The sequence below is a fragment of the Sinohyriopsis cumingii genome, unplaced genomic scaffold, assembly GCF_028554795.1.
Source record: "Sinohyriopsis cumingii isolate HCF-2022 unplaced genomic scaffold, ASM2855479v2 utg001510l, whole genome shotgun sequence".
NCBI lineage: Eukaryota > Metazoa > Mollusca > Bivalvia > Unionida > Unionidae > Sinohyriopsis > Sinohyriopsis cumingii.
Window position 1 is genome coordinate 2794960 of NW_028316007.1, and position 72089 is coordinate 2867048.

Genomic DNA, 72089 nt, shown 5'->3' on the forward strand with positions numbered 1-72089 from the left:
ACATTTTATAGAGCCTTGTCTATAGGCCGCAACCAATCTGTGACACCGATGGAAACGTGCCAATTCAACTAATTCGCCTCGTTAAAGATGGTGAATATGGAGCGACAAGAGATGCGTACACAAACATCTTAATTCACCTCATGAGTTTCAATGTTGTATCGAAATTACTGGCTTAATTCGATTTCCCGTGTGACAGCTGGGTTGGCCCATGACCATTTTACTACTGCCGATTTAATGAAGTCTAGTGACCCGGATAATTATTCTATTAAGGAAGGTACTGCAATCCCCCAAAAGAGTCTTTTTAGAAAACGATACTAGAGGGATTTTCTTATTTATTTCTGTCTATTGCTTTTGTATGTTTTGTTCTGATTAAGTCATAATTAGCCCACTGAACCGTGACATCTCGGTTTAGTGTTGGCCAAAATATCTGTATTTTCTATCCGTAAAACAACAACAACCCACAAAAATCGAATTTGTTCTAGGCCATTTCGTGACGGCATTGTGTCGATCTATGACCAGTAGGATCTGGTTGTGGAATGGTGGTGACCTCTCCAGATCCTAAAATGGCAGCAGTTCCTCTATGAATTCGTACTAGTCTGTTTTAATATTCCTTTGTATTTACAGGGGGACGTGGTTTTCAATAAAACTGACATATCAGTTGCAATATTTATACAACCTACATATTACAACCAAGAGTAACTATACTTAATACTGCAAAGTATCAAAGAGACTGGTTGTTCTAAATTACTTTATATTTTTGAAGGCATTTGCCACGAAAATATAATAATTGAATGCTTGCAAACGAATAAGTCCTTACTCAAGAAATAATTAACATCATTTTATAAATGTTTTTTCCCTTAATCATAACAAGCACATTTCCATTGTGGCCATTAGGAGATAGTTTAAAATTATAAACAGCAACGTTGAAACTGAAACCGTCTGCTTATTTACGTAGATCGCTTTTTGACTGAAATCTACTGAAATTATGTTATTATAACAGGCACCTTCCTTTAGTGACTAAGCAAGGTTGTAAATTGGCGGAAGTTTTTCAGTGACCCAATTTTGTTTTTAAAATGTAATTACCGCTTTCAAAATGTAGTAGCTCTAGTCCTTTGGAATAATTTCCGGTTTTCACATCATAAAGGTCACATCCTCTTCTGAAAATATCTTGGAATAAGCATATACCGAATTTAAAGACTCATTATTCATCGGTCATTTATATTGCACGATTGATAAAATATTTTCGGAAATCATATGTAAACTGCTGTTTCCACTATTGTTATACAGCACAACGTGATTTCAGTTATACAGGATCGTATTGAACAACTTACACTTTAAATAGTAAAGTTAGAATCTTGACGAAATATAAAGCATAAAATCATAACGATTGTATTTGTTTGTCTGCATATAACACTTTTCTTACCATATGTACAGTCTCGTATTATTCTTGAAAAATGGATCTAAATGATATTGTATAATTTTCCCTCGAGCTAATGCCACATTATAGCAGCAGGAAAAGGTACAAACAGTGCCTATACACGAAGAAGAAATATAAATAGTAGTAGTAGAAGTAGTAGTAGTAGTAGTAGTAGTATCAATAGAGTTGTTCCTCTTTACAACAGCGATTATGACAACCATAAAATGACACGCTTAATAAGCAAGACAGCCTTATACTGAGAGAGGTTAAAATAAGGTCGTGTAAAAAATAGTGTATAAACAATTGTGTATTCAATATTGTGTAATCACATTTAAATTACTTCTGATTTTTTTTAAAAAAAACCTAAAAGAATAAATGAAATAAAACAAAAATAAAAACATTAAGTGAAATAATTCAAGTTGAGGAGGAGCATGACATAAAAAGCATGATCTCTAGTTGATACATACACAATTAATAGCATTAAAAAAAATAAGTTAATGGGATTTTTTGATGTTGAATTGGTTAATCTTAATTTGATCAACCTCAATTTTTTTATTTGTTAAAAAAAGAAACATAATATAGTAACTGATGCTTCATATACAATATTAAGATGCCTTTGAGATTTTTTCCACACAACAGTTGTGGTTACTTATTTCAGATCGGGTTTTCATTATAAATAATAGTTAGATAGACGTTGTAGCAAAATCTTATGATGAAAGGGAGGTAACTGGTATAGTCTTAAATAATCGTTTCGTTATATCTCGCATATTCATCAGGTGACATCCGTTTGAAATATAAACGTACACATCATTCATTTGAAAGGATTTACAGATTGTGACTTAAAGTTTATCTTGGGAATGGTATTTTATACAAAAGGAATGAAATCACATTTAATCTTAACATGCTACTTGAGTAAGGTTAACGTTATATGTAGTAGGCGCTAAATTGAAATCTGGCCTTAGTAATAGGAGACCAGCATGTTCTCCCCCTTATATTACATTTTCAGCTGAAAACTACAAAAGCATTGGTCAATGTCATAAAGAGATATGCAAAAATTCATACAAAATGTGGCGCCTTATTTAAGCTAAAGAGATGAATAAACTATACTCGAGCACCGATATGTTAAATGTTCAGAATAATGAAGTAAACAAAGAAAATAGAACATCATGTATACAGTTTGAATTGAAGACTTTAGTGAAAGTTGGACCAATGTGGTACTGATCATGAAACAACGAAAAAAGTTTAGATAAAATACAATGTTTTAGGGTCCTTAAAAAATTCATCGAAATGTGAAGAGATACGATGAATGGACTATATGTATGTATGTATGTATGTATGTATGTATGTATGCATGTTTACGTGCGATTTTTAGAGAAGAATCAAGGGAGATTATTTGCAATAGAATACATTCAACCATTAAATAAAAATATTGTAGCAGTTTAATTCATAAGTTTTAAACATCAATTGTTATATTATGCACTATTTTGTATAAGTAAATATCTTATAATTTATTCTTGATATTTTGGTTACTACATTTCTTTATCCACAGTGTGAACACGTGGCGTAATAAACCCGTACTCGTTGAAATAAAAATAAATGAGGTGGAAATGTTTATTTTTCTATTGCACGATTAAAAAAAATGTCCCACAATTCCATCTCACATTTGTTTCATACTTCCGCTTCTGCTATTCTGCACTTCGCAGAGATGAGCAACGTTTTCGATGAATACATTTACAAGACGTAAATTAAAAGGAAGCAAAAAGAACTGCTTGGTATTGCCGTGTCTATTCGTCGCTGGAATCATCGGCATCATTTATGTCACTCATGTCACTTTCTTCGTTGGACTCATTTTTATGTAAATCGTCTGTATCGTGTTCACGTGACTGTCCTTCTGAAGGACTTCCACATTCCTCTTCCGTCCTGGTCCTTTTATTCTTCGTCCGTCTGTTCTGGAACCAGACTTTAACCTGGAATAGAGAAGATGACCACATTATATTCCCCATTTGGACATATGCATGCGACGTATGCTCAGCATTCGTCGTTGTTATTTTTTTTAGAAATAATAATATTATAAAATAAACAATGCAAGGAATCAGATCCCATAACACCATGTTATTATTCGTAGATAATTCAGCCGGTTCCGACTAATTGGGAGGCAATTGGTTGTTAACTTCCTGTCAGCTATCTTTAAATATATTTATAAAGAATTTCACGTGAAGGCTGTCGTTTTGTATATTCTAATTTTGGGGCCTAATCACGCTAGCAGCAGGTGAACGTCATCCGCGAGACTAGGTTTTATAGGTACCAAGTAAAGCAATCATCAATGTATTTTTCAAAGATTGATGAGATTTCTTTATTTCGTTCTTTTGTTTTAGGTGGTAAGCAAGTAATTTAATATATTTTTAAGAAGTGTTAAAATAGAAATAGTTATATCTTTGCTTGACATGTATATGCAATGTACGGATACAATACACAGGTATAAATGACGCCCTACGTATACGAATTCCTTATCTACCATACACCTGTTCCACTCATTTCACTGTAGCTGGATCCGGCAAAACATACTCGTTACTGTGGTAAAGAGTAGAGACAACTCAAATGAAAAGATGGGTATTGGCTCATTTCCACGTGAATGCTCCGTTAATTATTTTCGATCCAAATGAAAAATGAACTTAATAATTGATTGATTAATCGATCGATCTATATGACTTATCGGTGAACCGGTTAATTATTGATATGTATGAGCCTACTTACACATACATTACAGAAGAGTTATGTAAGAAGCTCGACCCTGATACGACAATCTGTCTCAGAACTGGATCAGCGTTCAACCCGGATGGTCATAGGCCAATTAAACCTCTGAAGTGTTGGGAGGCGCCAAGCATGATTTCATCTTTAATTGATCAGAGGCACCAACGATTTAAAACAAGGCAGAGAACAATTCCTAAATATCTTATTCGTCCTGATCATGTTGGCCATTATCAAGAGTTTCGCTTCGGGATGCGTTTCCAACTGACCGTAACGTGGAGTTAACTTGCGGGCATCCGATCACTACAGAGAGAATTCGAATCTTTTTGGAGAAGAGTGTGGCTAATTTCTAATCATGACGGCTTAATTAGTACACATTTCACCAGCTTCAATGTTCATTTCGTTGAGACCATTGGGGAATTAAATTGATATTATTGGAACCCCGAGAGTCCAGCCGTGGAAAGCTATCGAGATAGACAGCCGTAGTATCGGAATAACATGAAAATAAAGAAGCATCGAATTGCCTTCAAATTGACTAACGACAGACAATCCCCATTTCCATAGGGACATAGGGTTTCTGAATGGCTACAAGTGTCCATCAAAAGTAAGGGCTTTTATCACTTAATAGTTGAGTGCTTTTGCGGAAGTGGACTTCAATTCAGATCGTATCAGGCATATTTAGTACGTTTTATCAAAATTCTACGAATTAGAATTTCAAAAGCCTCTACCCTCTAAAAGCACACCGCCCACTACTAGAACAGATGCATATTCATTAATATAACCGATATTTAAATGCGAATATTTTCATTTTTGCAAGTACCCATAAACCACGTGTTAGTCTTTATACTGAACTTGCAGAGATACAAAAAGTAGTTGTTTATTGGATTCTTCCAAAATTGTCTCATTCTTTAACGAACGAGAGAAAACAAAAATGTAATTTTAACCAAGCTCTTGATATCACGTTTATCTTCTTGAAAAACAAAATACTGATAGTTAACTTTCATCTTTGGGAAACAGTTTAGGTAGGCTATGGTATGAGAAGATAGGATTAAATTACACCCACAGTAATACATACAAGTCAAACGGGTCAGTTTAAATTAAATTACCAAAGAATGAATAACTAGATTAATGGTTTTTAGACAAATTAGTCACTGAAATTTAGAAAGTAGACCATATTTTTAAAGGTATAAGTCCACAAATTTAATTGACACCATACAATGTTTGTCTCTTGAACTAACATGAAAATAATTATATTGCGATAGTTTACTGGATACTGCGATATTATACTGGATACTGTGGTATTTCATTTGATAAATGAATTAATGAAACTAAAGTTTTTAATTACTTTTTTTTTATTCTTTAAATGTCAAACCTTTTCGTGAAGTGATATTTCAGTAAATGGCATAATCACATGATCACATCAATGTAGCAATACCCATACAGGAGACGCAGAGATGTATTCTGATATCAAGACATGTGGCCATAATGCTCAATTATTGTAACATAACATAAGAAACTTAGTAGTACATGCTTTAAAATAAGCATGCAAAATAAACATGCACAACAAGAAAACACTCTTCCCATACTCAGCAATTATTTCATTATTGCATTACTCTTTGCTTCATTAAACGAACAAGGTTTTGACCCAGATCTGAAAGTTTAGTAAAATCTACTCTTCTGAACAATCACATACAAACTACGTATCTCCAATAAAAAGCCTCGTTTGATCATTTGTGCTAAAAGACAGGTAATTTAACCTGTTGCAAAAATAATTTTTCCCATTCAAGGCACATTTTTCGAGCCTGGTTTGTACTCTCAAGTTTGGAGATTTGTTTTATCCCCATCACCTCAAAAATTATGAATGAAGACAACAAGAAAAATGCTGCATTAAAGCATTGCATACGAGATTGGTAACTGAGATAGCAAAACCTACTCTGTGAGTAGCAACTTTTTATCTATGCCTAAAAAAGACAGAATCAAAAAGCAGTTAACACTCCTTTTTCAGTTTCATTTTTTAAAAAAGAGTCTATTGCCGGTAAACCAAAATAAATGTTATACTTTTGGTACCGGAATGATAGGGAGTTCCCATTCGAGATGACTCAAAATGCAAGGCATAATTAAAAATAGATGTATGTATGTATGTATGTATGTATGTATGTATGTATGTGTGTGTGTGTGTGTGTGTGTGTGTGTGTGTAATGTGTGTGTGTGTGTGTGTGTGTGTGTGTGTGTCTATATATATATACGTGTGTGTAGGTTGGTGGGTAGGTAGGTAAAAAAGCTGAGTATATATAGCGTTGGTAGTTCGGTATACAAGTAGAAATGTAGATATGTGTGCCTGTATACAATGCTCAAACAGCTAGTAGTTACCTAGGTAGGTGGGTAGGTAGATAAGCAGAAAGGCTTGTTGGTTGGCTAAATCAATGCTTGGTTAGATTGATAGGCAAAGTAATTTTTTTTTTAAAAGTATGAACGCAGGTAGATCTGTTGCCCGTTCTGGATCAGTACATTTGTAGATAGGCTTGGAATGAAATTGGTGTCTAGATAGTCTCTATGATAGAAACGTAAGTAAGCGAAATGTTTAGTATATAGGTATCTTGTCATAAGTCAGTTCATGATAAAATAATTTATATATTAATCCTGATTTAAAGGTTGGACTAAAATATCGCTTAAATACAGCATTATAGATGATGTGACGACGTGAAAATTATACTACCTTCATGTGCCAGAAACCACATCCATTTCTAACATGTAATATGTGGGACAGAGCCATTTGGGCCATTGTAGTGAAATGAGACGTGTTAGAAAAAGATCCTTTTACCAGTCTGCATTAAAATGGGTTACATCATGGGCGTCCGTATTAAATTCTCTCCGCAAAAACGAACAGTTTTATTAATTTAAAAAAGCACGCGATACCACAATATCGTGCTAATGTCGATAAATTGAGCTAATTAGTGGCTGAAAGCTGACTGTCTTTTTCAGGTCGTTTGTCATTCATTTCCTGACAATAAACTCCTTTATACCAATTTAATGTCTTGAATTCATTTCATGCTACTCAAATCATAAATCATATTTAGGTATTTCTTTAGGCAATATATTAACTGATACAATAAAAAGAGATCACTTTATGCAAAGCGTATCAAATACAATAAAAAGAGATCACTTTATGCAAAGCGTATCAAATACAATAAAAAGATATCACTTTATGCAAAGCGTATCAAAGATAATAAAAAGAGATCACTTTATGCATAGCGTATCAAATATAATGCAACTTGTAGATTAAATGTAACATAAAATAAGAAAACATTCTTTCCTTATCTATATTTGGGTAATTCAATCATTGAAATATTCACTGTCGTAAAATGGAGAACTAAAATGCTGACCCCATTTGCATGAAGATTATTATTCCGGATATTCCGTGCTAGCAGCAAAATCTAGTCGTCTTCAGCGTTAAATCGTGTATTTTACTGGCATCATTTCATTAATTAAAACAAATTCTATGATATGTCTCGCGGAGAATCAGCAGAGGCTTTAAAAGACCCAGTGCTCCATTAGGGGCTTTAAAAGACCCAGTGCTCCATCAAAAGACCCAGTTCTCCTTCAGGGGTTTAAAAGGTTGAGTGCTCCATTAGGGACTCGAAGAGAACAAGTGCTCCATCAGAGGCTTTAAAAGATCCAGTGCTCCATCAGGGGCTTTAAAAGACCCAGTGCTCCATCAGGGGTTTTAAAAGACCCAGTGCTCCATTAGGGGCTTTAAAAGACCCAGTGCTCCACTAGGGGCTTTAAAAGACCCAGTGCTCCACTAGGGGCTTTAAAAGACCCAGTGCTCCATCAGGGGCTTTAAAAGACCCAGTGCTCCATCAGGGGCTTTAAAAGAACCAGTGCTCCTTCAGGGGTTTAAAAGGCTGAGTGCTCCATTAGGGGCTCGAAGAGAACAAGTGCTCCATCAGAGACTTTGAAAGACTCATTGCTCCATCAGGGGCTTTAAAAGACCCAGTGCTTCATTAGGGGCTTTAAAATACCCAGTTCTCCATCATGGGCTTTAAAAGACCCAGTGCTCCATTAGGGGCTTTAAAAGACCCAGTGCTCCATCATGGGCTTTAAAAGACCCAGTGCTCCATTAGGGGCTTTAAAAGACCCAGTGCTCCATCAGGGGCTTTAAAAGACCCTGTGCTCCGTCAGGGGTTTAAAAGGCTGAGTGCTCCATTAGGGGCTCGAAGAGACCAAGTGCTCCATTAGAGGCTTTAAAAGACCCAGTGATCAATCAGGGCTTTAAAAGGCCCAGTGCTCCATCGAAGGCTTTAAAAAACTCAATGCTCCATCAGGGGTTTAAAAGACCCAGTGTTCAATCAGGGGCTTTAAAAGGCTCAGTGCGCCATCAAAGGCATTAAAAGGCTCAGTGCTCCATCAGGGGTTTAAGAGACCCAGTGTTCCATCAGGGGCTTTAAAAGACCTGCTGCTCCATCAGGGTCTATGCATACCACAGTTATATCTTGAAGACGGTAAACTGGAACCGATGAAATGACCACGGCCTGTTAGACGTTCCGATAAATCAGCTAATGTGTATTACTCGATCAATCTGATTAAAATGTTGATACCAAGAAAACATTTTGTCCTTTCATTTCTGACCATGATCAATATACTACAATAAATGAGAGTGCATACTGGTGACACTTGATGGACGTGGCTGTAGTAATCAAAACGCTTTTTGAAAAAATGTAATTTGAAGTTCATGAGGCCTAATTATATGCATCTTCTGCAGACAGATGACCGTCTTTCTAACACAAGTGGTCATTGCTATTATTCGAACATCATTTAGAAAAGAGGTAATTATAAACAAATAGGCATTTTTTCTAGATAGGGACATTGCAACTTTCACGTTACATCATGAAATATCTCTATAAACCTTCATAAAACCGTTGCTTTAAAACGATGTAACTTTATGACATTATTCTGCTGTGTGTAAAACATATTATTGAACAATAATTATTTCCATTGTCAGATTGGTCAAGTAAGTCTTTTATTAACTAAATAATATCATCGACTCCACCTCGGTAAGATTCAGCCATCTTGATAGTCAAGTAAGGTTTAACTTTACAATTTTAATAGTATCGTGTGAATATCCTGTACTAGAACAGGAACGAAAAAAAGGCCTAGTATTTAAAACAAATTATTTACAAAATACCAACAAATCTTGTTGATCGAATCACATTTAAAAATTTTATTTTAAGAGTGGCCCAGAACTGTTACAATCTGTCTACTATCAAGATAAGATTTGTAAAAATTCCGACCTGTGTTTCTGAGAGTTGCAATTCCGCAGCCAAATCTTTCCTCTCCTGCCCGACAACATAGTGACTCTTTTCAAATGCCTTTTCCAGCTGCAGCAACTGCGAAGGGGAGAAAGCTGTACGAATCCTCTTGGGTTTCCTATACGGTTGGAAGAATAATCCAGGGGAACCTGAGACTGAAAATATACAAGGACATTCATCAAATATTTTCTTTTTTTGCTGCCTCACATGTGTTGCAATTTAATTATTCTCTTAAGGTGGTTATATGCATTAACATTAAAACTCATAGTTTTGGTGTTTTACGGCACAGCAACACAAGCAGGCTATTTAGTTCAGAAGCCTAAGTACATTTATGCATTAAAATCCTCCGTATTTCAGTTTTATATGGTGGGACCTGATTTATAGTTTGCAAATAACTGACTAATTGAAAGCCATTCTTCGTATTTCTTGAAGCCTTGAAATAGTTATAGGCAAGTTATCGTTTTAGATTCAAGTGCTCAGGAGTCTGCGCAAACAATGAACAAAAACAATACCCTACTCACTCGGCATTACTCATTCTGTACCTTGTTAGTCAGAACTCGTGTGTCCGTTGTGTATCTATATTGTTACAATGCGTGCAAAAACCTCTTTATTTGTGGCGTTATAATATTTACACACGTGGCATACACTGAACTTTAAATAAATAATGAAAAAGCCAAGCCGCAAACAACAACAACCATTAAAAAGCAAAAGTGATAGACGTTCAATTAAATTGTAAAGGATATAAATTTAAATTACTATGTTCAAAGTTTTATAAAATGAGTAGAGAATTATTATTTTACAACAATGAAACTAACAAATTACATCAATTAATATTTAAAGAAAAAAATGGTCCTTTATTTTACAAGAATATAGCATTAGGGGAGTAATATTGCTGGAGTATATTTAGAATGAATTCTGAGGAAAAGGGAAATGCTAAGCGTTTCAATGATGAATAAAATGTTATTTCTACAACTTCTGAATAACTTTTTTAAAAATTATTAATCGGTTTCAGCAGCTTCGTTGTAACCTCAGTTTGGCTTTTATGAGGTGAAAGAAAAGGCATGATGCTAGTAAAGAAACCCTACAGGTAGGTGTGTAGCTTGACAGAACTGAATGGAGTGTAAACTGGCAAACTGTAATTAAGTCGATACACTCAGAGCTGAATGAAACTGCCTAAAGTAGGACTGTACATTTTTAAAACCGTTCAACATATGCCAGGTAAAATCATGAATTGCAAATATATTAATAGGGATAAAGAAGACAAAATGTGTATTTCGCAACTGAAAATGTGCTCATTCCCTTTCTACATACCATTTTCATGCTTACATGGTTGATCTTGTTATCGATTCATCTAAAACTATCAGTCGTTATCGATTCATCTAAACCTATCAGTCGTTATTAGCAAACACGTAACATGTCCTTACATTTGACTGCGTTATTTTATTCTCCCACTGATAAACAGTATGGAAATTATGGAATATAACTTGGTAAGTGAAGACAACATTTAAAGATAAAAAGGGGCGTTGAAATTGTCTCCTTTTTTAATTTATTTTTAATGCATTTACCGCTTTCTTTGCTTTCTTTGCGTAAGTTCTAAAAATGGTTACGATTCTCTCTCTCTCCCTCCCTCTCTCTCTCTCTCTCTCTCTCTCTCTCTCTCTCTCTCTCTCTCTCCAAGCAGTGATATAAAAGCAAATCAGAGTATGGTCGATCTTGAATATGCCCTTTTATGCCCCTCTCACTTAGATCTAATCATCACGTATTTGTTTAACCAAATAACTTTATATCCACATGCCGTCAAAGAAAAGTGGTAAACTGTTACCTAGAGCACGTTTTGGTATTAGATTGAAGTCATTGTGGAAGTTAATAAGAAATATAATGACCGAAGCGGACGTCAAAATCATACGTTTACTGGTTCATAAAAGTTCATTTCATGGAACCGAATCATATAATTGGTTTAATACATTGTTTATTACACTTGTATCGCATTTTTAAGTTTCTTTATAATTGTACAAATACGATTTCAACTGCATGACACGTACAATTTATTGTTATGAGGTAACGCAAGAATAAATGACGTCACGATGACCATGCTGTATTAAATATTAATATATGCTCATATTTTCTCCGTTAATTTTTTATGGTCAAAATCGTTCACTATTTTACGATACTGAAATTTGCGTGCAATTGAAACGGAACTCACGTGAATAAAAGAACTACTTTCTATTGTAAACAAACAATGGACGCAGACGCCAGCACTTATTTTATTTGTCTGTGGATGAAGTAAACCAACTGAATGAACTAAAGCAGATGTTTTGTGGACTGCCACATACCAGCTGCTTTGGTACATTTCGCCTGAACGTTTTTGATACAATATTTCTGATTTAGGCAAGCCATAGACGCCTGACAAGGTCCTTACAAATAACATAAAAAGTGGCAAGGAATAAACTGTCTTCTTTAGCTGATGATAAGAATCGCAAAAAAATATACTTACAGTTTTACATTCTGAATTTTCTCAAAATATACTTTCTTATTTCTGTAAATCGGAATTACATGCGTCATGTCATGGGTTCTCAAGCTTGATTATGCAATTGCATCCTCCTTACTGCACTCAAAATGTTATTCCAGAGCGTCTTTTTGATCATTGTAATTGAAAGTCTTCATATTTTCCCTACATAATGATTTCAAACATTAAATGGCAGAACAGAAAAAAACACTTGCAAATAGAAGTCAACAGTACGCTGCTCCGTCGCCGCTGAAATCCGATGTATTTCATGTAGAATTGTCGCATAAATCCAGCCCATAATCACGAAATTTGTAGAAAAGACAACAAAAAAAAAAAATTCCAAACATTTTTCATTCCAGATCAAATGGAAAAGTTGTTGCAATCCGCATTCATTCACATTATGACTTCAAATTTCAATTTTAAGTAGACCAAAACGCCATTTTCTTTTGAAAGTTATGTTCAGCGCGCGACCAAGTTCAAATTTATCTGGACGGAGTTATGTGCGCATTAACACTGTTATTGTGTAATGATGAATCTGCGCTTGTGTACATAGTTCGGAATACGGCATACGTTCAATTACTTTGTTTCGTGTAGTGTATTTTTATATACATAATGAAGCCATAGGTAGAATAAAAAAAAATGAGCATATAATAAAAAGGCTCCTGCATTTGTATGGGAAACTATGAACTCGTTTCGTCGTGCAGTATTTCCATCCAAAAAACTCGTTCATATTTTCCCATACAAATGCAGTAATCTATAATCACGTAGCGTTGTGACATTCAGCGAAAACCCATCTCTTTTTCAGGCGTCTTTAATATATAAAATCGTGTTGAGAGCTTCATGTGACTTACTGTTTTAGTAATAGTTCTGTTATTCGAACACCAGTTAAGTTAAAACAAAATAAACCTAATGTGAAAATTCAGGCATCAAACTCGTCTTACAAGAGTAAATTTATGTTTTAATTTCTATAGGCGATTATTATTTGTTGGTGGATACATCACATATAACCGCGCGTGATTTTTAAGGTGTGGTGATGGCTCTTTAACCCGTATTTTCACTTCAGTTTTGACAAATATATTTCTAGACTTCCAAGGTGAATTATTAATCAATCATATGTCATACCTGACTTTAATTGCCTACTTTTATTGGTACTAATTTGTTCACGTGTCACATAATTACGGTAATTTTGTGTCACCTCGGACGATTAGAAGCTTTTATTTGTAAAAACACAAAACAATAATCGTCGTTTTGACATTATCGTTGATCATCTGGCTTATTGAAGTGTTATAAATATAATGAAAAACATCCATTTTAAGTGCAGAAATAATAATGACTGTCTGTCAGCAATTATGTCGTCTTGATAAAGTGGAACTGGGTAGTTCTTGTCTCCGACAGCTTTTAAACACTGGAAATGATAGCGACGATATTATATAAAAAGAAGAAAACAAACTAATAATCCAACTTAAAGGACGTATTATACCTTGTTTTTTCATACATTTATTTAATACAAATTACGCGTAATTCATCATCTTCTAAATGTTGAATTTGTTGTTAATTGTATTGGATGACTAATGTTAGAGTATTCAATGGTCGGCGAAAACAAGTTTAATGTTTTCATGTTCTCTAAACTTGAAAAGGGGTATGGATTGTCCTGGGTAGGATCCACGATTTCAGAACTGATTTCATCCAGGGCGAGAAGCAGCAGTCACTAGCGCGCCAGAAGGATGCTGGTTCAAATCCTGCCCAGACAAGGCCGCATACCTGTGCAAGGTAAATTATTTAAACTTGCCTCAAGAAGAGTCTTTCATGTGTTCATGTGCCGTTAAACAAACAAATCCATGCAAGGTTTGTGGTTAAGTCTTGGACTCCCTGTTCCCAAATGAAACCAAAACAGCCCTTATTTTTTCCCGACTCCTGTTTCCAACACCTCAATGATTACTTTAAGCCATCATCTGAGACTAGGAAATATGTCATATCAGCGAAATGTATTTGAACTTATATAACTGGAATGAAAGTAAACTGGTTACAAGAAGTCATGTTCTTGAACAAATAATTTGTTTTATTTAAAATGTTTAAGAGCTCATTTAAAGTTTATAAAAATTCAACAGAAGTGATGGACCGTGGTACCTTTCATTGTCGTCAAACGGGATGTTTAAACATGCAATTCGGTGCATGTTTACTAAAACGAATATGGTAAACCCGTCAATGTTATCTTTAATTCCGAAGACCCTAACTAAGAGCGACCGTACTTTTTGTGATATGCAAATACCACATACACCAATCTCGAAGTAGTTGAAGAAGACCAAATGTCCTTTCGCAATATTTGTTATGTCGTTTGTGTTTAAACATTCAGCTATAGACAATGAATTCAAAAAATAACAAATCCAGAGAAAATAGAACCAGTTTATATGTATTCCTCATCATAGCGTACTTTGCAATGCATTCTGTGTTTTTTTAAATTCGCATACATACATACATATACATACATACATACATACATACATACATACATACATACATACATACATACATACATAAACCTGCTGAGGGAAGAAGCAAATCATTATATAGTTTTGATAAACCTGGTAATGCGAATGATTTCGATACCTTCTTTCAACAAAGCTGAGAAAGATTCGTCCCATAGCGCATGTACAAACCCTTAAAAGGTGTTTATTATCGAAATTTGCTTCGTTAATTTGATGTAGAAAAGCATAATCAGCTAAATCAAAGAAATTTCAGTTAGAGGATTCTAGGATAGCCACGGGTCTAACCAAAAGTGCCCACGCACGCAATATGTATGAAGAATGCAGCTCACTCGTGCTCTCAGAAAGAAGAAAATTATCATAAACACTACACTTTTCTATATTTATTTATTACGATTCACCATGTGGCTTAAATGAACTGCGTCCTAGTTTGGTGGGACAATTTTTTTCAAGATGCAATTTACGTAATCGACAAATCTTCCCTGTATTAAATACCAGACTTGAAATAACAATAGAATCTTTCCTTAAATCGTCGATTCTCGTATCACTACCTGAAAATGTCAAAGCGGAGAAAGATCACTTAAAATTTAAAGAGTATTGTACCCTGCTAAACAATAACGTTCCTTCTTATTATTCATACAAATACTCCATCACTCATACTAGGATCAGGAGCAAGTATAGCGACCTCTAAAAAGATCAGAACGACAATCACCTGATACACAATCCATTTTGCAACTGTGGATAGAAGCAGAAAGTGCGCATGTCATATTTTCATATGCAATCAATACAAAGCTTAAAGACAAAATGTAATACTTAGTCTGTACGAAATGTCCCGTCAGATCTCTACACACACTCTTTTATGACACACCTGAACTAGCTACTGAGCAAAGTTTGAATATCTGTATGGTGTTTGAAATGTGCATGAAGGGTACAATGCGTTTTAATTAATGATTATTCCTTGGATTCTGAATAAAAACGGACTCTTGGTTATTAATAATATCGCGCTATGTCAGACTGACTAATTGATAGCAATATATCCGAATTACACACAATATAGGGACCGGCAAAATCACTGCTCTAAATTTGGAGTTTCTTAAGAAAAGAGCCACAAAAAAATCCCACCCATCCAAAACAAACAAAGCAGGATAAACAAAAAAGGTCAGATTTTGTTGTTTAACCGAAATATGAAAAGACCGCAAAAGGAATTGTTTTTTTTTTTCTTCTTTTTTTCCACAGAGGCATAAGGCACTACAAATATTGATTTGTGGAAAATAGTTTGGTTCTTACACTTATGTAAGCTTTCGACACTAGTCATCATTTTCACGACGACAATAGTTATTCAATCTGACATTTTCATCCAAATAATATTTATTTCATAATTTACATGAATGTTAGATATGCTATGGAGTGTCTACATATGATAGTGATATATCGAAAATAGTATTCTAATCTATTTGACAACATTATTATATATAAATAATTGCATTATCCAATTTATATCTTAAAATATAAATGAACGAACTTAATACCTGATTCTTAAAAAAAACTTGCATTCTAAAAGTGTTATTTACAGAAGAATATACTCCATAACTCTTGATAGTGTATATTTTGTTCAAAATTCTTGCTCCATAACTGTTGACAGTGTTTATCGTGTACCAAGATCTTAATCCATAACTATTGCCAATCTATTTTTTTCAAAATTCTTGCTCCTTAACTGTTGAGTGTCTATCGTGTTCTAAGTTCTTCCTTCATAAGTATTGACAATGTCTATTTTGTTCCAAGTTCTTACTCCATAACTATTGACAGTTTTTTCTTTTCTGGGAAGCTGCTTTATCTAAGTTTGTAGAGCGTATACGGGTCGAGGGTTCGACACCTCACCCTACCTATGCCAGCCCGATCTGGCCACCTCTGTATGTCTTTGAGAAAGGCACTTAGCCCCTTTTTCTTGGCATGCTATATCCAATATCAGTATTGTGTTAAAAGCGCAGTTAAATCCTACAAACCAAACCAAAAATACTTTTCATCTTTAGGGGTATCAATGTACCATTATGCAACTCTCAAAGTGAAAAGCATTGATGCAAACAACGCAGTGAATGCATATACATTAATGGCCGTTTTTCTTCTTCTTCTTGTTATAATTGTTGCTGCTGTTGTTTTTGTTGTTATTTATAATAATAATATTAATAATAACATTATTATTGTTAATAATAATAATAATAATAATAATAATAATAATAATAATAATAATAATAATATTGCTATTATTATTATTATTATTATTATTATTATTATTATTATTATTATTATTATTATATAATCACAGTAAATGTATTTGTAGATACATGTGTCCGGTCATTCCTTTTGACTATTAAACTAAAGAATTGGCGGGCATTCTTTTTTACATCGATCGGAAGAAATATTTTCAGAGAAAAGAATTACGTTATCGTGAATTGTGCACCAATATCATCATCCCTCGAAGTTTAATATCGCAACTTTAAGGATTAGTTTATATTGCATTAACTTCTTAGAAAAGCATAACTGTTGATAAATAGCGCCAAGTGAATGTAAAGTTCGAAAAATGTAAAAATGAAGAATAGAACTCCAACGTTGGGAAGAAAAACCATTCTAAATAAAAGTGAAGTTCAAGATATACAGATAACATATAAAAGTAAAATTGTAAAAGTTATTTGAAGATAAGTAACACGCAAAATCCTTGAAACATATAGTCTACAAAGAATTAAAGGCAATCGTAACGAAAGTTACCCTGTTATCTTCAGGACCATGTTTGTTATTCGAGTATTTGGCAATTAGTAGTCGATCAAAATTTACATTATTACTTTTAGGTGAATAATTTCATCAATTCTTTGAATGTACTTATTGAGTTAAAGAAAAAAATGATGCAGTTGTTAAAACACGCATAAACTATTTTTTCTTCTTGAATCTGGGTTACCATTTATTGTCACCTTTTGTTGTAAAATAATCATTGCCTTTAATGCAGTCTTTAACATGGAACTTTGTCATGTACAATCCTGCATGCCAGGAGGCGTGACGAGATATGAGAAGATAGGATCGAAAGGTACGATTAAATATCCACGTATTACACAGTAATGAGATCCTATCAAAAAGCAGTCAATTTCTGCATTAATTTCTCAGTAGTGCTAAAATTATTATACATTTTCAATGTTGTATAAGATACCAAACTTGAATAATTGATTTGAATTTTAGTTTTCTTTGCGATACACGTGTACGTCTTGCAAGGTTAGGACAACATTTTCATCGTGTGGAATATGAAGTGGAAAGCTGTGTGTAGGAAGGTAAAGGATAACTACAAAGATAAGTTCATTAAGAAACATTTACAGTTTTACCGTTGACGTTTCTTAGTTATATACAAGACTTTTTCACAAAGAAATCAGTTAAAGAGACAATATCGATTTTATAATCTGCAAACAGACGCATTATTGCAACTCTATGTCTGTTTGTAATCATTAGCTGCTTTTTTGAAGAATTGTATCTCACACATAGAATATTGTATAAACATAGTCAAACAACATTCGACTCTTCAGCACTTTGTAGCCTTTCCATCCTTTTGTCCTTTATAAAGTTGTATGTCTCAGAGAGGTATATCTCTTATAGTGAATATACTTCAGTAAACATTCGCCGTTGAAGACATAAAAACCTTAGCTTGAAAAAATGGTCGAGGTAGTCTATATTAAAAACGAAAAGGAAAGGTAGAAAAAAATTAATAAAATAAAAACAGCGACCGACCCCTCCCACTAAAAGGAAAATGAAGAAAGGGATAACGAAAATGTAATTTGTTTAAAAGAACATTTATTTATTTAAAAAAATTCCTTACCTCCGAATCTTGGTAGGAAGTACGCCGGGTACCTGTCTGTCAAATAAGGGTATATGTTCCGAAAGTCTCGGGTGTTATTCAGCAACATTGGATGTATGGGTGACACAGATGGAATTTGCTGAGAATACATTCCTGGTACATTTAATGACGAAACTGGATGTCGACAGGGTCTAGAGGACCCACATGGAATGTTATTATGCAAAAACGCTTCGTGAAAATGTTTTAATGAATCTCCTGCAGGGGCCATGGCCCCAAAAATGTCGCTGGTGGAGCTATTGAAGAAAACAGGGTTCCTAATATCACTGATGTCCATAGGATCTCGGCTATGTGACGCAAGATGTACCGTGTCCGCATGGTTAATGTTTATGTCTTTCCTATGTATTTCTTCCTTTTGTACATGATCTGTTTTTCGCAGTCGCGGATGACATATTTGTGAAGAGGAAGGTAATGAAAAGTCTGTCTTTTCACTGTCCTTGCCAATAATGGAATCAATGGTAAACCCCTTCGAACGTCTCAGACACGGTACCACTGTTGTAGCCGTCATGACAAAGATATTTCTGTGGCAGAAACAATGGGCTTTGTCTATTATTTGCCAACAGAATTTATAACATATTAACCAAAAATGGACTATCTTAAGCCTTCTGCACCATCACTGTGGCCTTGTGTCTCCTTAGCCCACCATGTATTGACTTATAAATTCTCACAGATAACACGAGACCTAATCGTTAACACGTTTTTAACGTTTTTAGTGCGATACTGAAATACTGCCAACTGACATCCGTCACTGCTGCCTTCGTATTTACATAGATCACGCCCACCATTGAAAAAAAGCCATTTGGATGGGAGAAGGGAGTGACAACTAGGCGGGATTGCTGACAGAATGCTCTTAAATTTTCTGATTGGACCATTTTTCGCTATTAGTCCTTACGACTCACATTCAGTGCTGATCGTATCACATGTATCAAATTATCGCTTAATTGATTTAGGCTCTGGGCAGCACTCTTGGCTTCCATATGAAGCCATAGGTCGTTATTACTTGAATGTAAATTAAAAAAGGGGCTTATTGTGTCAACTAATGTTATTTTAAACAGGAACATAAAACTGCCGAACAGTGGTAAATGTCACATGACAGACAATGCAAAGGATTACAGAGGGACACGTAACACATTAGATATCCCTAAATAAAACTATTGACGAAATAAAAAAATTCTATGTAAAACAATTTTCCAGTGAAGGAGCGGTGCTTAAAATACGTCATAATGTAAACTAATAGTTCCTATATTTCTACATAAATAAAAAACAAACAAACAACATAAAACGTAGAAATGAATGAATGAATGAATGAATGAATGAATGAACGAAAGAACGAACGAACGAACGAATGAATGAAAAATGAATGAAAAATGAATGAATAAATGATCGGTTAATGTAGCAACTAAATAATAAATGAATGAATTTATGAATATTTTAATGACTGCTTGAGTAAATAAATTTGCAAATAGAACTTTAATTCACAATAGAATCAGTTATTAAAAGCATCTGTTTACATGAGAAGATATACTTTTTTAAAGAGGGTCTGAGAGGTATGACGCAAAATTAGGCGCCGGAGATATTGTTCTTGATTTTCGGACATTTTCAACTATATAGTTTTAGGAATTTGTTTCAAATTTAAGTTTTTGATTTAAATTAAACAAATATTCGTTACTTTGCGTACACGTGTTTACACTAACGGATCAACACACACACACACGGACACATACACACATACGCGTTAGCACAGTACTAGTCACAGATTATAAGTTAAGTTCCAAAACTGCAAAAATAAATAATTCCAAAGAGATCAGGATGATACATTCTTCCAAATAAACATGTGCATATAGTCCTACAAGATTAAAATTCAAAGGTAACGATGAGAAACATTTTCCAGTGTATATAAATTAATAGAAAGTTAAAAAAAAATAGTCTTTAGAATATAGAAATAACATTTCTATTTAAATTTTATTCTTTAAAATTCCCAAAATGTTCACTTGTGACACTTATCATAAAGGTTCTTAAATGAGTGTGTAGGGGTGGCAGAGTGGTCTAAAGCGCTCACCGTTATAGATCACTGCCATCTCACCTCTGTCTACTTGGGTTCGAGTCTCGGGCTCAGCTATTATAAGCATGTGAGAAAGCTTGCTAGTATCTTCTCGTGGATCGAAGGTTCTTCCTGGAGTTCTCCCAGATTTTTCCTCTACCATTGATACTGGATGTCATAAATAGCCTATCCTGTGCTGAATACTGGCGTTAAACTCCATAGCGACAACTTACTTGAGCGCACTTAAAACACTTCATCGAAATTTCTACACCCTCGACAAAATAGTGGTCCTCTGTCAGTGAACAATGACAAGGTATAATCGAGGTTAATCTGACACTAGCAAGGTTTGAACCCATGGTCGAGGTTCAATCCTTGAGGAGGGATGCATGGGTCGGGTGTGGATGTTCTAAAATAAGGCGGCATAATACCAATACATCTCTGTAATTTTTGTGATGGGTTTCCTACTCCAGTGATGGGTTTTACTGTTGCCAAAACCTGTTTTCGGCTCAATACGTAAAATATGTCGATTTAAGCAGTATTGAAGTAAATATATGGAATCTTCCAGTCAGTAAAATTTGGCGCAGGGTGGATTTGGCTGCGTTATCTGTCCTTTCATCACATCATACCAATGTGACTATTTTAAACAACAGTATAATATACCTTTTTCCAGATTATCAGAAAGGAACTCCGAAATATATATATATATATATATATATATATATATATATATATATATATATATATATATATATATATATATATATATATATATATATATATATATATATACACACGTTTGTAAGAGATTGCTACAAGGGATTAAAGACCATGTACAGACTCAAGAGGAAAAAAATTAAATTTGGATCGGAGAAAATAAGCATAGACCAAACAATCGCTTGATGACGTTGGACTTGTTAAGAGAGTATTCTCTGCATTTCTTTTCGACACTAAATGGTGCTAATTTCCAGGTACTATAGCCTAACTCTGTGTCACTTGACATTTTTGTGCCTCCAAAGTATTGCCAAAAAGATGCGGAACATTACCAATCCACCAGTACCGTGAAAGCCCTCTACTCCGTGACATCGCATTGGCGCATTAATCCGCCACTGTAACATACATGAATACAGCAGCCAAACTTTGCCACATCCGCAATACAACCATGATTTTAGCTCGATGTAATATTTTTTTTTTGTTTCTTTGTGTGCTGAATCCCGTTATCAATATTTCGCTAAGCGGCAGAACATTTGACCGCCGCCATGCGGTTGGAAGCGCAGTTGTTTCATTGTATGAACAATATATTTCAAAGTGGACACATTAAATCGCATTTAATAGCTGGATAATCAGACTGAGGAAGTATAGATATGTGCGTGGGGAGTACTTTGCAGGGATGCACTTACGCACTGTTCACTAGTAAAGAATTTTGTTTTCCGACTCACTACTAGTCAAAACATTTAAGAGAAGAAAAAAAAAACTTGTGTGTTTGTGCGGGCAGATACGCCACACCACACCCACACATACACACACGGAGACGATACTCAACCTTATATTGTAGCTTTGGACCGTTTTGTAACTGACCAAAACTAGTTGTTTCGGACCTTTACTCTTGAATCTAAAACGACAGCTTGAGTCTGCTCTGGCAGACGGACCTGGGTCACAATTATTACTTCATGTACAGTTCCCACTAATGTAGCCCCAGTCTATTTTTAGGGCTTAGCTTCTTCTCTCATTTTGGTGGTGATACAAGAGTTAGATTTAGGCAGTCTTAGTACTGATTCAAAGGTCATTGTTTATTCTTTAGAATATGGTGTGGTCGTATGTGTGTATTATGGAGACGGTGCACAGTGAATAATGAGGCATTGCTACTGATCCGTAAGTGAAATGTGTGACCTATTGCACGGTGGTTTGTTTAGAGTCCAGGCCTTCAAAAAAATGCACATAACCTATAAAACTCTTCATCGTGAGTTAAGTTTTTAAAATATTTTAGATTAACATAGGATTTACTTGGATTTAGTCAAAGTAGGAAGCTCTGTACTACTAAACATGTGGAGACTATATTGGAAAGATAATTGACCCGAGTTCTGTACTTCATATCCCAAAATGTTTTTATTGGTATCCAAGTTTATTATTAAACCAGGACAAAACAAAGTTTAACATGTTGTGTATATCGACTTAAAAAATTGATATATGAAAATAAAATATTCAAAATTTAAATAAAATCAATTTAGGTTAACTAAGAAAGCACTTTATGTCAAAAATGCACATGTATAGTCTGTGGGGTTGATATACATTATTATCAGTATGCAAGTATTCCTACACCTTATACAAGTTGCCATGGACATTTTTGAAATTCTGTCAGAAAATATATTTCAATGTCAGAATGAGGCGTTTGTTCAAACACACGAAGCAATTCCTATGTTCCTTTAGGTAATTTTTACTATTTATTATGGGTCCAAGCGGTTAATATTTCTGACGGGATGATTATACGAGTAACTCATAGTTGCTTGTATGGATGGCTTTCAGTAATTGTTTATACACAGAGTTATATTGTACTTACTGAGGGGATAGAGATGAAAACTCTACATTATAATCTACCAGACCTTGTCAGAATGAAAAATGTCAAAAGAAATAGAGATCAAAGTAATACAATATATTTTCTATTTATCTTGCATGTTAGAAAACAGCAAAAAATGTAAGTCTAATGCTAAATGCGTTCATTTTATTGTTCATTTTGGTTAAGACATTGATTGACAAAGTGAGGCACTGTGACATAACGTGGCATCCCATTCTAATAAACTATTTTGCTTTATGCATTATTAATTACTAATAATAATTGATCATTGACACTCCAAACATGACACCAGACATGTTCAAACAAATTGAATTAACTTTGTACAACTGATCTTAACATGGTTACCCATCTCACAGGACTAAACTGATCTTAACATGGTTACCCATCTCACAGGACTAAACTGATCTTAACATGGTTACCCATCTCAAAGGACAAGTCTTTGGTACGGCTCAGCAGGGGATCGAACCCACGACCTCCCGCATACGAGGCTGACGCGCTAACCACTTGGCCATGTTCACTTGAAATATATAAACTGTTTGCATAATGAATTAGCTTGCTTATAGTCATATCTTTTAATTTGGTAGATTTCCTTGTGGTACTTGTGACACAGAATGGACGAATGGGTGGTTGGAATGCTATTTATGGAAAACGCCCAAAAATTAAGCTGATTTAATTAGATAATTATGAAGAATTAAAAAGGTATTGCCGAATAGTAAAAATAAATATAGCTGTCAAACCGTTCTTAAATATGATTGACTATTCCTAAAGTTCTTGAGAGCACTTTATGTTCACTGATACTTTGTAACGGTTGCTACTGGTGGTGTGGTATTTTGAGGTTGTACCTACTTACAAGGTGTCCGCTTTATTTGGCTATGATTATCTAGAGGGTGATCGCCCTCGGTATTGTTGTTGCCCGGATCGAGTAAATATTAAAGTGTGAAACTAACAGAAGGAATATATAGAGATCTGATCAGATATATATAATAGAATGGCACGAACACCCGTACATGGAAAAAAAATATTAATCAGTTACATAAACAACTGGGATAATACATTATATTAGCAAGATATACTTCATTTTGGAATAAATCCTTCACCGAATTTCAAACACAAATATATTTATATAAATAGCCGATCAGTTTTAAATGATAGAAATGGTTCATCATATAATCGAGTGAACAATCGAAATCATAGCCTTGTACAACTTCATAACCTGCTTATTCCAGTCCACTCCAACTTTACTGTAGTGTTTCCTCTAGGTCCTTTCGCTTTTTCCCTTTTCCCGACCTCCCTACTGTCCCCCCTCCTTTCGGCCCTCAAAACATTGTGTGGGTAGGTGGATAAGTAAGTATGTAGATACGTAGATAATTAGATAAGTAGGTACGTGGATACGTCAGTGGATACTTCCGTGGAATCATCCGTTAAGCTATTTCCCCTTTCAAAGTAAACAGAAGCAACCTAAATATTTTGTCAGTTGTCCTACTGGGAACAGATGATTACTCCCTTCTCGTTGTGTCAGATATCGTTCTATCAGACTTCGAACAGACAAAAGGCTATCTGGTCAAGCTAAATATGGCAGACCATAAACAAAACTAGTTTCACAAGATTAATGTACTTCCTAATGGTTATTTCATCACTGATTCCCATTAACATTACACGAGACCAAACGTTTCCGTTCTCGTCTCAATTACACAACTGAATGAATGAAATTCACTACATGTCTTAACTAAGTTATATTCAGCGAATACACGCATTAAAATCTTTATCATACGTGAAATCATCTAAGAACAGTGAATTCAAATGGATTCTCGTAAATCATATCAACTAAAGTAATGCATGAAATTCTTAGATTCCTATAACAATCAGGACGACAAATTCAAACAATTCGTCAAACTTTTATAAAGAATATCATTGTACGGATTCAGAAAGGTGAACTCACTGTTATGCTCATATCGAGAATATTTGTCTACGGATTTAAACAAATAAATTCATGCAAAACATTCAATTTGTATCAATGAATTACATGCAATTGACACAAATACCTTGTGCCTTCAAGCTTTGTTCGCGTCTATCGCCAAAATTGTGTCCGTTGACTTTACAGACATCCGGTCCCTTTGACCAATGTTTTACGAGAGAATTTCTTCCAAATTCAGTCTCGGAGTCTCTTATATTTTCATTCTTGCAGGAAAATTGCAGACTGACTAGATTTCTTTCAATGAGGGCAATTTAACCCCCAATAAATTTTCGTGTGGGAACGACGCCTCCTATTTAGCATAACCAATCAGGATTAAATATATTTACCGCCTTTTATAACTAGGCGCATACATTGCGGTCAGCATGACTTATATAATTCCAAGCAACAGATCTGGAAAATTTAAAATCTGACAGTTCCAATATAAAATTGAAGTCAATCGTCCCTTTTCTTGTTGTCTAACGGCTAAGTAAAGGAAGGCTTAGTTAAGAATCACTTCCTCTCCCGACACAGACATTATAAATCAGTGCAGTATAGCGGTTTAACAAGCACCTGTCCCTATAAATCTAATTAATTGGTCTCTGGCCCAAAGTTAACGTGCTCGTTATAGATCGACAGAAATATGCATTCTTACATACTTCTACAATGACTTATTCACTGAGAGTATACGCCCTTCAAAGGCTTCTTCACTGCATAGGTACGCCATACAATGGTTCCTTCATTGTGAAGGTACGCCATCTAATGGTTCCTTCATGGTGTAGGTGCGCCATCCAATGGCATATTATAGGGCGACGTTCTTAGGACGTCCAGGTTTTGTCCGCCCTTGAGGCAGGATTCTCTGGCCTGCACAACTCCCGTCAGCTGTCTCTCAACCACGCATTATCTATGGTTGGAAGCGGTTCACGTGACTGGGGCTCCCGTGTCCCGACGTTCTTGGGACGTACCGGGTCTGTCTGCCGTTGAGCAGAATTCCCTGGCTAGCACAATCTCCCATTAGCAGTCTCAACTAAGCATCAACACTCCAGCATTGGGAGGGCTACAAAACGAAACGTCGTCATAGCATAAGGTTAATGTGTACATTATACTGGGCGACTGTTACATACAGTGCTCTGTTTCATACGAGTACTTTCCATGTCACTCCTACAATTACTTTCTTATCTCTTATTAACCTAAATTAAAGCAAACCTAACGTTTTTATGAATGTAAAGCAATGAAAATATTAAATATTTATGTTGCAGCTGATCTATGCAAGTAGATTAAAACATAATAGCGCAGTGTATTCAATGTACGAGCGTTTCATACTTGATTATGAATTACAATCAATATATTTGATAGTAATAGTCTGTAGGGTATAAAGGGTATAAAGGGTATAAATGGTATAAAGGGTATAAAGGGTATAAATGGTATAAAGGGTATAAAGGGTATAAATGGTATAAATGGTATAAAAATGACTTAAATTATAATAATAAATACGCAAGTAGTGAAAAACAATCTACTAGAATGAGCTGTTATGAATAAAATAGAATCATCCAAACAACTCCTATTCTATATAAATCAAAATAAGAAGAAAAGAAAAAAGAAAAAGCGCTACCTCCACAAATATAATTCCCAGCTGTACGTAGTTAAAATACTTTTCCCGATATTATTCAAATTGCTGAAAGAAATAAAGAATTTTCATACCGTAATCTGAAAGTTCTAATAATGGAAGTTTTAGCTCCTGTCCATAGTAATTGTACACGTGCTTGCCCAAGTGTTACCTTGCATATGGTCGCTTTATATAGACTCTTTGTGATATCATGTACATGAGATTCTCGCCTGGCGATAGCTGTTACGTCTCTATCACAGTCATCTTGCTTACATGAGTTTGTACTCTACAGTCAACTTCAGATAATGCGTTTTTCCACAGTCAACTTTAGATAATATGTTTCCAGATCTTTGTTATATTGAAAATCTAATCTTAATTTAATGCATAAATAAAACAAGAGAATAAGTTTAAGTCAGTTTGTGAGAAATGGTGTGTACCAAATGTTGCACCAATGATCAAACCTCACAATCCCAACATTAAGGCTATATTACCTTATTTAACCTTACATGGCTGAACATAACCTGATAAACATTCCTCTGAAAACCTAGTATGTTTTGTAGAAGAATAGTCACCTTCATATATGTCCACTTCTTTACATTTGTATCACTATGTCAAGTGTAATGGGTATTTCCTGTACTTGCATCCTTAACTCATTCAGCCCCAATCCAGCCTGTAGGCCTGATGAGGCTGTACCCTATTTCCGAGCTCTTCAGCATCAAGGTCATTTAAGATACGTCAAATTGGGTGGTATTACAAAAATGCAGACATAGTTAGTTCTACAATGATATCAAATAATCTGAACGTTCTAGTTGCACTACAAAATAAAGAGGAAAAAACCTAATATTTTTGGACCCGTGTTTTATATCTCACCCAAAATTCGCCTGTGGTCGGAATCAGATTTTGTGTCTGGAGTTTAGACTTCTTGGCCTCAGATCTAAGGCAGACCGGTCTGAACTGCACACAGACAGGTGAACATTTGCAAAAAGTAGGATAAGGTGCGCACTTGGAATAAAGAGTGGTCTCGATACGAAAATGATGGATCCGTTAAGGAAAAAAACACACCAAACAACCCTCCAACTTTTACCCTTCTGCTCATGCGCGAGCACAATGACCAATGGTAAACGACGTTTCTATCACAACTAGGAATTAGGCTAAAGGAAAATCTGTTGAAAGTCGATGTATTAGGATGTATTCAGAAATAGCCCCCAAAATGTGTTTCCTACTCGCATTTCAGGCGAAAACGACAAAAACATCCGGGGCTTAATGAGTTAATACCATTTTGAAATCTTCACATCTAGCACATTTTAACTTCATTTACCTACATCGTACTGTTTGATAAGATTAAGGGAAGGATGCTATACCTTTTCAGGTCTAGCGTGGTATCTGGAGAAAGATGGACGAGATGGATTAGTTTGGAAGCTTACCGGTAATCAGATGACTATATCAAGGTCTCATTTATACATGACCAATGCACTCGTTACAAGTTACCAGGATTAGTTCATACTACCACGCTGATATGTTGCATCAAAAAGAAACGGAATTGGTTTTCGTGAGAGAGATCAGCACCATTATTCAATAAGGCGGTGCCTCCCTGGAGCTGTATATTTCTATTACATTGCCACCCTTTGTGGTTATTGACACTGAATGTATGTTTGCCAAAAAATATGGTACTGGTCCCATCAAAATGGAAACGTAAGTGTGCTATTATTTATACTTACAACTGGCCGAGTACCCGACACAATAAAAGTGGAACATATCACTTTTCATAGTTTCTTTAGCGTGTCCACCTATATATGCATTTGAACCGGCATATTGCAAATTGCTATAAAGGTCATTGTGGGTTATCTGATTTAACTATCTCATGACAAAATCGTATAAGTTGTACAGACCCATGCCACCACTTGCTTCATACATTCATTCAGTCAGCTTTGGTATCTAAAATTTGTCAGTTTGAATTTTATAATTTGTATGAAGATATAACTTTACATTCAAGTTTTAGTTTCTAAATTTGAATGCTTTTTTAAAAATTCTAATAAAATTTGATTGTACGCATGTTCACATTTCAACTTATTTTCAGATAGAACTTATCTCGTATTACAATTAAGTTATTACTGCAGTGAAAAATTCCTATTATTAAGGAAGATACAGCAATTTTTTTGTGTGTGCAAAATTGGAATAGTGTTGCATGTAAATAAAACGTTTGGTTAAAATTGGCCATAAATAATGTTCCCATATAGGACTCGGGTTTTAATTATTACTTCCGGTTCAGTACCCATGAATATAGTCCCAATGTATTTTTAGAGCATTTTGTCTCTCTCAGTCTGGTAGTAATACAAGAGTTAGATTTAAGCATTCTTGGTATTGATTTAAAGGTAATTGTTTATTGTTTAGAATATGAGCATTATTGTGTAGTTTTCGAAACCACATATATGCCAATTACTTTAGAATTAATATAACAGTATTTACTTGAACACATAATTGCTGTGAAAATAAATATTTATCTTTAAAGCGGTTAACAACACACACCAAAAACAGTAACATATATATGTGTCCTATATTAGCGCAATCACTACTGGTTTACAAATGCTCTTTGTTGCTGTATATAAAACAACTGATTTAAGAGTTAACATCGGTGACAAATAAGTCCTCGTACTCCGTCCTATACATTATACAGATATATACTGAACCAATGATGTTCACGTACTCCTGCTTACACAACACTCACAAACATTACTATGGCAGAATCGTATTAAGTACTAAACCGCTACTATTTTTTTTTAAAAAGATATATAGATAGTCTGTGCTTGCCTAAGGCAAACCTACGGGCACTATTCTCTTGAAGAGAGACTACGCAATTACCTTTATCATCTCTTCAAAACTTAGTTTGAAAGGTGATTCAATTTTGGGTGGTATAATTACTGTTAGAGATATTACGTAATTCTGTACAGCAATGCACTGTATTGCACGGTGAAAACTACGTAATTCTGTACAGCAATGCACTGTATTGCACAGTGAAAACTGTCGATGTTAATGACTATCTTTATTTCCATCATGTACTGCATTGCAAACTTTAACATACCAGGGATTAATCTATTATAGTAATTTCTTGGATAGTCATTGCTACTTTTGTTTCGATTTCCTGTGATATTAGGTTAACGTTTCGTTCTTATGTTTCAGTTTCTAACCGACTTTTGTGCTTTGGTTTAACAAATATAATGACAATGAGATTGTGATGGCCACGAGTATATATGTTGACCGTGGCACGGACTTAAAACCTTCATGTTGTTTCTTCGTTTGCTTATCTTCTTCTTTTGTTGTAAGTGGTAGAAAGGGCTATCGCAGAGAAATGAATTTATCTAAATAATATGGGTGCTTGCATTTAACATTATTAAATTTCATCTGCTTCTGGATATATGCCGGTAATGAAGAGATTATTTATGAATTACAAAGTAGTTACGTAAATAAAATGTCATTACTAAATAGTGCCCATATTTAACTTGCTGTTTTTTTAATACTGAATTTACTTGATTGGACTGGTTAATTTAAACTAATTAGCACTAATTACATTAAAAAGCAAAAACTGTTTGAAAAAAGTGAGTACTTTTAAAGTAACATTGTTGACTCGAAAAGCGATATCAATGCAAGTGTCATAGTACAATCAGAGCGAAAGAAAAATATTTGAAGAATTTTGAGTGCTAAAATATATTACTTATTACCCGTAGACGTTGGGTAGCAAGAACTCTTGTTTCAAAGAAATAAAAATAGGTTTAGACTCATCAACTTTTGCTTTACGATTTTTGCACCTTTTTCAAAGGATGTTTAACACACCACATAAAGACTTGTTACGACAGAGATACGAAACGGCATCATCATTCCACCTTAAGTCGAAATTTTGATTTTATTTATCACATACTGTTAGGAATATCGCATTGCTCTACGGCGTGGCATAATATATTAGAGTGTGGCGAACGATTATTATGACATGACATTACGACGTTAATAAAAATCAATGCTATGTGATTTTTATCAAACCCTATTGAAGCCTGCGGACTTTACCATATCTTTCATCCTTGAAATTAGTCTCGCACATCTAATGGTATGTATTTGCTGTACAGATTTAAAATCTATTGAATAAAGCAAATGAATTTGAACAAAGTACAGAAGGAATACTACACGGAATTTTTCTTTCATTATTTTTAATCCAAACGATGTTGATCTTCTATTTAAATTTTAAACATTTGACAAGAGGTACGTTACTCCACGTAAGCTTACATACAGTGTTACATTTTTAAACATTGTTTAAGAAACTCAACAGAAGGCTATTCGATTGTGGCTTTATTAAATTAAAACACTGATTTGTCCTGCCAAAATACAGAAGAACGACAGCAGAAGCACAGATTTAATTGCCCAGCTGGCCCTTAGTTATGTACAAGCTGCCGTCCAAGGTTTTGTGTTCCTAAATCCGTTACAATGTGACTCACCATGAATTGTCAATTATTCTTTCCGCTAATAGACAACTGAAAATATTTACAAGTGTGTCATGTTGAACAGGTCATTGAAATACCTAAGATATTTTACCATAAACTATCGCACGTTTCCCATTCAATTATTTAGTCATGAAATACCTATCTGCCCATGTTCCCGCGTCACTAAAACACTCTTGTTTGTGCGAGAGAAAAAAAAATCATGAAACTATTTCAAGATCTGTATAATTTAATATGATGAGGAAACGAACACAATTTTAAGAAAAATCCGAGTTTGATGGGAGCTCTGTTTTTTTCTTCTTCTATCCGTTGTGCATTGTATATTCATCTATCACTTTCTTAGATGTTTCATTGGGAAAAAATCGGAAAGCATCAGCTGATGGTACCAAATATCTCCAGATAGATCTTTTTAGTTGTTATTGTGGTTGTTGTTTCTTTCTTTTGTCTTATTTCCTTTTATCGGTTTTACACGTAAATATTTATAACGTTCAAGGTAAGAAGCAATAATTGATTTGAGCTACAGGATGTATCTCAACGAAGTATATCTTACAGCTTTCTATGGTCGACTTCTGGACTGCATGCATGGTTATTAATCTGTCTACAGTAAGTGTTAGAGAACATTCCAAAATGTATGTCCCTGATGAAAGTCCAGGATTAAAACACACGAAGGACGCAGAAGACAGATGAGATAAATACATATGTTTGTAGAAAGTATCACATATCAAGACATTAAAAACCAACCAGTCTCTTAGTGACACTTTTGAAAATTGTATCTTTTCAGCATCATGTATGGGATGAATCTCCAGAAATGCTTTACTAAGGACAAACCAATATCATCCAAAACTGAGTAAAACCTACATTCTTTAATAGCTTTTGCAAACGTTATTTTTTAATTCTTTAAAAAAAAATACTTTATCCAATGTTTAAAAGAAAATACGAATTATTATATAACGTTCAAACGAAAATACGAATTAATATATAAGACTGTTCCGATGGCTTAAGTGATTAGAGCGTCTGCCTCGGATGCGGGAGGTCCCGTGTTCGACTACCGGCCGAGTCATACCAAAGACTTATTAAATGGCACTAACAGCTCCCTTGCTTAGCGCTAAGCATTACGGTAAATATTAGGACTAGTCGGTCTGGTGTCAGGATAATGTGACTGGTTTGGACATGACGCAACATGTCTACGGCATGATGCCCCAGTGCAAGATATCACTATATACTGTTACACTGCAGACATCGTAGAGATATGACTGAAATTTTGTTCAAGATATGTTAACAAAAAAAATCACACACACACAAACACGCACGCACGCACACACACACACACACACACACACACACATACACACACTTAATTTATACTCGATTGAATATATCTAGCTATATGTATGTATGTATGTATGTATGTATGTATGTATGTATGCATGCATGCACGCACGCACGCACGTACGTACGGATGTATGTATGTATGTATGGGTGGATGTGTGGATGTGTGGAGGGATGGGTGGAGGGATGGGTGGAGAGATGGATGAACTTTAAACCTTTTATAAATTGAACTCTTTTCAATCAAGAGTCGGACGGATCGACAATATTCAAATGTATATGCTAGTGTGATACACTTCTATTATTTATGAAGTAAAGGTCGTCGTTTTAAATATGATCCATATATGTATAAATACCATTGACCCAGTACTCCCGAAGAGATCTTGTGTGTGACCAGGCATTAAATTTATTGACTCATTACTCCCACAGAGATCCTGTGTGTGGCCAGGCATGAAGCTGATTGTCCCAGTACTCCTACAGAGATACTTTGTGTGGTCAAGCTTGAAGCTGACTGACCCATTAGTCCTACAGAGATTATGGGTGTGGCTAGGCATGAAACTGATTGTCCCAGTACTCCCAAAGAGATTATGTATGGCGCCAGGCATGAAGCTGATTGCCCCAGTACTCCCATAGAAATTATGTGCGTGGCCAGGCATAAAATTCATAAACCTGTTCTACCACAGAGATTCTGTGCTCGATATGGCTTGAAGCTGATTGAACCATTACTCCCACAGAGAGCCTGTGTGCAGACAAAGCACTAAGTTGGAACTTTAATTGTCTGTAATCTACATGTAAATAATGTATGTATGTATGTATGTATGTATGTATGTATGTATGTATGTATGTATGTATGTATGTATGTATGTATGTGTGGGTGTGTGTGTGTATGTATGTATGTATGTATGTATGTATGTAATGCATGTATGTATGTGTGCTTGTGTGCATGAGTGCGTGTGTGTGTGTGTGTGTGTGTGTGTGTGTGTGTGTGTGATAAGCTTAATAAGAAGTTAGGAACACATAATTCATATAAAACGTTGATAAAAGTTATGTTGCAGGAACATTTCTTTTTTCCAAATAGACTAAAACTGTCTTGCACTCTGAAAGTGATTTCGTATAATAACGGGTTTAAGAGTCCAGATGTTCTGTAATGTATGCATTGAAAATTGAGGACTCTAAACGTTTATGACTTGACAACGTGTCTTAGGCTTAGACCTGTCATATATAGTAACATGGCCAGGAAACGGAAATAGTCCCGAGTCTCAAATTCATTGACCATGAGCCCGAAATGAAATAATAAAAGCTTAATTTTTGTAATGATTAAAAGATAATATTTCCTGATTTGTTTTTTAAAAAATCCTACACTAGACGATGGAATGCAGTTTAAGAGATCACCCAACATTCATTTTGTGTCATGTAATTTTAGTCAACCAGTACAAGAAGTTTCGAATGCATCCAGACTAATTCCAAGTGTGATTGTCTCCAAACTGGAACTCCTTATTGCCCATAAAATGGATAAATTATGCCTTGTTCCTTTCCCACTTCCTACCTGCGCATTTACACTATTCCCAGATAATAGCCACTTGATGATAACATATTCTCCCATAAAGGTAATTACAGAGAACAATACGAAATCTAGGTGATTTAATTATGGTATTACTTGAACGGGATTAGATTCTGCATAAAGAAATATTCTTGTTAAAGTTGACTGATTGCCGTCGAGCACAACAAAAATCACTTGATTTCTTATGATAGGAAAACAAAGCAAATACGTGCCTTTTTTATTGTAAACCGCCGAGCTTTACAGGTGTGCAAGGCTCACGGAAATCTATATTACACAATCTGAAGTTATAAAAGGTTCTTAAACACATGATATTTTCCATACGTTGTGCCCTAACAAACTTCTAATTATACGTGATGTATATTTTGATTACCATTTAAGAGTAATTAAACGTAAATTACACGGCAATATGTCAAAGTTGTAATAATTTATTAGTTCTAATGATCATGTGCAAACCAGATGTAATTGCACTGGCTTGGAATTTGTTACTTTAAATTGGTATATCAAGTTATATTAATGAACTTGAAATTCAACAATTATTACCACCATTTTAAGGCATTTGGAACGATAAATCTGACTTATTTGCGGTGACATGCTCAAAATTACATGTCTGGTGACGCAGACCTATTTAGAAGAAATTAATAGGCAAAAAAACAACCGCCACGTATGAGCCATAGCTTAATAAGTCTGCAAAAGGTAATTCAGCACAAATCAATTTGCCACAAAGTTCGGAAAATTTCATTGAATTTGTGACGTGAAAACTAGAAATAACCATTTAATATTAACACTGTATTTATTAGAATTAATTGGTACTTCACAGTACATCAGCACATTAAATGTTATATGGCAAAGAACCAGTCGGAGTTAAGTTTCCTGCTCAGAAAGACATCAAGGCACAGCTCGTACAACTTCGGTCGCGCGACCATTCCATTTGCCTAGTGGTTAGAGCGTACGCCTCGGATGCGGGAGGTCGGGGGTTCGAACGCCGGCCGAGTCATACCAAAGATTTATAAAAATGGTTCTAACCTCTGCCTCGCTTGGCCTCAGCATTAAGAGGTTAGTGTTATGACTGGTCGGTCTGGTGTCAGGATAATGTGACTGGGTGGGACATGATGCTGCATTGCTGCGGCATGATGTTCCAGTGCTATACATCGCTATAAATTGTCACAATGCAGACATCGTAGCGATATAACTGAAAAATTCTTAAAGCTACGTTAAAAATCCAAATTACACACCGAAACACTTTGGTCGCGAGTTCGGCTTGCGAACAACAGATATCGCGGCTATCCGCCTATGTCGAAAGTATAGACAGATACTAACTTTTGCCACACTTTTTACATGGAGAAACGTGAAATGTCGTGGTTAGGGCTAACAAAATGCCATTTACCGACACGTGGTGTGCCTCTTAGTGTGGTATCATGACAATTGAATAATTACTTTTGCAGAGGTCATAAGATTTCACAATTATTTCCGCTAAAATACTTGTTGTCATTATTTTGATAAAATCAGGGGACTGCCCGACACAACCCAGTACCAAGTACTGGCACATAGTCTGATGATTGAAATATTCAAACTATTGAGATTTGTTATGTACCTTTATTCATAAATTACAAATTACAAATGACCATTATCACTACTACTACTACTACTGCTGCTACTACTACTACTATTACTACTACTACTGGTACTACCACCACCACTAATAATAATAATAATAATAATAATAATAATAATAATAATAATAGTAATAAGAATAATGATGATGATGATAATAATAATAATAATAATAATAATAATAATAATTTTACGGTTACTATAATGATTATCGTTACTGTATAATTATTATAATAATATCAACCATAAATGTATCATTATGATTGATGACCATCCATTATTATCATTATTGTTTGAATATTTATCAGAATTATTTAATTTTTCTTTTCCTGTTGACTTGTTACAGGAAATTAAAAAAAATATTAAAACAGTTCATAATGTTTTAGATATAATAATCACTGCCTAGCACAGAGTGAACGGAAGCATGTCAAAGCTAGGGGAGTAGTAGCTTTATTTATATGTACAAGCTACATGATTACGCCAATATTAACAACATTATCTAATAAACTATTCAATACTGGATATTATCCAGAATATTGGTCAACGGCTATCAGTATACCAATTCGGAAGAAAGATGATGCAAATACGCCATCCAAATAGAGATGCATTCATTTACTACCTGTATTAAGCAAAGTATTTCCATTAATAATAAAAGAAATGAATGGACGAACATTAATTAATTGGAACATGCCGGTTTTACAACGTATTATTGTACAGTAGATAATATGTTTACATTATATACATTAAACAGTAAATATGTAAGAAAACATAGGGTAAGATTCTATGCAGTATTTATATGCTTTGAAAAAGCTTTTGATAATGTAGAGAGGAATGTACTCCACTAAAATCTAGTTAGTGAAAATATTAGTGGAACAATGCTAAAAATTATTAAATCAATTTATAATGACATAAAAGCATGCGTTAAGTACGACAATTTTATTACCAATGTATTTAATTGTCCCGTTAGCACTCGCCAAGGTTCTGCTTGATCGCCTTGGCTCTTTTCTTTATTTTGAACGACCTGAAACCCTACTTAGGTGAAGGAAACAGATAAGTTTTGTCAGAACCCTTAGTACTATTGATACTGTTATATGCAGACGATTTAACTAGCTACACTGTAGCTACCCATCAGTTGCAAAATACGTTCAATAAATTGCATAAATATTGCCTTAATTGGAAATTAAAATGAATATAAAAGATTTAAAAACCCAACAAGCAACACCGACCCCCCCCCCCCAATAAAAACAATAAGAAAACTAAACAAAAGGAGTGAAAGGTGGATATCTCGGACGTTATGAAAAGTGGTACTTTTTTAAACATTGAAAGCTATGCATTTCTTGAAGCGACATCTATAAAGGAAATTGTGAATAATGAAAATAGATTTCATAGGAATTATAGTCTGAGATCATATTTGATGATAAATTTAGGCCAACGATTCGGAACGAAATTAAATCAATCAAAAGACTGAGATTCTCTAGGTCAATGAGAATACAATTATATTGTCAAAGATCTAGAATTGATGGGAGATAGAGAATTTTGTTACACCAATCACTATGCTTCGAGGGGCTCGCTTGCAAATCAAAGGTAATACGGGAAAAATGAAAATATTTGTTATGAAGTAGATTGTGTCATATTATTATCGAAAATGAATTTCGTTCCATTACTGCTTGTCTGCTATATAGAGAATTACAAAGAAAATATTTACCTACCTTTGCATATAAAAATCCCAATTTGGGAATTTTATACAAAATGAAACTAGCAAACTTCTGATGACTAATTTAGCAATGTTTACTATACAAGCCTTAAATATTAGAGACGCAGTTTTTTCATCAACTGCTGCTACATAAACTCTAGATCGGTATCATGACGTTTGTTATTTGCTCCATTCAGACTTTAGGGTTCTCATTAACGTATTTTGTGATTACTGTTTAATATATAATTGTATTTCACCCAATCAGGAAAAATATAATAATGATTAGTTGTATGTATAACATTTCCAATATATACGATTCTTATATAAATTTAATTTACAGTGTGTGCTTGACATTTGTCCGTGATTGAGTGTAAAGTTCTGGCCTACCTGACTTTTGTAATCTTTTAAAAAGACGTTTACTTCGTTCTGAGTTCAATGCATAACCTTATTTACTAACGTAGAATGACAAAGAGGCGAACGTTTTCACAATATGATGGAATTTTCCATTTAAAACGACCCACGCAATCAACATTTTTATTCTGTCTTATGTCAAGTGAAATTAGGATGAGGTAAACAATTATTCATTCCTATTTTAAGTTTAGTCTGTGGAATGATCTACTGCTTTTGTTCAAATATAGTTTGAGAGGAATCATTTAGTTAAATTGCTTGTTAGAATTACAAAGTGCTCATTTACTTTTTGGACGAAAACATTGTAAGTTCATTCAAGGACATTCTGGATTATATCATTGTGATGCTTGAAGACTATTGATACATCAGCACATTCAATATTGGAATTCATAAGGAACATTCTAAACGTTTGTTTGGACTTCTGTTGGATTATGAGGATTTAATTCACAATACTGTAAGTTCCTCTTAAATGTAAATATTAAGAGGTGGGGTGTAGTACATTAACATTGTGCTACGTGCGTATAAAAGCCTTGATAACGCACATCAAGAAGTAATACATATTAATTAGTGATACATTTGTATCAGAACATTAATGAAAATATGTACTGTGGAGAGTGCTTCGTGTAATTAGCTTCATGAAAATGCGTTATACAGGTTCTAAAATCAAAATATAAAGAGCCAAGTTGTTTCTGTAGTTTGAACAACCGAGGGAAGAAGCTAACCGAACTGAACTCAAAACTCATCACGTGATGACGCACTTGTAACTTAGAGAAATAAATTATTTGTTAATAATATTAAACTTGTTGATTTCGCTTCTTTCTCTTACTAAGTTTAAGACCATAGAGTTGTGTCACCATGACTTTCTGTTACACACTTATCTAGAATGGATATATATATAATAGGTCAGTGGCCCGTATTGTAAATAAATACTTTAGTTATTATTGTTATTATTATTATTATTATTATTATTATTATTATTATTATTATTATTATTAATATTATAATTACCATCATATCTCTGTACTCCAGAGAGAACAATGTGATCAATGATGCCCTCAACGCCATCGAAAATCTTCCTCTCATGGCCGAACTGGACGAGAAACCTACTGTAGCGAACTAAAGAAGGCCTTAGAGAAACTGTCCTTAGGTAAAGCCGCACGGAAGGATGGCATCCCAGTAGAAGTCATCAAGTGCGGCTGTAGCGTGCTGCTCACACACCTGCACGACCTTCTCTGCCAGTGCTGGGATGACGGTGCAATGCCTCAGGACATGAGAGACGCCAGCATCGTAACCCTGTACAAGAACAAGGTCGACAGAAGAGACTGCAACAACTACAGGGGCATAGCCGTTCTCAGCATCGTAGGTAAAGTTTTCGCACGCGTCATCTTAAATAGACTACAGACGGCAGCTGACAGAGTCTATCCAGAGTAGCAGTGCGGGTTCCGCGCAGAGAGGTCCACAATCGACATCTTCTCCGTCAGGCAACTGCAGGAGAAATGCAGAGAACAACACAGATTCCTCTTCCTCGCCTTTATAGACCTCACCAAGTCGTTTGATCTGGTCAGCAGAGACGGACTCACAATCCTGGCGAAAATTGGATGCCCTCCAAAGCTGCTAAGCATGATCTAGTCCTTCCATGATGACATGAAAGGCACAGTGCAGTACGATGGCTTAACATCCGACCCGTTTGACTTCCACAGTGGAGTGAAACAGGGCTGCGTCCTTGCACCCATGCTTTTCGGCATCTTCTTCGCAGTCCTGCTCAAGCACGCCTTTGGGACGTCCACAGAATGGATCTACCTGACCCCAAGCATCATCATCAACAACTACGAATTTGGGGTGGTCAGTCAGTTCATGTACCTCGGCTCTACCATCACCAACAGCCTCTCTCTCGATGCTGAGCTCAACAAGCGGGTCGGAAAGGCATCAACAACTCTCTCCAGGTTGTCGCAGAGAGTGTGGAACAACATCATGTTGACCCTGAACACTAAGATCTCCGTGTACCGTGCCTGCGTGCTAAACACTCTCCTGTTCGCCAGTGAAACCTGGACTCTGTACGTCTCACAAGAGAAAAGACTGAGCGCCTTTCACATGCGATGCCTCCAACGCATACTCGTGATCACCTGGAGCGATCGAGTAACAAACAACGAGGTGCTTGAACGTGCCAAGATTCCCAGCATGGTCACACTCCTCGGCCAACGTCGCATCAGATGGCTGGGCCATGTACGTTGGATGGATGACGGACGGATCCCCAAAGACATTCTTTATTCCAAACATCTCCGCTTCAAGGATGTCTGCAAGCGCGACATGAAAGACCTTGATATCAATGTCAACATCTGTGAAGAAGTCGCTCTAGACAGGTCAAGCTGGCGACATGCTCTGATCACTGGTCTGAAAGCCGGCGAGGACAAGCTACGCATGCTAGCTGATGAAAAACGATCGTAGAGGAAGAAAAGCAGCTGCAATCAACACCAGACGCAACCTTCAAGTACAGCAAGTGCAGCGAGGACTGCCACTCCCGTGTTGGACTACATAGCCACAGCAGACGATGTACAACCACCAACCTGGACATCTCTCATGGGCGCACTTCCATAGTCTCTCGAGACTAACGGATGCCATCATCATCATCATCATCATCATCATCATCATCATCATCATCATCATCATTATCATCATCATCGTCATCATCGTCATTATTATTATTATTATTATTATTATTATTAGTAGTAGTAGTAGTAGTAGTAGTAGTAGTAGAATAGTACTGGTAGTAGTAACAATATAACTAATATCATGATTATGCTAATGATGATGACAGCATTAGGTTAGTGTTAGCTCTGGTGTCAGCATAATGTGACAATGTGGGACAGGATGCTACATGTCTGCGGCATGATGCCTCAGTGCTAGACATCACTATAAACTGCCACACTGCAGACATCATAGTGATATGATTGAAAAATTATTAAAGCTGCATTAATAAATTAATAATTCAGATCACCCCCCATATACAACACACACATACACACACACACACACACACACACACACATATATATATATATATATATATATATATATATATATATATATATATATATATATATATATATATATATATATATATATATATATATATATATATATATATATATATATATATATATATATATATATATGCACACACACACACACACACACACAGACACACTCATTATTTTAATCATTATAACTAGTGGTGTTGTTATTAGTATCATTACTTATGACATTAATGTTAATTTCATGCAATTATTATGTCTTACAAATAAATATATAAACAATAAGCTACTTAATTGATTGTTGCATTAAAAACAAACATATAATAACTGGCTGATAATTTGACATAAAATAAATGCAGCAGTTATAAATCAATAAATGTCTGAACAAATGAGTGAATTTAGTCACACTATTCTGAATCGGACAATTTTAAGCATTATACATATTTTAATGTTGCATAGGTCTACCATTAACGTTCCAATTAGGAATGAATTTGACATTTCACCAAAGCATATTTTAGTTAATTAAACAGACAGAAGAATTTGAAATTATTGCAGGCGCAGCATTAGTAATAAGAATGATTATGTAAACGGCCTTGTCAGTGTTGAAATCGTACATGTTTATGTGTGATAGTAGCGAATCGCAAAGTAATTTTATATTTTTGTATTTCAGTATTGATTCGTGCATTAATTGTATGCATGCTTAGGAGAATATAATTGGAAATTAAATTCACTGTAGGTAAAATCAATGGACGCGAATCTTTAAGGAAGGTTACAATAGTTATTTAAATGGCCAGTTGATGGATATCCTAATTATTGATTGTGGACTACCTCTCTCGCCTAGCTGGCCGCTTCATCCCCAAAAAAATCATTGTAGTCAATTGCAACATATTAAAAAATAAAGCGTTGTTGTGGTGACTGCCATAATTTGATTGTCCTCAATTTATTTCTAATAACTGCGCTAGACGACGGGATTATTGGGCATCGTGCGTTAAATTAAAGTAATTTTAAACGTATCATTTACAGCTGATTCTTTGTCAATGCCAATAAATCACAACTATTCGTACAATATAAACCCCAGACCTGTGATTATCAAAGAAACAGACAAATTGTGAGGAAAAAACCCAACAATTTTCCTGTCAATCCGAGTTAACTGGAAAGATAAGGAGACTGAACCATAAAAAAGAACTTAAAATGTCGTTAAAACAGGGGTCAATAATTAGTAATTTTCAGCTGTAGTACGGTTTAACAATAGGCAGGTATGTTCATCTCTTAAAAAGTGACCTTACAATGATTCAGCTTCCTTTATCATTCTGTATGTCAAATAACAGTGATGCTTCTTTAAGTAATGCACACGATACTTCATAGTGTCACCATTAGACTAAGAATGGTCCTATATAGATAATCTGCTAGAAAATGCATGATCTAATTATCAATTCTGGTGTTATCTGAATCAATGCTTTATGTGTTCTTGTCAGTATAGTAACCGTGGACACCTAATGAATGCGGGAAGAGAATGGTTGAATGTTGTCACAACATACAGTACTTAGAATCGGCATCGTCCAATATCTGAGTTCAGAGTTTTCTATGATGTTATTGCAAGAGGCATCATCCTAAAATGGAATTTTATTCGAGTTCCTACAGACCAAAACAAATAAACCATCAGTGACGACTGTCAGATACAGTAGATTATCAAATATACAAAGACAAGTAGATGGTAGTACCTGAATGGTCCAAATATGTATATGTCTCATTAGCTCTCAGGTAGGTTGTGTTCTCAGTTCACCTCGTATGTTTCTTTGCATGTTTGTTTTTAAATAGCTAATATTTGTTTGTAGCAAATCACTGTACAACAATTCATTCTAGCTGTTGTTGACTACTTTTCTTTTAAAAAAAACAAGCTAAACAAAAAGTGTTGTTTTAAGAATAATTTCTCCCTTCAACTGGCCAAGTTTGATATCAGGACAGTGCAACTCGTTGCAAATTGTGGAAGAACACCAAGATACTAAGGGAGTTTGTTTCATACGTTTCATTAGACAGACTGTTCTTTTCGCTGCGTCTGCCACGCTAACTTGGCTTGAAGATGGATTTATTGAGCGTGGTGCACAAATCAAAATAACTGAAGTGTCATTGCAATAGCGGATTTCAACAGTCATTGAAAAGTATAATTAGCCCTTTCTGAAATTAGAGCATTCATAGACAAAAAACTTCAATTCCACCCATGCATTTATGTATTCTGGTGTTTTAGCTATCGAAAGCAGAACCATCGAGTTAGAGTTTAAATTTTATTTCCATGTATTATTTTCTTCTGGCAAACGTGACATGATAGTTTGGAATGTATACTAAGTCGTACCTGACCTCAACCAATATCAGTGTTATGGGTCGTTTTTTGTTACTTTTCTTTGTTTAAAATCAAATTACGAATGAAAGGTTTACTCACCTCACTTAATATGTTAGCGTCATTTATATTGTCAATATTCTGTCATCATGGATAATTTTTGGACATTCATTTGAGTCCTTATCAATAGTATAAAAAATAATAAATGTGACCTATATGATTGAAGCAGGTTAGAATTTAGTATCTGAACGGGCACGATACCTGTTCACATTTTCAGGTGAAACATAATACAAAAATACATTTACAATCAAAATTATCGAAATATACTTAATTATTTACTCTTCATGTTCAATTTTGTTGTCAATGATAAAAACGGTGTTAGTAAATATTATCTTTCAGTGTGTCATTTTATATTTTGTTTCAGGGTGTTAATTTACATCTTGTTTCATTGTATTATTCAAGGTGCAAGGTGGTAATAATAACTGCTATTATCCAGGCACATGGGGCTGTCTAAAACAACAAAGAAACAAATAACAACAAATATTATAAATAAATAAATAAACATGCTAGACCATTTAGAATTTAAAAGAAAAATGAGAGGTTAGAATAATGTTTTGATCTTCGTTTCAGTGTAAGATTCACTATGTTCCCATCTTAATAGTTCTTATCACGGAATTTGAATCTGATTAAAATCAGTCGATACAAAACACCTGAACAACATATATTAAATGCAACAGTTCATCGTTATTCAACTTATTACTATTAATCTGCATTTGTCGTATACGACTATTTATTTCTTTTTATCACAGTCTCTCTTCATGTCTTTTTTGGTACAGTATCGTAAATTTTATTTCGTACTAAATAGTTTCGTACACCATTCCTATAAATATCCCGAATGTCCAATAATCTTGAGTAAAATGGTAACCGGAAACAGGCGACATTTTCTAAAAATGTGGAATAAGGCAACTTTGAGTACATTAGTATATGCAAAGAGAACCCCGTAAAAATACAGTAGCATTTACAATAGGCAAAACTAAAGAACAGTTGAATCAACATGCAAAACTGAAATATTCTGGTATCAACAATAGGCTAAGGCATGATATTTCCGTACTTATTTCTTCGTTAAACTTTGAAGCGATTAATCTTATTTTGTTTTCAAAATTTTAATTTTCTGTTTTTTTTTTCTTTTTCTTTTTAAACAGCTCTATTGTAACACTCTTTTAGCTTTAATAATTTGAATTGAGCATTTGAATGAAGGTGAAAGAAATAACTCATTATTTGAAACAACCACTTCAATACAACGAGAGTGGGCACAAAATAAGAAGAAAACGCAAGGAATATATGATGGGCATTTATTAGATTAATTGTCTTAGAACAAACATAATTGTAAACTTCATTAGTATATTTCTTCGAACTAACGTCATCATACCGTTTGTTATGATGACGTTTGTTACCGTCATCATACCGTTTGTTATCGTCATCATACCGTTTGTTACCATATTTCTTAGGATTAACATCATCAAACAGTTTTTTTAATTCTTAGTCACACATGAATGATTTCCTTCCGTCGTAGGATAAATATCATCAAACACTTTGTTAGTTTTTTTCTTCGTCACATATGAATGATTTCCTTCTGTCATTAAACTTGAGCATTTAAGCGAAAATTTTATTGGAAGCATATATTTCAGAACTGAACTCAAGGTACCTTTTTCACCTACACGAGGGTTGTCTGCAACATGGAGACTGAAATTCATGTATTATCTAACAGAAGACTATTTTTCGTATATAAAAATGTGCAATTGATTTCCAGAGATGATCTAGTTTTGGTTTTCCAAGCATTTTAAAATGTACAGTCACTTTTGCGATACGGTCAATGTTCACCGTTAAATGTTATAACAAATGCAATTGGCATGTGTTCGTAATTCTATGCGTTCTGAGCCGGTAAAAGGCTTGAAACTGAACTGGATTAATGCGATATGGTGTTATGTGATGTAATTTGGATTTTTAACGTAGCTTTAACAATTTTTCAGTCATATCGCTACGATGTCTGCAGTGTGGCAGTTTATAGTGATGTCTAGCACTGGGGCATCATGCCGCAGACATGTAGCATGATGTCCCACCCAGTCACATTATCCTGACACCGGGCCGACCAGTCCTAACACTAACCTCTTAATGCTGAGCGCCAAGCGAGGCAAATGCGATATGGAGTCTTATCAAGACATTTCTAAAAACGAGTCAAGTCCGAAGGAAAGCCATACTCAAAGCCTCCTTTCGTAGACAGGAAACTAAAGCAGCATGTGTTATTTTCAACATGTATTTCAAAATACGTGAAAAATGCATGTTTTAAATTCTTGCATAACACGCCTTTAATTTGCTTAGAAACTGATAGAGTGCCCACATACGAAAAAAATAACTTTAACATTTTTAGTGTCTGTTTGTGATAATGACAGTATAGCCTAGATCAGGCAGTACTTTCCATACGAAAACACACAAGTACAGAAAAGAATAGAATGTTCCAACACTGAATGGTACTAACAATAAGGCAGAGGAAAATTGCTGTCGACGAAACGGAAGCAGCACATGCTAAACCACAATTACATCGTATGTGTAGGTAAATCAACATTAATGTCATACTAGTACATTGTTTATATCTTAAATACAACGGCTTTAAGGCATATTGTATCGAACTATCTGGCGCAGTAAACTTCCAAGTGACCAAATTTTCAGGCTCAGCTGTTGATCTTTGGATGTTTGTTACTATGTTTGACATGTACACGAGCGAAGAACCAGTTCTGAACCAAAAGCCTCATATTTCTTTCCATAAAATCATTTTTCTTTGTTCCTTCAAAGCCATTGTGAGTGCGTCTTGTACAATATAAACAACATAAGTGGGTGGATGGGAGTGCATGAGTGGGGGAATGCGGGTGCGTCCTGTACAGTACAAACTATATGAGTGGGTTGGTGAGTGTAAAATTATGTACAAAAATAAACAGCATAAAGTGGGTGGGTTGGAGTGCGTCCTGTACAACATTAAAAAGTTCTAAATAAAGTTTTGTAGTCAGCGTAAATACTACGTTGCACGCTGAAAGAACTGAATAAATGTAAGCAAACAGACGTCGATCACGTTTTTGGCTTAGAGTACCGGTGGTCAAAATACTGCCCGAGGGTCGGCCGGATACCAGGTCTTATCTGTTAATTGACATCAATAGGGTGTGACGTTAAAAAGTCACCTTCCGGCCTGTGACCTGGAGTATGTTGCCTATACCTGGCTTAGAGTCTTAATCAGATTTCGAACATAGACATATTTTCCAAAATTAAAACGGTTAAGAAGAAGAAAGCTAAATATGTTTCCACAGGTGTTAAACACAGAAAATATTCTCCATACTAAAATTTCTCTTCAGATCTATTCTCACAGCTGTAAAACAGAAAGAGTGGATCGAACCAGCAAACGTAAGCGTTTCAATGATGAACGCCAAACTCAAAGTCACTTAACAAGAAGTATCTGACTTTGCAAGTAACACAGTGCAACTCTGAAGATGACAGTCAAGGGACGAAACACTTGGATTTACCCTCGTCTAATGATGGCCAAAAGAATAGTCCATTAGACAGTATAATTGATATTGAACATTCTGGCAAGCACCAGAATTAATTCTGTGTTTCGGGTAAACGCGTTTTCTTCGTTTCATTTCCGCCTGTATTTCTGGGCCACCCTTGTTTAATATTTTCAACCGCATTTCTGAGCACTCTTTGCTTACATTTTATTAATACTGTTGTTCTTAACAACTCCTGGTTGCCAGTTTCACTAGCGTATTTCTGTACTATCAATGGGTCAACTTTCTGCAACAATTTATTTATACTTCTTTCTCAGCAATTTGTTTTTTTTTCTTCTCCAATTTATCAAGAACGTTTGAGGAATGAAAAACCCCACTGGATTACTTTTTAACACACGTGTTATACAAGGCTACTTTCGCGCCAAACTTTCATGTGTCTCACTTATAAAATATCAAAAAAGTAATAAAACATGTAACACTTAATAAAAACACAATAAAACAAAAATATTTCAAAACACTCTAAAACACATAAAACCACGTTAACAATGACAACAATAATATGTTATAAAACATACATATTGCAAAATATACAAATAACCAAAACATCCATATAAACATATTTTAAAAGCACATTGCTAAAAGACTCACATCAAAAACACCTTCTGATAAACACATTTTAGAAATGTTTCTTTGAAGTTGAGGTTGTTCTTGTTAACAATGGACTGTGTGGCTTTGATAAACACTCGTTCTGTTATGAAATGACCGGAAGGGATTGAAATGAAGATGATCCAGCGTGGAATATCTTCGGTGCTAGAAGATAACCCTTCGTTTTCTTCATCTTTCAATTTGTAATACTTGATAATATGAATATGTTTACTTGAAAAATATTTTTAAATAAACTCTTGGCAAGAAAATAAATATGGCATATAATTTATGTTGTCCATAAAACGTCATGTAGAAGGTTGTGATGAATTTTAATACGTCCCCACCCCTGCGTCTATCCCCTTACTCTCACATTTCCCCCAAGCCACTCCCACCCTTTACTTGGTACAGGACGCATACGTTTAAAGGAATGCCACAAAAGATTTTAAGGAAATATCCGAGGCTTTCGATGAAGAAATAGTTCATAGCCTGTTGACTTATTTAACTCTACTCAAATCTCTACAAATATGGTAACAAATATCTCTAAGTTATCAGCTGAGATTCTGTTGACTTTGCCTATCCGAACGACTGATAATGTGACGCAGTAAGCTTTATAGGCGGCATATTTGAGAGATTCGCCGTGTACACGCAGACCGTCGACATCGATTCACCTGTTACTAGGTGTAATTGTTGTTTGACATGTGTTGTACTCGTTTACCCGTTCGCTTGTCCGAACCAATGTGCATTAGTGAACTTGCAATACATTTAGACCACATAGGTTCCTGTCGTCGTCGGCCATGTCATGTCAATGTCATTGGTTGCCAATTATATCTTACCTTCTCTGAAATTCACCAGAACCACATTCAACTAGAGTTTTTTTTATATAAAAAAAATCGTTTAGCAGCATTAAAGTCACTATCACCGACTTTTTGATTTTTTAGATGAAGGTTATGGTACGTGTAGGTCTATGTGTACTCTAATATCCTCATGAGTGGGAGGTGATCGTTTATCAAGTCTCTCTGTATGTTTAAAGTAAAGGTGCAGATAATTACTGATTTTTGTTCTAGATGCTTAAATGTTCAATTAAATCGTTACATTAAAATTTGACCGTATCATGTACTGTCCTGAAGTCTTATCTCTGGTGTAGCTAGTCGGAGCGTGATACTCTGTTGGTCTGAAGTCTTATCTCTGGTGTAGCTAGTCGGAGCGTGAGACTCTGTTGGTCTGAAATCTTATCTCTGGTGTAGCTAGTCGGAGCGTGATACTCTCTGTTGGTCTGAAGTCTTATCTCTGGTGTAGCCAGTCGGAGCGTGATACTCTCTGTTGGTCTGAAGTCTTATCTCTGGTGTAGCCAGTCGGAGCGTGATACTCTGTTGGTCTGAAGTCTTATCTCCGGTGTTGTTAGCGGATAGTACGAAATTCTGCTGCAGTGCGCGTCATGAGATACTCACTATTAAAGTAATGTATTGCCCATGAGACCGTCTGTTTTTTTCATTAAGTTTGCCAGTACATGAGTTTACAATGCAGCCTAAACACAGAAATTAAAGGGGAAAAGTAACAATGAATTCTTCTTTTTACGAACGTTTTCTGTTTGTTTTTTTTTATTCATAAGATAATGATCATGTGAACCGCTCCGGTGGCCTAGTGGTTAGAGCGTCCGCCTCGGATGCGGAAGGTTCGTGGGTTCGATCCCTGGTCTAGTCATACCAAACACTTACTAAAATGGTACTAACAGCTGCCTCGCTTGGCGCTAAGCATTAAGAGGCTAGTGTTAGAACTAGTCGGCCTGGTGTCAGGATAATGTGACTGGGTAGGATATAATGTTACGTGTCTGCGGCATGATGCCCCAGTGCTAGACATCAATATAAACTGCCACACTGCAGACATCGTAGCGATATGACTGCAAAATTGTTAAAGCTACGTTAAAAATCCCATATCACACACACACACACACACACACACACACACACAGATTATTTGAATCAATGTGTTGTATTTCGTCTAATGAACGGAAAAGTCTATGTACTGTGTTTGTTTGTTCTTTCACCATTCAGATATTTATTTTATAATCACATAAAGGCAAATGACTACCACACGATCGAAAGTCACAGAAACCACCAACAATTACAGACTTTGATTTCGGACGCTACAAGAATTTATCAGCATCAGAAAAAGTGATTCACCTCAGCTGTGTCATAAAATTTCAGCACAAGGTAACAACTGTTATGCAGTATCACTCATTACCGATCGAGATTTTAAATAATGGAAAAAACATTTTAAAAATCTTGCTAACGTACGAGTCTTACAGGCTTTCTTAATTTAAATTCAAAATGAGATAAGCCAATTAAATGCGTGTTTTTCAAGAGGCAATTTGCGACCCTCGTAAATGAAATTAGTTACTATTTTATTATAAATTTATAACCAGAATAGTACTAACAGCTTAGTCTCAAATGATAATATATTACCATCATTTTGTTAAAAGCAATAACAGAAAAAATAGTTTGAAAAAAAATCATTGGAATAACAATTCAATGTAACTTTCTCTTACGGGATTCATTTGACTGTACACGGAGATTGTTGTAGATATTTTGCATATAAACAAAAAAATACTTCTTAGTTTAGTTTGATTTTGCATAGTTTATATCCATATATTTTAAAAACTTACCTTTTGTAGCATTATCTTGTTTCGACACCATGTAGAAGATTCATCCTTGTAGTTAAAGTCGGACATGTTTGACTTCGAAAGCCAATGCCAAATAATCCAATCGTGTTAAGCTGTAGAACATTTCAGTTGCTTTCAATAGCGTGAGACTCTAAGATAAGATCTGTGGTGAGAATATCACATCATTTAAACTGACGACGACCCAGTATCAGTATGTAAAATACATTTTTATGCCATGCTTCAATAAAAAATCATTTCAAATAAGCATAATACCTAACTTTTCGTAAAACAAAATCAATAAAAATAAATGAAAACTCTTACGAGTAATCATACTGACATTGTTAAACAAACAAGCTGACAAAATGAGAATCGATTCAACAACAAGGGGTGAGTTGAAGACAAATTAGATCAATTACCATAATACGTACAAGTTTTACCATTATGATCTAGTGAGTTGAATTCCGAATTTACATCACAGTTAAACTTTGTTGTGAGGTTAATTGAAATCAGAAGGCGTTAATAGAAAACATTTAACTAATGGTTTCAATTATATTTAAAACAGTATTTTAATTGTTTCCTTGTTTGGTTCCAATATGTCACCATATCTGACATTTAAAAAATCAAAATAAATTAGATAAGTTTTAGTTTTCTAACCGTCAACTGATTTAAAAATAAAATGTTTGGTACATAACATTTTATTTATGACAAGCCCGTATCCATTTAAGTGACATGAGTTTTCTATTTCAGCACAGAATCACTGGAAGGACTGATTACAAAATATATTCACTACCTACAATAAAACATTTGGAAAAAGTTAAACGTAATATATTGCTTCCGCTTCCTGTCTAGTAGGATGGGCATCTGCTTATAAATAATGGACATATGTTTGTAAGCATTCGTATTTTTATATTGATGAACAGTTTCCACATTCATATTGTCTATTTGAGTTGGTTGTTTCTGCATGAATCCAGCACGACTTCGACTTCATATTAAACCTTTATTCAACTCTTTCAGGAATTGTTTCTCAACACTCTTCATCCATTTAATACGTCGTGCAATTACTGATACTTGGCCCAAAGACCGTGCCTTGTACTACCATAACGACCAAATTGTGGTTGCTAGTAATAAAACTTGGTCATTGGCTTACGTTCCTTTTCGTTCTTTGACTATTACCTCTTTGCACCCTTAAAACAGGCACGTATTTACGCATACACATTTAAAACGAGAACATAAAATTTTGAATGGTCGAAAAGTACAAGTTTCAACAAATCGAAAGAGCATGTTTTAAATAAGCATTTGGGTCAATAATTCTAAAATATAGCCATAGAATCTGTTAAGAGTTTATATCTTTCTTGGTGTAATAGCAACACACTCTTTATCACGTGTTTTTTGAATCAAAGCGTGTACAACTATCTCCTTAGTTTTCGTTGCTACTGATGTTTTCATTGATTGACCTTTTTGATGCTGTTGGTTCTGGTATCTCCAACACAAATCAGTGCCTACTCAGTGATGTCTTTAATTAACTGGCTCTTCACACGGAAACTAGCTTGTTACAGAACCTTGTCCGCTTCAAATTATTTCTTTCATATTTTGAAACACAAGGATTTTCTTAGACCGACTTCTATTCTTTCCATCTTTATTTTTTGGGGGCTTAAATAGGCCCCGAAAAGCCAATGCAACAAATTTAGCCCAACATACAATTACTGTTCTTCCATCTTCTTTGTTTCTCATAAGCAGCTGAAGCGTAAGTTCTTTTTTCTTTCTTTTTTTGTCATTGTATACACTATTATATTTGACAGTTTCTTGACAATAACTGATTACGAAAAGTTGTTAGTGTCAAAAAACTTTGTTTTATTCTCTAAATGTGCTACCGCAGACAAATCGCAATTTTTTTATTAGCATTAAAAATGGAAAGAAAAGAAACGAAAGGAAAAATAGACACCACCCAATATCCAACAAAATGAAAGTAATATTTACCTTGAGAGTTTGTGTCAAGTCGTGCAGATTCAAATTCCGAAGTATTGAAAATTTAGCAGGAATACCTTTCTTTTCATGCGCGCGTTTGTGCATGTGCACCCAACACTTAACAACCATGGAAGATTCATCAACTGCATATACGTTGATGGAAGATAGTTGTATGAATCACGTAGCTATATTCTCAAATGTATGTAATTGCTCGCTTTGGTCGACACTTTCAATTTATACGTGTTTTGAGATGTATTGCGTTATTCCAAAACGCAGGTATGCAGTAGACGAAGCATGGTGGTGCCCTTATAACAAGCAGGTATGCACTAAACGATGCATAGTATTGTCATTTTGGCAAGCAGGTATGCAGTAGGTTTAACATAGCATTGCCATTTTGGCAAGCAGTTATGCAATAGACGTAGTATATTTCCATTATGACAATCAGATAACAATAGACGAAGCAGTGTGTTGCCAATATTGTAAGCAGGTATACATTAGACAAAGTAGAATGCTGCTATTATGGCAAGCAGGTATGCAACTGAAATACGCCCAAATATTTATTACTCTAACATATATGCATTTTTGTCAAATTTGATACTTGTTACATGCGCTTGTATACGTGTCCATGTATATTGAAGTCTACATGTCCTTTTCCAACAAATTTACAAAACTCATAATCTTTGTTTTGCAATCTGACGTTTCTTTGGGTCCATGAGCTTGTTACCACTTGGGGCGATATCATTTAGCTGACGTAAAAGCTTCCTCTTTCCTCCATGTTCGATCCACTGGGTCACATGTACATAATGCTTTTGCTTAAAAATAAATCGTTAAATTAAATTAAAATGAACTGAAAATTATTTTAAAAAATCTACATCACCCAAAGAAAATGAGCATAATGGTCAATGGAAACATACTGAAAAAGAAAGGCATGGGAATGCGTAAGTATGTTTTCAACTTTTTAAAGCGCAGTTTATCTTTCCGATCATCTACATTTGGCTTACGCACCCATCCACCCAGACATTACTCTATTTTACAAATGTCTGTCTCCAAGAAACGCATTTAATTTGATGTCTACATTTTGAATGAATATACGTATTCATTATTGCAACAGCTGTCTATCATTACGTCCCTCATTACAAATTCCAATTCGACAATCGCACTAAATTATAATTTGTTGGACGAAATGTAAAGCAGGCAACATGTGGCGAATCTTTGTTCCTTCATTATGAAATACATCTGGATTATAAAATAAGTGCAACGGTGCAAGCGACAATGCTATAGTTGACTAATTACGCAGAAAGTTACATATAATGAATGAACTATTTTCGTGCTATAGGTAGGTGTCAGGTTGGTAATAGGATCAATACACAGATTCTACAGTGATTCATGATTAGCCTATTTTAACAGACATATTTTTGCTTCTGTTTCTGGGTCGTTGTGTTCAGCAGGTTCATAAAGGTATGTATCTATGAATTTATACACTAACTATAAGTAAATATTTTTCTACCATTGTTTACGTCCCCCTTTTCCTTCTTTTTCGTCTCATATTAAATGACAAGTGTTTTTCTTTTAGTAACATCTAGAACGTCAGACAATCTACTGTATCTTCTACGTTTAGAAATGTATTTGATAATACTTTAGACCCAAAAATGTATTTGAAGACACGATAGACACTAAAGATAGAGACGTATTTGCTGACGCTTTAGAAAAAAAATATAGAGATATATTTGAAAATATTTCAGACACAAAATATAGAGATGTATTTTATAGCACTTTAGACATAAAATATAGAAACATAGTTGAAAACACTTTAGACACAAAATTATAGAGCTGTCTTTCAGGAAATTTTAGACAAGAAATATAAAGATGTATTTGATAACACTTTAGATACAAAATATTGAAATGTGTTTGATGACGCTGTAGACAGAAAATATAAAGATGTGTTTGATAACACTTAAGACACAAACTATTGAGATGTATTTGGGGACACTTTAGACACAAAATATAGAGATGACCTTGATAACACTTTAGACACAAAATATAGAGATGTATTTGATGACACTTTAGACACAAAATGTAGAGATATATTTTGGACACTTTAGACATGACATTTAGAGATGTAGTTGAATTTTTATAGACACAAAATATTGATATGTATTTTAAGACATTTTAGACACAAAATATAGAGATGTATTTGAGGACTCTTTAGAAATGAAATTAAGAGATGTAGTTGAAAACACTTTAGACCCAATATATAGAGATGCATTTGAGGACACTTTAGACAATTAATATAGAGATGCAGTTGAGGAAATTTTAGACATAAAATATAGAGATGTATTTAGAAATACTTTAGACACAAAATATTGACATGTATTATATGTATTTGATAACACTTTAAAACACAAAACATAGATATATTTTTGATGATACTTTAGGCATAAATTATAGAGATGCATTTGAGGACACTTTAGACAAAAAATATAGATATCTATTTGATGACACTTTAGACACAAAACAGAGATGTATTCTGTGACGCCTTAGACAGAGACTATAAATATGTATTTGATAACAGTTTAGACACAAAACATAGATATATATTTGATGACACTTTAGACACAAAATATATAGATATAGTTGATATCACTTTAGACACAAACCAAAGAGATGTATTTAAGGACACTTTAGATACAAAAAATAGAGATGTATTTGATAACAATTTAGACACAAAATATAGAGATGTATTTGATGACGCTGTAGACACAATATATAGAGATGTATTAGATGACATATTAGACACAAAATATAAAAATGTATTTGATGAACTTTAGACACAAACTATAGAGATGTATTTGAGGACACTGTAGACACAAAATATAGAGATGTATTTTATGCTACTTTAGACACAAGCTATAGAGATGTATTTAATGACACTTTAGACACAAATTATAGATATCTATTTGATAACACTTTAGACACAAACATTTTTCGATTTATATATTTCAAGAATTTAGAATTGGCAGTTGCACAAGAAGAATCATTGTTTTCATGTCATCACATTTAGTCAGTTACAGATATACAATATCAGTGGACCGTTCCTAGCGGTTAGAGCGTTAGCCTCATATGCTGGCGGTCGTGGGTTCGATCCCCGTGCGATTCATACCAAAGACTTACAAAAATGGTACTAACAGCTGCCTCGCTTGGCGCTCAGCATTAAGAGGTTAATGTTAGGACTGGTCGGCCTGGTGTCAGGATAATGTGACTGGGTGGGACATCATGCTACATGTCTGCGGCATGATGCCCCGGTGCTAGACATCACTATAAACTGCCACACTGCAGACATCGTAGCGATATGACTGGATAATTGTTAAAGCTACGTTAAAAATCCAAATCACATTACATCACACAATATCAGTGTTTTGTGTCATCACATTTAGTCAATGATTCGAAAGCAGTATCTATGTTTTTGTTACTAAATCTAGTACAAACATAGGCAGTTTTAATTCTTTTTAGTTTATAAAATCTAGTTGTTATAAAAGATGTATTAATTTTTTTTATGAAATCAGATCGACTATTTTATAAATTATTAACTTGCAGAAAATGATGTAATGAGTAGGTAGTCTTGATATAATTATACATATGTTCAAATATATTTATAAATGGAACTTAGTGTATTTTGCATCAGTGAAAAGACGGCTATTAATGAGACTGGAATCAAAGATCAAAAAGTGGTGTTTGACTTTTGAATAAAAAATGAATTCTTGCAAAAATGTCTATTGTGTACTTTTTTTATCATATTAAAAATATGAGATATTAAAGGGGTTGTTTTCTTTAGATAAAACGTTTGACTTGACGACTTAATGTAAATGCTGACATTTTTATAATTATTCGACAGAGCAAAATACTGGAAGGAAATTGCTGCATTCTGGTGCAGTCTGAAACATTGCTAATGAATCCACCCATATATTTTAAAATTTAAAAATTTGAAACACGTAGAATGTATTTAATTGAATCGTTGCTCATAATATTTCCTGAATCATTGTTGAAAGCGAAACTCAGGGTTTTGAAATGACGTTTTCTCATGGGACAATTCGTTTCTATAAGATATAATGTTAAAACCAAACTGTCTGCAAAGGATATTGTTTGATACCCATTTCTAAACACGTGCATGTCAACCAAGAACTTATTTGGTTTTGTTTGTGTGGTTTTATCATTTGGAAACATTTACTTACAAATAAGCAATTATAAAGCAATTTACGATAAATGAATATTATCTGATTATCTGAATAACTCCATTATTTATACCCCCATACACAGATCGCACATGTACTCAAAAATTATAATCAGAAGCCCGTATCTTCTTTTCTTCATATAACTTATTAAATTTAATGTTTTATTTCAGGGTATATTTCTAATAGTAATATGTATGTATGTATGTATGTATGTATGTATGTATGTATGTATGTATGTATGTATTGTTATATATATTTGATTTAATTTATAATTGATTTAATTTAATTGTATGTATGTGTGTGTTTGTGTGCGTGCGTGCGTGCGTGCGTGTGTGTATGTATGCATGTATGTATGCATGTATGTGTGTATGTATGTATTGTTATGTATATTTGATTTAATTTATAATTGATTTAATTTAATTGTCTGTTTGTAAGTTTTAAATATATTTTAAATTTCATTACATGTCAAAGTAATGTAATCTTGCTTACTTGATCTGGCATTTTTGCTCAGAATATTCAGTTTGAACTGACTCTTTTCCTAAACACCTAATAATAGAAACACTGTTTCTATTTTTGACTTAGTTCCAGACCTTGATGAAGAAATCACTAAGACAAGTAAACAACTTTCTATTTTTATTTTATTCTTGGAGTAAAATGATTAGTTTTTATCAAGATCATACTGGGAGTACATGATTTGAGATATGTAAACAGCCTCTTTTTCGCAATTCTAGGTTTTCCGAAATTACGCAGTAGTTAGATTTACTAGTTGTGTTTAGGGACATATTTCTCAGTTTTTGCCTTATCTAGGACACTGGAAAGTGTTTCGTTGTGATCAGTTTGGAGTGACATTTTAATTTTCAATTAAATTATTTGGATTCTCAAAGAATAATTTTTTTCTGGAAATATTTGAGTGCTCATACAGAATTATTGGACAAAGACATTTCTTTAAATTTGATTCGGAAATTAAACATCGGAAAATTATTTTCTATGGTTCTGTAAACACATCAACGATCTACTGACTACAGTATACGTCATTGCCTTCCATTTTTTTTTATTTTTTTGTCGGAACTCGAACTTGAATTCACTAGAACATTTCAATACTAGGACATCTAAAATTTAATTTGTGAATTATTCTTAGATTATTTTAGGATTTGATTCTTGAAACCGTAAGTTCTAATTTTTTCATTTTTACAGTGTTTATCCAGGGAAATAAATAAGCCTTTTGTTCTCACTCTTTCTTTTGTTGCTGTTTATTAGAGCCTAAACACGTAACATAAGAGAATGTATGTATGTATGTATGTATGTATCTATGTGTGTGTGTGTGTGTGTGTGCGTGCGTGCGTGCGTGTATGTATGTATGTACATACACACATATATTTATAGGTTACTGCATTTGTATGGGAAAATATGAATGAGTTTTTCGGATGTAAATGCTGCATGACCATGGGAGTGAAGTATATACATCCGACAAAACGAGTTCAAATGCAGTAATCTTTTTATTATATGCTCATTTTCTCATTCTACCTAATGCTTAATTATATTAACACAATACACTTCAAGAAACAAAGTAACTGAATGTATGCCGTATTCCGAACTAAATACACAAGTGCAGATTCATCATTACACAACAACAACATTATTACTGCGCACAGAACTCCGCCCAGATAAATTTGAACTTAGTCGCGCTCTCGACATAACTTTAGAAAGAAAATGGCGTGTCTAGTTAAAATTGAAACTTGGAGTGATATTGTGAATGAATGCGCATTGCAGCAACTTTTCCATTTGATCTGGAATGAATAGATTTTTATTTCTTCTTTCGATTCTACGAATTGATTATGGACTAGATTAATATATGACAATTCCATATGAAACACATCTAATGGAAAAAGCGAGGGAGAAGCGTGTTGATATCTGCAAATGTGTTTTTGCTTCTGCCACTGAATGCTTGAAATCATAATGTGGGAAAAATATGAAGTCTTTCAATTGTAAATATGAAAAAGACGCTATGGAATCTGATTCTTTTTTCATTTTGAGCGCAGTAAGGAGGATGTAATTGCACTTGGAATATATTCGAGATTACAGTACAATTTCGAAATGTGTAATCAAGATTCCGAACCTATGACTTGTTCATGTAACTCGGATTTGCAGAACTAATAAAGTACCTTTTGAGGAAATTCAGGATGTAAAACTGTAAGTATATTTTTTGGCCATTCTTATTACCAGCTAAAGAAGACAGTTTATGCCTTGTCACTTGTATGTTATTTGTAAGGACCCTTTCTGGCATCTACTTTATACCTAGCCGCAATCCGAAACATTGTATAAAAAATGTTAACGCGGAATGAGCCAAAACAGCTGGTATGTGGCAGTCCACAAAACATCTACTTTACTTCATTCAGAAACAAACTTGATCAACCAAAACATAAAGCGACTAAAACGCGAGTGTACATGATTTGTTTACAAATCAGAAGTGCTGGCTTTTGCGTCCATTGTTTGTTTATAATAGAAAATAGTTCCTTTATGCACATGAATGCAATATGTAGGTGTGCAATATCGTACAATACTGAACGATTCTGACAATGTAAAGTTAACGAAGGAAAAATAGAGTATGTGTATATATATATATATATATATATATATATATATATATATATATATATATATATATATATATATATATATATATATATATATATATATATACAGACACACATTGAAATAGCATGGCATTTAAAGTATTTGTAGAAAGCAAATTGATAGACCAATACTATTGGTATATCAAATTGTGATCCGCCCATGGCCCAATAATGCGAATATATAAACATTCTTTCAACTGCAGGCCTATAGATCAATAATGAATTTCTACTTATTCATTAGTCATAAATGACATCTGAAAATAACTATAAAAAGTATTAATAGTCCCTGTTTTCTAAATGAAATTAAAATGGTACACAATTGCATCGGAATCCTTTTTTTCCATTCCCCTCTCCCCTCTCGTGCGTGAGCGACCAAAAAAAGTAATTTTTGGAGTGAGAGAGAAAAACTTATGGGGCTGGAGGAAAACATCTATCTACAATGTTAATAATATTAATGATACATAGTTGCAATTGCCAGTCGACACTAGGCCTACATGTTAAATTTGTCAGTTACGAGCTTACGAGGCATACATACTGTAGCGTATTTAATGCTTTGTTGTTGTTGATTCTTAAACCTATTATAATATTCTAAAACTCGATTATTAATTATTAAATATAAAAATGTCAAAAATGGTCACCCCTATTCCTCTCTCTCTCTCTCTCTCTCTCTCTCTTTGTGGCTTATCGTAGCTAGATAAGTTAGCAGATTAAAACACATTATTCATCACATACTTCTATTACTTCTCGCTCTACATAATGGTCATCATGTTTTTGTACTCTTTTGAAAATCTGAATAATTATCTAAGTAGAGTTTAGTTCTATATGGGCTTTTATAAGATATAAGAAAATTAAAAATAATCAAGAAAAAAGTTATAATTAGTATGTGTTCGAAGTATTGCATGACGAGTGTCTCTATACACGTGTTTTCGTGTATCCCAATACAGCTCATTAAGATGAAAATGTTAATGACGCCAGTGGGGTGACCTGTTGACCCTAAGTACACAAGTTCTACGCATGAGAAAATAGAAACATAAATAATGTGATATTATTACTGTAATATCACATTTAATCGATGGATGTCGTATGAAATTGACAATAAATAATTAATCTCTTTAATACGGTTAAGTTTAACTTTCATCTGTTATAATCTGGAAAACGTTCTACGTTAGGCAACTTTACGATACTGTGAATCACTAATTCGCATACTGGATACAGTTCTAAGAGAGTGTGTAATGTCATCAGGAAATATATAATTCTTGACGTTCTTTGAAATATATCTTTTCTGTCCTGGAAATTTGGCAAGTGTTGCTATCACTAGTAGAGGTTTAGTAGAGGTTTACGCTACATTGGAAATCTCTTTGTTGAATAGCATGTGGACTGATTAATGAACGACTCTGGTTGGTAAGTGCAGGAGTTTTCATTTGCAATCGCATTATTATATTTGATTCAGCTTGGGATGATTGTGTGTGTGTGTATGATTGTGTGTGTGTGATTTGGTTTATTAATGTAACGATAAAAAAGTTTCAGTCATATCGCTACGATGTCCGCAGTAAGGCAGTTTATAGCGATGTCTAGCAATGGGGCATTATGCCGCTGACATGTGGCAAGACGTCCCATCCAATCACATACTGACAAGGCCGAGCAGTCCTAAACTAACCTTTTAATAATGAGCACCTTTCAAGGCAGCTGTTAGTACCATTTGTACAAGCATTTGGTATGACCAGACCGGGGTCCCGCAACCGAGGCGGACCGGGCGCTCTAACCACTTAGACCACTGTAGGTGATTGTACTGTGAGTGTTCGACTAAGTTTGAAGAAACCATTTTGGCATAACACATTTCTGGTTTATGCGGTTTCGTAGTAGCACTTGAGAGAGTTTTTTTTTTTTTTTTTGTGGTCACTGATGTGTATTGACTGTGTTGGAGAGACCATAAGTTGCTTTATGAGTTAATTTCTTTTTGTTATAAATCTGTAGTTGGATTTGATAACAACCCCATCAGGCACAGTAGAAGACATCAAGTCGTTCCTTGTGAGCGGACTGCTTGATTTAAATGACAGGTCTGAAAATACCAGATTGAGATATGAAAGTAAGGCAAAAGAAGGTAGATTTCTCTGTTGCATAGTTGATACTATTCAATCTGGTGTGTCAAATTGGTCCATTATACAGTTCCAGTGTATACGGAATAACAGCTATTGATGCATGTCCTGCATTGAAATGGACAAGGTATGCTACATACGTACTGGTACTGTAATCCGTAGACAGCTGAGGGGTTAGAAATGGACAAGGTATACTACATACGTACTGGTACTGTAATCAGTAGACAGCTGAGGGGTAAGAAATGGACAAGGTATGCTACATACGTACTGGTACTGTAATCAGTAGACAGCTGAGGGGTTAGAAATGGACAAGGTATGCTACATACGTACTGGTACTGTAATCCGTAGACAGCTGAGGGGTTAGAAATGGACAAGGTATGCTACATACGTACTGGTACTGTAATCAGTAGACAGCTGAGGGGTTAGAAATGGAAATATACCGTAAGGTTATGGCTTTTATCCTCTCTTAAAACTGATTAGAACTCAGAGGACTGGTAGGTAATGGTAAACAATAGTAATAGTAGTCTATCATTTTGTCACAGCTTTTCGTGATCTAGAATTCATGATATTCATTATATGGAAATACTCGTTATCTATAGCATAATATATTAATGATATATAAACATGTACAGGCAGTACATAACAGATCATAAATGGGTCGTGCTTTTGCCGTTTCTAATCAACAAGATTTTGACTATAAATAGTTGCATCGTGGCTAGAAATCAATATGGCACTGTTTAATTATTTTCTAAATAAGTATTCAAATTAAATATGTATTCATATTTATCATGATACTTGGATGCTTATTCTAATAATAAGGGTATATAACTTATGTCAACTTAATTTAATCTTTTACTGTCTTTATCTTTTTCATAATGACAAGTTGTTGAAATGATAGGTGTCTGTGAGAATATAATTTGTAAAATTGATATTCATAAATTTTATTCTTTTTGGTATTTTATACGCTTTGCATGATTTTATTTATTAGGAGTTTTCATCAGTCTAACTGTGTCCCTCCAGAGATTGGATATCTTTATGTTCTCTTGGTTGAATGTAAACAGGTATGACAGCAGCCAATGAACTAAAACGGGAACATGATTTGTGTGTGTGTGTGTGTGTTTGTTTGTGTGTGTGTGTTTTGCTTTGCTAATGAATTACCCATGTTTTTATTGTCTCGTACTGATATACCATGCATGGTTTTGTTATTTCATACGTTTAATATCAGGAAGAAAATTGCCGGAACCTGTTGTAAGAGGCTTGGTCTTATCTCAGAGATGAGATGTATGATAAGCAAATAGAGCTGAAGTTTGTGGCTGTGTAATCATCTGATCTGAAGATAAGGGGTAGGTCAGTTTGAATCTTCCTAAAGATGTGGCTCGCCAACATCATCCATAGCTCCAATGAGTTGATTCTTTTTCGTCGGTTAGCAATTTGCCAAGTAAGGTATACTGCTTCTGAAATGGGGCAAATAAACATTGTGATGACTCTTAATAGGGAATCGCTGACAAGAATACTTGCAAGCGGATAAAGCGGAAGGCATGATTATTCCAAAACCTTCAATTCCTTTGTCACTTTTATTTCTTTCTTTCTTTCTTGGACTGAATTGAATCGCATTGTTAGGGCAATCACAGTCAACAAATAAATCGGACATTATGTCGTTAAACATACCAGGCGTGTCACACCTGGGATAATTACTTGAGACATTTACACTGACCACTGGCTAGTCAAGAAAATTCGGAGTGATACCAAAATCTCACTAGTTCGCAATAAAGATATTCGGATACGGAATTAACAGCCTGCCAGTGTTTTTATTTAGTCATTTATTGTCTTTAGCGAAACCCTTGATACAAATGTAAGAATACTTTCTGTGGCCATTATTCGAATAAGATTTTCACGGATGAACACAGACAAAATAATATTGCAATGAATTATGTGTGTGAGTGTGTGTGAGTGTGTGTGTGTGTGTGTGTGTGTGTGTGTGTGTGCAATTTCGAGTTCCTGCGCGACTTGAAACGATAACATCTTACAAAAACCAAGTAATTCGTAATGCCACATTAGTTAAATCCTTACACAGAAAGAGTAGTTTCATTCAACCTAAAAGTAATTTTTAACTTTTCAACAGTTTAATATTTTTGAAAACTTGCTGCTTTGTGTTTCCTTAAATATAGCAAAATAATATTAGGGATCCCAATCAAAATGACGCCTCTCTCTAAAGCCTCCACTGATAAATATATAAAGTGTTATTTATATTTAATTTGTATTATTTCTTGGTTTTTTGTAATGATTATATGCTATGTATATCTGTATTTTGTACTGGACCTTTTCCAAAATCAAGTTAATGGTGTACCTGACCAGTGACATTTTAAGTTTGTTAAACAAAATAATATATAGCTAATATTTCGCTAAGTTTGATAAATTAAATAGTCAGCTCATTATTAATGTTAAACACGTTTACTTGATCTGAGTCTAGATTTTTAAGTTTTTCACTTGAAACTTCCTAAACTTGTTGACAACCTTGAATGTTTTATAGAGGAGACTAACCTTCATCCTGGCTTTCTATTACTGTGTCTTAACTTTTTATATAATGTTGTTTATTTGAAAAATTGCTCATTCTTGCCTTAACATCTGAAGCAGAATCAGTCTTATTGATGTAATCAGTTTTTCTTTGGATGGATTTAATTATTCAAATTATGGTTCACTGGAATTTCGAAGTGCTCAATATTATTCTTGGACTAGAATGTTAATTTAGAATTATAATAAATTCAGACAATGATAGTTTGGGTTACATCAAAAGACTGTTATAAGATCATTGCACTCCAGGCCATTGGCACATTAGCACGTTCGGGACTACAGGCATATTAACACATTATTATTTTATTTTATTTGGAATACAGCTGGATTTCAAAGTATTTCATGAGTTCTTGCGATATAATAATCTAGTGAGTGCTGGACATTTAATAATATGCACTGGTTCCCGCTATACGTTCACCCCAGCAAGAACGATGATTGATCATTTTGTACTGTCGGATCAATGCATAGGTAGATTACGAAGTGTGCACATTGTTTCAGATCACGAAGAGCACGCGATATCTGACCACCTCCCTATCCTTACTTCCCTTCGTACAGTGACCTGTGGGAGAGACTTCAGACAGTCTATGAAGAGAAACAACATAGCCTGGAATAAATTAAACGCTGATATCTTGAAAAACTATCAATCTGAGCTGGACCTTCGCCTGAAAACTTTAGATATAGATACTATTTCGGACAATGTTGATAGCTTTTACCAGCACATTGTTAATGCAATACAGCAGTCAAGCGACATCGCGCTTCCAAAGTCTAAATTCAATTATCATGCCAAACCATATTGGTCAAATGAACTCAAAGAAGCACATAAACTTCAAAGACATGCTAGGTATACTTGGATAAATGAGGGAAGACCGAGGGGTAGTCAATTTAATTCTTACAGAGAATATAAAGATAAGAAGAGAGACTTTAGAAACGTTCAAAAACTGGCTGTGGAAAAATATATGGGGGAGGTGTATGAAGAAATTGAAAAAGCACATGAATGCGATGTAAGACACTTTTGGAAAATGATCAACATTAAGAGAGGGAACAATATAAATTTTTGTCAGGAACTATCAACTGATGGAGTTTGTGTCCGTGATGATGATTCCATCGCAAATGGCTTTGCTAGATACTATGAGGACATTCACACGCCGAATTTAAACCATAGTTTTGACGGAAACTTTTATGAATTTATAGAGAGAGAATTAAATCGGGGTCTACAGGACGAAGTAAGCCATATCGAGGCCTTACAGACCAGTATCAGTTTAAATGAAGTAAGAGAAATCATTAAAGGTCTAAAGAAATCAAAAGCATCGGGCCATGATCAAATTTGCAATGAACATTTGATCTATGGCAGCGACTACCTCATCGAGTGTATGACAATTTTATTTACTCGGATGATTGATCAATCTTACATACCTGTAGATTGCAAAAAAGGGTTAGTAATACCACTGTACAAAGGTAACAGAAAATCAAAGAACTCCCTCGAAAGTTACAGGCCTGTTACTTTACTGCCTGTTATCAACAAAACCTTTGAGAAAATTATTCATGAACGTTTGGTAACTTGGCTCAAAGATACTAATTCTAGTATACCCAGTTCACAACAACATGGTTACCAAAAAGGTTTAGGCTGCACAACAGCGAGTTTTGTGCTGTTGCAATCAGTACAATATAATGTAAACATGGGTTCAAGGGTTTTTGCTGCTTTTCTTGATACAAAAAAGGCATTTGATACCGTGTGGCACGAAGGACTGCTTTTTAAATTATTCACGTTGGGAATTACGGGTAAATCCCTTTTGATATTTTTTAACATGTATACAAATTTACAGAGTAAAGTTCTTGTAAATGGGCAATTTTCAGATTGGTTCTCAATTGGCCAAGGAGTGAGACAAGGGGGTGTTTTGTCAACCTTGATGTACACAATATTTATAAATGACTTGCTGCTACAGTTAGAAAATAGTGGATTTGGAGCAAAGATTGGATCCTTAGCTGTGGGAAATCCAACCCTAGCTGATGATATTTCACTTTTGGCTATATATCCTAGCAATCTACAAAAGCTGTTAGATATAGCATACGACTACAGTAATAAGTGGCGATTCGAGCTTAGTGTTACAAAGTCATACATTATCATTTTCGGACCCCAATACAAGAATTTTATCAATATGAAATGGTATCTTGGCCCGTCATGTTTGCCGGTCACCGATTCGGCAACACACCTGGGTCACCGGATTAACTCAAAGCTGACGTCGCATGACGCAATACTCGATGCATGCAAGAAAGGGAAAAAATCTTTTCACGGTCTGTTTGGTATTGGCATTAAACCGAATGGTTTAAATCCTTTGGTTGCTGCAAATGTAATTAAAAAGGTAATTTTCCCTTCAATGTTTTATGGAAGTGAATTATGGTGTAACATTTCAAAAAGTGACCTCGCTTTATTGGATAAAACTCTGAGGTATTTTGCCAAACATTTACAAGGTTTTCCAATACATACAAGATCAGACATTGCCCTGGGAATGCTAGGATGGACATCAGCGCAGTCCGAAATTGATAGAAGAAAATTGATGTTTTTACACAGATTGTGTTTGATGCCTAACAATGTACATACTAAACGTGTGTTTAACGTTGCGTTATTTCACTTCATTCTGAGCGGATGCATGTCAAGCTGCGGGTTAATTTCAAATTTATATTATACCTCAAAGAAGTTTGACTTGCTCGGGTATCTAACTGATTATTTACATTATTCTGAAATTCCAGATAAACATAATTGGAAAGAAATTGTAAGGTCAAAAATTGTTGGTCTTGAAAATAGCCTCTGGAGAGTTCGTATGTCTAATCAAGCAGATTTTGATAGATTCTCTTCGATACACGAATACTTACGACCTGCCTCAGTGTGGCAGTTGGCTAAGACTAGACAACACACTAAGGTATTTACATATGTAGCTAAACTATGGGCTGCTGTTCCACAAACACAGCTTGATATGTGTATTAGATGTGGGAATGTTTATACAGACTTGATACTTCATTGTTGTGTTAGTTGTCCTTATATGTCGAACTTTCGAAATTCTTTCTGGGATTTCCTTACTGATAAATTTCCCCTGAGCCTGCACATTACGTTATTTAATGCAGAAGATGAGCTGCAACTACAATATCTTTTAGGTAAAAGGTTACCATCAGGAGTAATGGACAAAGAAAACTCCAAGCTATTCGTCCTGTATGCAGCATACTTTGTCATGCAGTGTGCAGCTATCTTCTGTAAATAAGGTACTGAAACTTGCAACTTATGAGTTGACGAACACTTTGTTGATTGATATTGTGTAAGAATTTGTATTCCAATATAGAATTTCTTTTTTTTTTTTTTTTTTTTTTTTTTTTTTTTTTTTTTTTTTTTTTTTTATATATTTATTGATTGTATTCAGATGATTTATTCTTATATCATGTAATCTTCCATGGAAGGAAATAAAGATGATGATGATGATGATGGCTTAGGACTTTTGGGATTTAATTCACAGTACTGGTGTTCTTTCTAAATTTCACTTTTTATTCAAGGGGAATACATTAGTTTTTGAATTATGCAAAACTTGCTGTTTCTCGCTATTTTCTGTTGCTTAGTTTAAGACCACAGAGTCGAAACAAAAGTGACAAATAAAAATGATATTAGATAATCTACTAATCTCTGTTTATTGGCTAGGAGCAATCTTATTCAAAAATATATTCATTAAATCGGTATTTTTTCCCCATTAAGCTTCAGCTGTTGACTTAGCTATAAAACTAATTTCTTGGAAAATTAGAACAATGTAATTTGTAATTAGGCGATGCTTGTGTTTATCACTGTCATAGATTAATTGCTGTTTGAATCAATTATAATATTACTATTTATTACAGACCATCTTTTGATATGTACCGCTGGGACGGTTTGAGTTTACATGATCTAGTATTTATGAGTGAGATCAAAAGCTTTGAATGTGTTTTGCGGACAAGCCACATCATAGATTCTGCGTCATAAGCAGCCAAAAAAACAAGGTTTATAAATAGAATGGTTCTTAAATTGACTACGTACATGAATCACATCTTTTACTTGTACCATTAACTGGCCTTGCGGAACTCTATATCTCAATAAAATAAAAATACAATAGTCTATATGTATTGATTAAGTATTAATAGGACTGGTATTATCTAAGTGTTAAATTATTATATAAATGTCTTTGAAACATGTTCTCATTCATCACAGTTTTTGATCTGAGTGATTCGTGACAACGTGTTTGTTCTCTTCTGTTCTGCTGTGATTTGCTTGAGTAAGAGACGTAAAAAAGCATGCATTATCTCGTCACATTCAGTCGGTATTTCGAACATTTGCCTTTTCTGTAAAGAGATCACAGTTTTACAATTCTCTATTTGCTTCACTCTTAAAGTACACCAATTAATTGGCGAAGGAAGGGATCTGAGCAGTTAATAACATTGATGAATACACAAAAACCAGGTGCAAGGTAGAACGAAGCTCTTATTCTTTTGTGTAAAAGACTGATTACTTATCGTTTTGATTACTTATGGTTTGGATTACACGTCCGATCGCAGTATAACAAGGGATGTTGGGTATTGATACTTACGTCATGAAAATGTGACAAAAAAGAATCATCAAAGGATAATTTCATAATATTTCTTTGTAGTCTATTTTATCGATTTAAATTCTTGATAAAAACGATATTCACGAAAGCGATGACAAATGTACAAACCTAATATGGGATGCAGTAAGTAAATGTCCACCATACAAAACGAGTATCATTTGTTGTAACGATCCGACATGGATGAAATTTATTAGACAAATGAAGGCAGCTTTACAATGGAGCGATACGTATACAAACACCTCAGCACTGGTTATTTAGTTGTCCAAAGTAAATACGATTATTAAAGAAATGCCTGAATCTAATTATTATCAAAATAGCGTATGACAGACAAGATTAAAATTTCAACAGGTAACCGTAGGGGATAGTGGGAATTTATCAAAGACATCCAGGGAATATTGGAAATTTATCAAAGATAACAAGGGAATAGTGGAAATTTATCAAAGACGTCCACGAAATAGTGGAAATATATCAACGACATCCAGGGAAAGCTACAAAAGTATTATTTTGAGTCACTGATTAAAAGTAGGGATAATGTAGCTGACGAGAGCTAAATTCTGTAACGATTGTAAAATGGGGATACTGTAGCGGATGATGGCTAAAATCGGTAACGATTGTAGATGGGGATACTGTAGCGGATGATGGCTAAAACATGTAACGATTGCAGATGGGGATACTGTAGCGAATGATGGCTAAAATATGTAACGATTGTAGATGGGGATACTGTAGCGGATGATGGCTAAAATCTGTAACGATTGCAAATATGGATACTGTAGCGGATGATGGCTAAAATCTGTAACGATTGTAAATGGGGATACTGTAACGGATGATGGCTAAAATCTGTAACGATTGCAGATGGGGATACTGTAGCGGATGATGGCTAAAATCTGTAACGATTGTAGATGGGGATACTGTAGCGTATGATGGCTAAAATCTGTAACGATTGTAGATGGGGATACTGTAGCGGATGATGGCTAAAATCTGTAACGATTGTAGATGGGGATACTGTAGCGGATGATGGCTAAAATCTGTAACGATTGCAAATATGGATACTGTAGCGGATGATGGCTAAAACCTGTAACGATTGTAGATGGGGATACTGTAGCGGATGATGGCTAAAATCTGTAACGATTGTAAATGGGGATGCTGTAGCGAATGATGGCTAAAATCTGTAACGATTGTAAATATGGATATGGAAACTTATGATTGATAAAATCTGCAAAGACTACTTTTGTGAATAGTCTAACATGCATAGTGATAATGTTTCACGCTGTCGAATAGCTAACCCCGTAATGCATCGAATGCCATATCCCCGTTTTTCTTCCAATAAGATTAGTGAATACAACATTTGCAAGGTCATAATCAACATAAATCAATCTAAGGTGTATGATTCAGATTTGCCGAATCCCAAGCTACTTAAAAGCGTTAATTAAGCACCTGTTGACTCGCATATTCAATACTGGTCTTACAATTTTAAATTGTCATAATATTGGGACTTGCAAATGTTGTCACAGTATATAAAAAGGTTGTGCGACAAATGCTTCCAAATATTGTCCAGTATCACTACTTTGAATTTTTCCAAGATGTTGAAAAATATGTCTTTAAATATTTATAAAACGGTCTTACCCAGCATAATCTCGTTCTACAACATCAATCAGGCTTTATTGCGACTTTGTGATCTATCAGGTATTAAATATTAAAATACAATTTGCGTAGCTCGGGATCAGAAAAATGAATCTAGAACTGTTTCTTTTGATATAATTTAAGCCATTTATAATGTTTGACACTCAGACTTGATTAGTAATTTTTACAATGTTTACTGTCATCGCTAGAAAATACTTTGTAATTAGGAAAACAATGAATTCTGAATTTATTATTTTCAAAACATTAATGCAGGAGTCCCTCAAGTATGGAGCAATGACCATTAATATTTGCGCATATATAAATGATGTTATGAATCATCAAAAATGTAGTCACCAATTAGGTTTCCTACTCATAATATTAAACTGTATATCATCGCTGAAAATCTAAAGGATTCAGTTTAAATTCTATTAAAAATACACGACTGGTCCCGTCAGTGTCTAGTTACTTTTAACCCAGATGAAACAAAGCAAATGTGTATGACACCGTAGTTCAAATCCTGATCTATACTTTAGGTGGCTAGTAAAGGAACGCCACACAGCAACACACACACACACACACACACACACACACATATATATATATATATATATATATATATATATATATATATATATATATATATATATATATATATATATATATATATATATATATATATATATGATATCGACCGCGTTCATTATCGTTCTTCGCTAAGATAAGGCCAGTCGGTACTTGTTTGTCTTCGGGTGTGTGCGACACACGTACTTGTGTTTTCATGGTGCCGGTTTGTGACTGCGTCCTTGTAAGTAGCTATAGACTTTGGACGTTGCCAGCACTGGTGGTCGTTGTGTTTACGATCTCTAATGAATAAAGTTATTGTTGCAAGTGTTAGAGAATGCGTGTCGATGATTGTACACACGTATACATGTACGTTATTATTATTCAGACGTTTGACACCTGTCCCGTGTAAAATCCTGTGACGTATCCGTATGAAGTAAACACAACCAATTTTAGTCACTCAATCGTCATCCAGCTCGAAATATGTGAAGAGTCACTTTCCGCATATTGAATACCCAGGCGTATAAAAAATAATAGGTTTCAAATGTATGTGGTGCCTGGTACGTTGGTGAAAAGACCTTTTATGCAGACAGATATGGTGAAATGTGGTTATTTTAATTTACAGTTCTAGTGAAATTAAAAGAACTGGCATCATCTGTGGCATTATAGCCGTCTTGCCAGTAAGATGTAGCGACTGGTAAGATTTTTTTTTTTCTGCATGGGAGCTAACTCCTCTTACTTCTCAATTAAACTTAACACCATGCTCCTGATAAAGGAAGTATAATGTCACAATAGTCAAAGGTCCAAGACCAGCAAGATGTTCGCCTAAAAAAATCAGTGAGGCTGAAATCTGCCAGTGGGTGAAGACCAACAGCTGCGCACTCTGTACAAAATGTACACACATGCTGCTATTGTGGTCGATGTTGTTCATACCACGTTGATGGAAGCATGTGTGGGCACGTGCGTGATGGGGAATGTCATATTGAAGACCATAATTACAACCCCAATTGCATTTGCCAATGAGTTTACAGTTTTGGTTTGCAGAATGGCTTCCGTGGCTGGAACTTGCATTAGCTAAGAAGGAAAACCCAAAAGCAAGAAGAATTCCATTTCTTGACGCAAACAAAGCTAAACACAAACCTGAAGTACCGATCCAAGGCGTTTCACGACAACATATTCTCCGAGGGAGGCTTTGAGCTTATCTTCGATAAAGTTGACTTATAATAAGCCCTATTCACTGCGCACCTGCACCATACATTGCTGCCTAAGTGGCGATGCTAAAGCGGCCTGTTTTAGCGCTTGCTTTTTTTAAAACACATTTGAAAGTACTTTAGCCTCATGCGCTGTAGTCCTTAGTTGATGTGTCGGTTGTAAAAATTCGTAAACTGTTAATACTAATTTAATATATTCCTGTATTAAACAAGCGTCGTTGCGTACACGCCAAGGTCATCCACAACCAATGTTATTAAAATTAATGTTGCAAAATGCATTAATAAAAAGCAGGAATTGTTTATAGTATTTGTTGGTCATACATTGTCACCTCTAAAAAACTGCAGCAAAAATGATTGACATGATGAAGGACTAAATGGCATCTGCTGGACCTTTTCTGTCAATCATGGGGCAGTCCTCTTCTGCTTCATGAACTTATATCGTCCCAGACAGAATTCATTTAGTTTTACTACGGCCTTTTGCAGAGATTGTTGCTTGTACTTACTGCATACGTGTTTGAATTAAAGCCTTATAAAACATTTACAAATATAATTCCTTGCAAATTATAACTGAACACACATAAAAATGATTCTACAAAAACTGATATTAAGATGGAATGAAGAATTATTTACTTCTTCAACAATTATATATATATATATATATATATATATATATATATATATATATATATATATATATATATATATATATATATATATATATATATATATATATATATATCCCCATAAGACTTATGTCGCAATG

General features: G+C 34.6%; 1 protein-coding gene across 2 annotated transcripts; it reads right to left on the minus strand.

The window, feature by feature from the left end:
- Positions 1-2838: 2838 nt before the first annotated feature.
- On the minus strand, positions 2839-49953 carry LOC149772425 (homeobox protein ceh-2-like). Of its 2 annotated transcripts, none has more exons than XM_089947862.1 (3): positions 49828-49953; positions 9457-9629; positions 2839-3384 (listed from the first exon to the last, which is right to left on the minus strand). In XM_089947862.1, exons 1-3 carry the CDS (start codon positions 49856-49858, stop codon positions 3202-3204), a joined length of 387 nt encoding a protein of 128 aa, XP_089803988.1. In that variant the 5' UTR covers positions 49859-49953; the 3' UTR covers positions 2839-3201. The 2 variants fall into 2 exon arrangements, with proteins under 2 accessions (XP_089803988.1, XP_089803987.1); XM_089947861.1 differs by lacking the exon at positions 49828-49953 and adding an exon at positions 18317-19055.
- Positions 49954-72089: the final 22136 nt, after the last annotated feature.

Coding starts and splice junctions, on each gene's coding strand:
- LOC149772425 (XM_089947861.1), bottom strand. CDS start 18,860: ATGACGGCTACAACAGTGGTACCGTGTCTGAGACGTTCGAAGGGGTTT. Junction 9,630..18,316: donor CTTCCTACCAAGATTCGGAG/GTAAGGAATTTT, acceptor GTATATTTTCAG/TCTCAGGTTCCCCTGGATTA. Junction 3,385..9,456: donor TGCAACTCTCAGAAACACAG/GTCGGAATTTTT, acceptor TCTCTATTCCAG/GTTAAAGTCTGGTTCCAGAA.